This window comes from Anopheles bellator, chromosome 1, assembly GCF_943735745.2.
Source record: "Anopheles bellator chromosome 1, idAnoBellAS_SP24_06.2, whole genome shotgun sequence".
NCBI classification, from domain to species: domain Eukaryota; kingdom Metazoa; phylum Arthropoda; class Insecta; order Diptera; family Culicidae; genus Anopheles; species Anopheles bellator.
Window position 1 is genome coordinate 7,371,151 of NC_071285.1, and position 64,377 is coordinate 7,435,527.

At 51.3% G+C, this 64,377-nt stretch overlaps 7 protein-coding genes across 7 annotated transcripts; 3 read left to right on the top strand and 4 right to left on the bottom strand.

Annotated features, from left to right (window-relative positions):
- Positions 1 to 7,100: 7,100 nt before the first annotated feature.
- On the top strand, positions 7,101 to 11,674 carry LOC131213552 (protein suppressor of sable). Its single transcript, XM_058207620.1, has 3 exons — positions 7,101 to 7,985; positions 8,077 to 9,888; positions 9,962 to 11,674. The coding sequence occupies exons 1-3, from the start codon at positions 7,101 to 7,103 to the stop codon at positions 11,192 to 11,194; spliced, it is 3,930 nt and encodes a 1,309-aa protein (XP_058063603.1). The 3' UTR covers positions 11,195 to 11,674.
- Positions 11,675 to 12,218: 544 nt separating this feature from the next.
- LOC131214941 (spermidine synthase) lies at positions 12,219 to 13,407 on the bottom strand. The gene is made up of 3 exons (XM_058209291.1): positions 13,226 to 13,407; positions 12,554 to 13,151; positions 12,219 to 12,488 (listed from the first exon to the last, which is right to left on the bottom strand). The coding sequence occupies exons 1-3, from the start codon at positions 13,357 to 13,359 to the stop codon at positions 12,351 to 12,353; spliced, it is 870 nt and encodes a 289-aa protein (XP_058065274.1). The 5' UTR covers positions 13,360 to 13,407; the 3' UTR covers positions 12,219 to 12,350.
- Positions 13,408 to 13,785: 378 nt separating this feature from the next.
- Positions 13,786 to 15,049, top strand: LOC131205838 (large ribosomal subunit protein eL21). The gene is made up of 3 exons (XM_058198103.1): positions 13,786 to 13,838; positions 14,120 to 14,291; positions 14,554 to 15,049. The coding sequence occupies exons 2-3, from the start codon at positions 14,163 to 14,165 to the stop codon at positions 14,908 to 14,910; spliced, it is 486 nt and encodes a 161-aa protein (XP_058054086.1). The 5' UTR covers positions 13,786 to 13,838; positions 14,120 to 14,162; the 3' UTR covers positions 14,911 to 15,049.
- Positions 15,050 to 15,122: 73 nt separating this feature from the next.
- LOC131205835 (ubiquitin carboxyl-terminal hydrolase 46) lies at positions 15,123 to 17,603 on the bottom strand. The gene is made up of 5 exons (XM_058198102.1): positions 17,462 to 17,603; positions 17,289 to 17,369; positions 16,405 to 17,226; positions 16,196 to 16,339; positions 15,123 to 16,129 (listed from the first exon to the last, which is right to left on the bottom strand). The coding sequence occupies exons 1-5, from the start codon at positions 17,462 to 17,464 to the stop codon at positions 16,022 to 16,024; spliced, it is 1,158 nt and encodes a 385-aa protein (XP_058054085.1). The 5' UTR covers positions 17,465 to 17,603; the 3' UTR covers positions 15,123 to 16,021.
- A 503-nt stretch (positions 17,604 to 18,106) lies between these two features.
- LOC131215814 (probable serine/threonine-protein kinase DDB_G0277165) lies at positions 18,107 to 29,923 on the bottom strand. Its single transcript, XM_058210213.1, has 9 exons — positions 29,493 to 29,923; positions 27,340 to 27,563; positions 24,313 to 24,403; positions 23,078 to 23,281; positions 22,651 to 22,992; positions 22,427 to 22,579; positions 22,227 to 22,356; positions 21,963 to 22,161; positions 18,107 to 20,237 (listed from the first exon to the last, which is right to left on the bottom strand). The coding sequence occupies exons 2-9, from the start codon at positions 27,371 to 27,373 to the stop codon at positions 18,283 to 18,285; spliced, it is 3,108 nt and encodes a 1,035-aa protein (XP_058066196.1). The 5' UTR covers positions 27,374 to 27,563; positions 29,493 to 29,923; the 3' UTR covers positions 18,107 to 18,282.
- Positions 29,924 to 31,487: 1,564 nt separating this feature from the next.
- Positions 31,488 to 37,263, top strand: LOC131205819 (transient-receptor-potential-like protein). Its single transcript, XM_058198079.1, has 8 exons — positions 31,488 to 31,666; positions 32,620 to 33,081; positions 33,158 to 33,300; positions 33,378 to 33,985; positions 34,069 to 34,735; positions 34,802 to 35,165; positions 35,232 to 35,454; positions 35,526 to 37,263. Exons 2-8 carry the CDS (start codon positions 32,653 to 32,655, stop codon positions 37,022 to 37,024), a joined length of 3,933 nt encoding a protein of 1,310 aa, XP_058054062.1. The 5' UTR covers positions 31,488 to 31,666; positions 32,620 to 32,652; the 3' UTR covers positions 37,025 to 37,263.
- Positions 37,264 to 38,717: 1,454 nt separating this feature from the next.
- On the bottom strand, positions 38,718 to 49,055 carry LOC131214940 (uncharacterized). The gene is made up of 3 exons (XM_058209290.1): positions 47,905 to 49,055; positions 47,410 to 47,822; positions 38,718 to 39,787 (listed from the first exon to the last, which is right to left on the bottom strand). Exons 1-3 carry the CDS (start codon positions 48,027 to 48,029, stop codon positions 39,654 to 39,656), a joined length of 672 nt encoding a protein of 223 aa, XP_058065273.1. The 5' UTR covers positions 48,030 to 49,055; the 3' UTR covers positions 38,718 to 39,653.
- Positions 49,056 to 64,377: the final 15,322 nt, after the last annotated feature.

Genomic DNA, 64,377 nt, shown 5'->3' on the forward strand with positions numbered 1-64,377 from the left:
TCGAGAGGTCAGCCGCTGAGTGTCGGTTCGTCGATGGGGAGGGGAGCATTGTAAAAAGCGAGCGGATGACAGGGCCGGGTCGGGCCGGAAAATTAAATTTACGTTACGTCAGTGCCAAATTCTGAAACAGCTGTTTGGTTCGCAGGCGGATCCCGCGTCCAAAAGACGCCAGTGTTTGTGGCGATAAATAAAAATAGCGTAAATGAAATTCTTTCCAATTCTTGACGGCCGTTTGAAAGCCGTCACTTTTGACAGTCCGCCCGTCACCGTTCTTGGAATCTGTTCCCGGTTTACACGTGCCAAACCCGCGGTCAACGATGCCAGAGTCCAGCGCACCTGAGCGTGATGAGCTAATTACTGGAGGATTTCTCTGGAACTGCCCGGGAAGTGAGCGAGAAAATCGAAAAGTAATTCATTTGCCACGACGAATGGACGGAAATCGTTTTCTCACTCCCCGGAGGCCACCGGTGCACTTGGCAGGTGTAAAGATTGGCAGTGAAATGGCATCCCGGGCACTGGCGGCCATTTCCCACCCATCACTCAACCTCACAATCGAGAGCGGGTTCCCGGGTTGATTGGCCTTGCCCAGTTCCAGTTGTCCCCGTGTGCCAGTTGTTTAATGCGGTGGCACTCCACCTCCCGCTGCCGCTAATCCGGAAATGAAGGCGTCCTGTCGGAGAGGTTCGCCCGGTTTAGTTGGTGAGCCAAAAAGTTTCGCGCCACCCCGTGAAAACTGCGCCGGAAAAACAATCATCCTTCCAGCGCACCGACCGATGCCGAAGACCTGGCGTGAGAGGACCCACCGCTCCTGTTGTGGTGGTGTCTCTGCAAATAATGAGCGTAAAGTACGGACCGGTGCGGCCGTCGACGTCCTCGGTGTTGTTGTTGTTAGGGATCCGCTTTGCCGAAAGTTATGGTTTTCTTTCTCTAATTTCACTCCGTCACTTCCGGTTCGGAACCGGCGCACACGGTGAGGCCGTCTGTCACCGGGCCGACCGGGTTTTGAGTCCGTCCGTACCGGGACCGAGACCGAATCCTGCTTTGGGATTCCCGGACCGGCCCGAAGGTGCGTCGCGAAACTTCTGTCCCACTCGTGGCCGCCACCCGGGGAAGTTTCCGGGGAAGCACACAAACTAATCAGGGTGGTCTACGCTTCCCGGGGGTTCGCCTCAGCCCTTCCCAAAAAAGCCCGCACCAGGACGCAAGTGGCGAAAGTAAATATTTATTCCTTCCTTCTCGCCCAAAACCGGGCACTCGGCCGTGGCTGCCGACCCGAAAAGACACCCTCGACCGAAAGGGGTGCCGTGGTCCGTGGGGTTCGTCCGAACCCTTCGGCCCGGCGGTGGAAGATAAATTTATTTCCCGGGAAAGCCTCCGAAACCAGGAACTGCACTAAATTGCCGGCCATCGCCGGTGCCGCCAGCGTGGGATGCGGGTTCTGCCCGTTTAATAAGCGGCCAAACTTTGCTTTATTTGGGCCCCAACTGCTGCCCTCACATTCCGGTGGATCCCGGTGGACGTGGATTGCCATGCGTTTTTCCAATCCGGCCCAATCCGGTGGCGGCGTGCACGTGGCAACGTGAGGATAAGAAATATTTGCCACCCTGCCGCGGCCCAACAAGCAATCGGATGGCAAACACGTGTTTTCCGTGCGGTGCTTCCGGTGGGCCCCGGGACAGCGAGGAAGAAGTGGCCCCAAACAAAAAAGGGAAGATAAAAAACTATGGAACTTTCCCAACTCACCGACCGGGCCACCATTTTGTGGCATACTCAATATCGCGCCGTGTGCGTCGCCGATAGTCATCGGTCGGTGTAAACAAAATTTGAGCGATAAATTTCCGGCCGATGGCGGCGACGGTGGCATATGGCGCTGGAGGACGCACCACACGGGTGCGATTCATCACCCGGATTCCCAGGACTGGGGCCGGATTTTGCAAACCCGGCCGGCCACGGGGCCTCTGACGTTAACTTATCTCCACTCCGTGATCCGTTGTTCATCCACTCTCTGTTCGGGGCGCTCCGAAAGGCTAATCATTTCATCATTTATCCAACGCGAACGCGATAAAGTTGCGCTGCAGCCGGTGGCGGGTTTGCGGTTGGGCTAATGGAAAAAAACGGTCCAACTTTGGCATCTGTCACTCCGCGCACTGAACCGCCCGACGGGGGTTTTATTGCAATTTGTTCGGCTGAAAAATGCGCGTACGTTTGTATCCTGAATCCTGAGTGCTAGTTACGCCATCGTCTACGCACCGGAACTGAATTGACCCTGTTTTCAGCGGCAAGCCGTGGTGGCGTTTTCGGGCCGTTCTAATAGATAAAGTAAATCAACGCCAATTGCTGACACTTTGTTCAATAAAGCCGATAACGCTAACCAAACCTTCGCCCTTCTTTTCAATTTATTTCGAACAATTCCAACGAACATCACTTATTCGTTTCTGGGTAAAGCATTCTTTGAAAACAAGTGCAGTTTCAAAGGAAGAATTCAAAGGAAATCGGCCGGTGATGCTGATCCGAGGCTTCCCTTAGCCCTTAGTATGCTGCGTGTAGGAATCAAAGGACCAAGTGGCCCGAGTACCAGAAATTTGTGTAGAACCCATTCTTTTGCATCCTCAACAGAGGTAGGTCCCCGTACTGCCTAGGCCCGGTTCTGTCAACAATTGGCGATACTTTTCTAGGGAAGATTACGGCAAGTGTTGCATAAGTCACCCGACCCTCCGTGACGTTTCCGGTGAACCTTCCTCCTGCCCAAAGGTGGGGCTTTCCCATATGGCCGCTTTATCGATAACAGGTTGATGTAGTGTTAAATTTCAACCCCATAAAAGCATAATCATTTTCAATTGAACACTTTATCCCCATCGGAGACGACACCGGGTCGGAGCCTAGCCGGGCGGGCACAGAGCACCGGGGGCTACATCCGGGGGAATCGGTTGACCCGCCGGTGACTTTCGATTATCTAACTGGCCCCCTTTGGGCCGCCACCGGAACGTGCGAGGCTAAGGGTCCTGCCAATTTGACTCCAGTGTTAAATAACGCTTTATATTTAAAAGATACCGATGGCGCACTGGCTTTCCGCAGGCGGGATGATCGTTTGCCGTGCGTCCCGATGGCGGCGTTTTCTTCCATCCAAATCGTGCACCGAGAGCTATCGCCGAAAATCTCGATGACGATAAAAAGCGGAGAAAATCCCTCGTAAATCGTCCGTCCGTCCAATCCTTTACACTAGGATCCGGTACCGCGCGCGTTGACTCGGCCGCAAACAGACCGTCGCTGACGCCGGGGAGTATAAACAGATAGGAATCATAAACCGTTCCTTGAATCGCTTTCTCCGCCGGTCGTAAACATTGTGCGCCACTCGAGCGCAACGAAGCCAGGGCGCGAGAGTGGCTTTCATTTGTGGTTTTGTATCCGCTTTGGCTTTTGGCTTTCCACACTTTTTACAGCATGTTTTGGGCGAGTGCGCCTCTTTTGCTGTGTGTTTTATTTTTGATCACCATTTTCGGTTCCCGGGCCGCTGCCGCCGCCCACGACCGATGTTTTCGGGTGTAGGCAAACGTCATCGTCGCGCCGCGCCAAACCGCTCCACCGTGGCCACGGATCCGGAATGTTCGGGAGCAAAAACAAGCACGTGGCGTGGAGCGGGACTTTGGCAAACGAAACAATTCGACTTCATCATCAAACGGCGCCGTCATCCATCGGGCGCACTGTTGCCAAATGGCCACGAATTCAAAACCCCTGACACGATAACGAGCAAATTGATACGGAAAAGGTAAATAATTAATTCGCCGAAAGCGCGGCTCAATAACGGGGCAGGTCGCCAATCCGGTCGCCCCGTTCGATAGTAAAACAAACAGCGCCAAGCAGCGGCCACTTACCGGGCAGTGTAAGCAGGAAAGGCAACACCAATAGAGCGAAAGTATAGTGAATTAAATATGGTACTGAAAGCGGGGAGTTTCCGGTAGCCCATCCCGGTACAAGAAGATTATCCGTTCCGAATGAATAAATATAGAACGATTTGCGTTTTTTGCGCGTCATGTAACGATGACGGTGCTGCGCTCTGGTTCCAGGGTACCGGCCAACCACTGGTCAGGTCGGTCAATAGCTTGTAAGTAGACCCTGCTGGTTATTTTTTATTTGATGATTTTCACTGAAAGAGCCTATTTTCGATTGAATGGTACTACAGCTTGAAAACAATCCGATAAATACTGAATATGGGCTGAGCCATGAGTATTGGTGCCATCGAAAACTCGGGATCAACTACGCAGTTTCGAATGGAGAAAGATGTTTTCTGGGATTTTCTAGAACCTTCTAGGAAAGATATTTCTACACGTTTTAAAATTGGAATATATATCACATAAAAAATCCAGAATCCGATGAATAAAATTTAAAAAGCGACCAAGATGCTCGTTCCCTCTTTTTCCGGCTCTATTCGTTCGCTGTTTTACTATTTACACTACACCAACAATTCATATCCTGCGAAAATCCTTCCTTCCTTCCGTTCGCGGCAAATAATTTCAAACAGCAACGGAAACGGCACTTGGGCTGCGTTCGCATCACAGAAAGCACGAAACTTTCAGGACTCAGCTGAAAGCCCTCAAACCAGCGACCTCTATTTCTAAAGCTTGCTCGTTGAACTTTGTCGCTGAAAATGAACTTTTTCTCGCTCTAGCGTCAGCTATCTCTTTCCCGTTCGTAAGTAACCCACAGAAAAATAGAGACCGGGACCGCTCGCCCGAAAAACCCAGAGAGCGCGCAGAGAAACGAGAGAGAAAAGAGGCCGGGAACTCCCGCATGGAATTTACGCTCCGTAGGAAAATCCCGAACACGAAACGAGAGAGAGGGAGAAACTGTTCTCTCTCTCTCTGCGTTCCCAGTCTCTGTTAGCAAAACTAGTGGCGCCATCTCCTGTCTGCTGTCAACCCACAAACGTGTTAGCAGCAATTGGCCTGAAAAAAAAGGCCAGGCTTAAAATAAAGATAATAACAACAAGTTCTTCTTAATTTCAAAAAAAATTCAAGCGGACGGTCGTCGTAGATTTCCCGTTGTTTCCATTTAATTAACAAAAAAGAATTGATAGAGCCAATTTTATCAAATGACCAATGAAAAGAGAAATAACATGTTCAAATGATCAGAGAAACCACCGACTCAGCATCTCAACAAGGCGGCGGCACCGGCAGCAACCCGTGGAACAAAGCGACCGCGCTAAAAATCAGCAACCAAAAATCTCAGTGTGCTACAAGTCAAAAACACGGGCGTTGAAAAGCCAGCGAAACGGTATATTGCAACGAAACGGGGAAGCCCTTCCCGGGTCGTCCCTGCTACTCGCTAATCTCAGTCGAGCGATTAAAAAACGGGACCGCGCGACGCGTAGTATCAGGAATCTGTCGTTCGTTACAAGTAGGTCTCCCTAAAAGGCGTGCCCGACGGAGGAGATACAGGTTTTTCCCTAGGGCGTTGGTTGCCTGGTTGGTACGTGAAATGAAAACGGAAAAAATGTCCGACTCCGCGCGCTAGCAGGAAAATGGAAAGGAGCGCCCCGCGGCAAATGTTTGCTTTGCCTGCTGTCGCTCAACCTGGGCCATCGGAACAGCCATCTGCCCGTGCCCGGATTGACGTCAGCAGCGCCTGGCCAGCTGTGTGGAATCGCATCTTTTCGTTTCACATTGCTTCAATGAGAGATAGGTCAGCCATAGAGGTCATGAACAGTAAAAGGAGATTAATTTTGCATGCCGTAAAAGTTTCAACAAAGGTGATCAAAGTGCATATTTAACCAAAATTGTTTAACCCAGGTATGTCCCCAGGTAGAGAGGATGTCGAAAATCGATCGTTCCGCAAATCGATGACAATTCCCCGAATGGTAAATCGCATTCTTTGTTACCGACGTACGTACGTGCGGGAAAGAGGTAAAACCATCGGTGCCCACCAGAAGGGCGAGCGAGAGAGAGAGCGATCGGTGGGATCAAAGGTTCCGATCCCAGTCGAAACTTTATAATTTCAGCTCGTAGTAGCCATTTTTGTTCAGAAAAGGGGCCAGCGGTCGCACGCACACGAACGAGCGCGCGCGAGGTTTCTTTGTGTGCGTGGCTTAGTTTGTTTGTATGAGAGAACGAGATTCACGAAGGCAAAGAGAAGGGAGAGCAACAAGAGTAGCAGAAAATGGGACCAGTGAAATTCGGTAACGTTTTGTAGCAGATGTTCCAAAGTCCAAGTGTTGAAAGTGATAGAAATTATGCGATGCAAATGGCAAACTTTTCGACACCTGTTCCCCATTCATTTAACATTATTCTCTCCGTTCTGCCTGAATTCTGCTTCGATGCGAATGAATGCTCTCGCAAAGCGGGAGCGATGAACTTCGAACGGACACATTCATTTTCCCCTGCATTCAACACACTAACACATCTCCGCAGGCATTGGGCCTCTCGCTCCGCCCTGTGTTTCCCTCTCGCTCGGGCCGCCTACTGCGCGTTTCAATGTCGATGGTAAGGCGATGTTGAAACGGGGCCTGAGGAACAAACAATAATTGAACTTAACAGTGTATCTAACGAAGCATTATTTACACCCTTTGGGTCACGGAAGTTATGCTAAACAAATACGTGAAATGGTTTATGGTGATGATTTCCACCCGTCTCTCAAACAAGACAATGTAACATACGGCAGCATAACGTCCTCTTTCAGCCGCGCAGTATCTTGAAATGTATGTATGTCGACGACGAACCACGGACGCAGGATGAGCAAATAATGTGCCCTATGATTATATGATGTTCCCCACCGGTTGCAAATATTATGTCCACACCGGAACAATGATGCCTACGTTCCGCAACACGCAACAGCAGGCCTACCGGAAAGTGGGCCGTCCGGAGGTTGTGCTCCGTAAACCGTGCAAATGCCTGCCCCCTAACGAACGATATGAGATTCCTGTACTTTATGATTGCGCTTGAAAGAATGAGATTATTTTACTATCATTATATCCATTGGCCCTGACCTGACCTTGCGACGCATTTCGGTCTTTCTTTCCGATTTCCTAGATCCCATAGCGTAGATCGATCAAGCGCGTAGTGCAAAGCTGATAGAACTCCTCGAAACTCGTTACCACAAACGGAACCATGAGCGATCCCGAAGATCTAGAGGACGGAGAAATTGAGGATGACGAAGACGATGACGTGCAGCCGATAGATCCGCCGCTGACCCAACCGTCACCCAGTGACTATAAAGATGACGTTGAGAAACCCAGCCAACAAGACAATGATCGACGAGGCGGGGACAGACTACAATCGCCCGGCCCCTCTCACGGGCCGGGCCGGGATCACCATTCGCCGGCAAGCGCCAAGCCCAACCAAGGCCGCTCCAAGCCGGGCCCGGTTGTAGACGATTGGGGGGCAAAAGTGGAGAGTGCGATCGCGAACGCACTGAAGAAGGATGGCGTGCAGCCACCGATGCCGTCGGCCGCGATCGGTCACAACGATGAAGAAGATATGCCCGGCGGTGGCGGCCACGCTGGTAGTGGCGGTGGCAGTAGAAAGTCGAGAAAGCGTAAAAAATCGTCACGAGGCGGTTCTGGTGGTGGCGGTGGTGGTGCTGGTGGAGGAGATCATCAACCCAGCAGCAAACAGCAACGGCTTGACGACGGTGACCAGGACGGGGAAGATCGGGGCGAACTAGACCTGGAGTACGAAATGCTCAATATGCGCGGAGGAAGCCCCCAGGCTGGAGGCCCACCGGAAGTATTGGTGTCCGCCGACTCCGAAGCCGACACTCACTATTCATCCGACGGCTCATCGTCGGTACGTCGGGGTGATCGGGACCGGGCTCGTGATCGAGAACGGGAGCGGAATCGAGAACGCGATCGGGAGCAGAGAGTGGCGGATCGAGAACGGGAACGGGAAAGAGAATACAATCGCAACAAGCGGAAACAGCAGAAGCAACAGGGAAGACAGAGGAGCAGCAAAGCGGGTCGGGACAATCGGAAGCGGAAGCGGGACGATTCGGATGTAAGTAACGGCCGCACAGCCGTACAAAACTACTGACTTTCGGACTTATTGCCTGACCTTCTTAACGGTTCTGGTTCTCTCCATTTTTCAGGACGAAAAATATCGCCCAACGGGCCCGCGCAAGATGGAACTCTGCAAGTTCTATCTGATGGACTGCTGTGCGAAGCGGGAAAAGTGTCTCTACATGCACAAGGACTTCCCGTGCAAGTACTACTACCTGGGCATGAAGTGCAAGGAGCGCGAAAAGTGCCACTTCAGCCACGGCGAGCCGCTGACGAACGATCTGCGGATCATCCTGCTGAAGCACCTGGAAACGGCACCGCAAGAGATTCTTGGCGACTTTCAGCGTATCAACCGCGAGACGGCGATCGGGCTCCTGAACACGACCCACCGGAAGCTCTTGGAACGGTACGGCAGGCAGGACCCAGTTAGCGATGGTGGTGGTGGTGGTGGTGGCGACGTCAAGATACCTTCCCTTCTGGATTCCTTGAGCTCACCGCATGCGGCCGGCAATTCGAGGCAGCACCGCAGTAAGAATTCCCGATGGCGCGAGCGGCTGGAAGAAGAGGAGCGAACGCCCGATCGCGAGGAGGACGACGTGAAGGCGCACGACGGTGAGCCGCTCAGTTTGCACCACCTGACGAGCGTCATAACGGCCACTCAGATCAACGATCTCGAGCAGATGGGCATTCGGACGTTGGACGAAATCAGCCAACTGACGGTGGCGCAGCTCAACGATCTGGGCCTGAGCATAACGCAGATTCACGATCTGCAGGTGAAGGCAATGAGTGTTAAGAAGTTCCGCAATACCGGTGGGCAAGCCCCGTCGGGTGGCATGGGTAGCGAAGGGGACAGGAGTTCGCTGGATCGTGGATTGGGGACGGCCGGTGCGAAGGATCTCGATATGCGAATCCTTCCGGGGCTTGAAGTACCCCCTACGCCGGTCGAGTCCGCCACCAGTGAGCATGTCGGTGGGGGTAACAAGGATGTGGACATGAGAATTCTTCCTCCAATCGATCGGTCAGAATCGCAAAGCGAATCTCAAGCAGAGGACAGCAGCGCCCCTAGTAATCCGCTGATTCCGCCCAGTCTTCTCATCAAACCACCGACCGTGGACTACTCCCAGTACATCAAAGACTCCAATCTGGACGAGGACGACCTGAACGCAACCGACACGGCCTGTTTGATTAGCAACGAGCCGGAAGACGAAGACGACGATGACGACGATGACGAAAACCATCTCAAGATCAACATCGAAGAAGATGAGGAGAGCGAGAACGAGGACGGCGAAAAGCAGCGTGTCCAGGCGGCGAACGAGGAGAGCGGCATGCTGTTGCCTCCACTCGTTCCGCCCAAGATCGATTACGCCCAAGGCCTGGGGGATTTCCTACTCTACGGAAGTCTCGACAAGTCCGCGGCCAAGAAAGTTTCCCCACAGCGCTCCGAAAGTTCCCCGGTCACGGCTTCCACGAAGGATGAAAATGGTTCAACTCACACCGACCTCAACGCCGACGAGGTTTGGACACCGTCCATGTCGTTGGATAGCGGTTCCACAACGATCGCCACAGCTCCGACACCGAAGCCAAAGCCGGCAGCTAAGACGCCATCGTCGATCAACAAACGGCGAATAACAAGTGGACCTCCTTCGATATACGATCGGGACGATTCGGATAACGTTTCCTCACCCGATGGTCCTCGTTCTCCCGTTTCGGGTGGGTTGGCTTACGGTCGCTCCGATCGGCCCCTTCCGTTAGACCTTAATGACGACGGGTCGAGCGAGTACGGAGCCGACGGGTTGCGGTCACGTAACATGGGATTCCCGTTCAAGCCCATGATGGGCAACTACGTCCCGGCGACGGAGATCGATGGTTCGATCGGATCGCATGCTACGATCCAGTACAAGGTAGGTGCACCCGGCTTGTCGGAATTGCTGGTTAATCTTCAACTGACCCGCTGTCCCATTATCCCTTTTACAGGTATACGTGGTTGACATACCGAAGCCCAACTTCCAAGCCCTCCGGCGCTCGATGCAACGGCCCATGGGCACGAGGGATCCGCGACTGCGCCGGCTGTTCGGTCTGCACAGTGACGAGGAGGACGCGAAAGATTCCCACGACGACGGAGACTCCACCGAAGGTATCAAGTCACCCGACGCGAGTTCCACTTCTTCCCCTCTCTACGGTGTCCCGTCGCACCCGGCGTCCCTTCCTCCTGCGCCACACTCTTCCATGCCACCACAAACCGTGCCAAGCGCCCCACGAGTTGATCCTCGGAAGCGGCACGCCGAGGCCAAACAATTGGCCCAGCAGCAGCAATCGGATGGCGGGGCTGCTCCCTTCGGTAACCTTCCGCCACCGATCCCCAACAGTGCCCCGACGACCCAGATGGACGTGCAAACGATCCTGCAAAAGTCCGCCTGGTACAAGGAGCTGGGCACGAAGCACAAGATCATGGTCAACCAGCAGCTGGCCATCCTGTCGACGGAGATGAAAAAGTACCACAGCTCGGACCGCTCGACGGAGCGGCTGAGCGAGTTCATGAAGTTCCTCGGTACCAACAGCATGCTACAGCACATCCTGACCTGCCTGAACGTGTACGTCGACCACACGGTCGCGTTCTGCGAGGTGGCCGTAGTGCCGAACCTGCCACCGCCAAGCTTCCTACCGAACGTGCCGCCGCCGACCCTTGCCGGCGGTATCGCGGTTCCGGTACACGTTCCGCCGCCCATCAACGTACAGCCTCTGTTGAACGTCCCACCTCCGAACGCCATGTCGGGCGGGCCACCACCCCCGTTCCTGAACATTAACGGTTCCCCGGGCGGTAACAATCCGTCACGGTTCGGGCCACCGATGCCCGCTGAAGCGGGATCGAATGCGCTACCGCCGGGCCTGCTCGGTATAGCGCCCAGAATGCCGTTCGAACAGTTCCTCGCGATGGGCAACCTAAACCACAAGGGTGGTCCGGACCACGGTGGAGGCGGCAACAACATTCCACCGTGGACACAGGGCAACCCGAACAACAACAGTATGCGCAACATGCGCAACAACAATCGGATCGGGCAAAACTTTCGCAACAACAACGATCGATGGAACAACAACGGCGGCGGCGGTGGTGGTGGTGGTGGCGGTCCAGGGATGATGGGCGGTGGCCAAGGCAACAATGGTAACAACCGGCGCAACAACAATCGGCGGATGGATCGAAAAAAGTGAATCGGACTCCAGTGCAAACCTATTGCGATCGCGCCGAGAAGGAACTCGTCCTTTTGGTCCACCACGGTGCTGGCCAATTAATTGTACAGATAGTAGATCACGGGAGGGCTCCTGACAGCGATTGGCAATTTATAAATGGGAGCGGAGGCCCCGGGGCGCTAAGAATGCGGCTTCCGTTAGAATGATAAGCGAAACTCTATCTCTACTCAATACCAGCGTAAAGCGAACTCGCGGCTCGGCCACCGGCCGAGATTCCGCGCGTTCACTTACATTACTGTTTTACAATTACAACACTCGACTGATCAAGACTAATGGTAGCATATCGCCGTGGGTATGTTAACATGATGTGACCGCAAATTATGTAAGCGTAATAATATGCTGCTCGCTAGCTTCTTTATGTACATTATAATTGATTGATTGTTCTATTAAATTAAATAAATCCTAGCCATGAAAAGGATTGATTGTATAAAATAAAACAACAATTATGTCGGCTAATGTGTATAGTTTGCTGGCCCATTGCTTTGTGCTGGACAGGCGCGTTAAATAAAATGTATTTATTTAAAAACAACGTTCCTTTCTTTGCACTTTACGAAAGCATTTGCGGGTCTGCGAGAGCTTTTATAAGGCTTCGGAGGTGCGGAGTCTCGCACTGGCACACGATAACGCGGAACACGTGGTCCAATGCTAGTACTCGGTGTGCGTGGCAGCGATTAAGCTTCTAGGCCGATTAGAAGCTGGCCACCGCGGACACACGCTCCCACAGCATAAAACGGGCAAATTTATTTACCCGCGACACAAACACTTGGAACTTTGGTAATAGGAAATCTAATCAATTTTCTTTCGTGGTGTTGGCGTGTTGATTACGCACTGTTTGATAAATGACACACCAACTGGGTGGTGATCGAAACGATGGCGTGCAAAATGCGTCGTAAGCATAATGCAACCTGAAACTGCCATCGGAGCGTTCCCTCGACGGAAAAAATGTTTTCACTCTTCCGGCGTTCTATAAAATTTCGTTTTATTATAAAGGTAAAGAACAGTAAACAACATTTATTACTTCGTAACGACACCCATAAAACCGGGGCCACATCTTTGACAGCGTGGCAAAAGATACTCAAAATAAAAACTGGAATGACGGAGCGGAACCCACCTGCCGTTACTCGTGCAGTGCCTTCGCCGCGAACCGTGGCAACGTGAAGGCGGCCCGGTGGACATCCGTTGTGTAGTAGCGCAGCCCAAGCCTGTCCACTTCCTCCACGGTGAACGTTCGGCTCGGTTCCACAAACTGGGATTCCTGCGTAACAAAAAACAAGCTGAGTGCAGAGCCCAGCGGGGCGATCGGTTACGTGGCACACTTACCGGGTTAAGGCTGGCGATGAAGAAACCGATCTGACCGGTCGGATACGAAGGAACCGCCGCCAGGCCGTAGGTGACGCGCGGGAAATGCTTGCGGCAGTAGTCGAGGGTCGCGCGGACGTGTTCCGCATCGAGCCAGAAACTACCGCCCTGCGAGCAGATGATTCCGTTCGGCCGGAGTGCCCGTTTGGCGAGCTCGAAGTACGACTCGCGGAACAGTGATTCGGCCGGCCCGATCGGATCGCTCGAATCGGTGATGATTACGTCGAACGCGCCCTCGTGCTGCTTCATGTACTCGAACCCGTCACCGATCGTCAGTTGCAGCTTCGGTGACTGGAACCCGCAGGCCATGAACGGGAGGTACTGCTGCGAGAGCGCCACCACCCGGTCGTCGATCTCGACCTGGTGCACTTCCGTCACCGAAGGATGTTTGACCACCTCGCGGGCCACTCCTCCGTCGCCACCGCCAACGATCAGTACCCGCTGCGGGTTCGGGTGGCAGCAGAGGGGCAAAAACGAGATCATCTCCTGGTAGGCAAACTCATCCCGTTCCGTACACTGAATGATGCCGTCCAAGATCAGCACTACGCCGTGAGATTCACTGCCCGGGGGACGGAACCAGAATACCGTAAGCACCAGCCGCCCCGTCGATCCCTGCGCCACCTTAATACGCACCTTTGCACGATCTTGATGTGCTGGAACTTGGAGCGCTCCTCGTGGAGCACCTTCTTCACTTTCAGCGAAAAGCACTGGCCCGGCCATAACTCGTCGGACACCTCACGGAACCATGTGTCCGTCGGGGGGTTCATGTTTTACTTGGCAGCGTACGGATCCGCGGTTCGTTGTTGCGTTTTTCAGGTGTTATCACTAAACCGGCGAATGTCAAAAACACAATCCTCTGCGTTTACTTTTTATCACAGCGAATCGTGTAATCAGTTGAACGGACACGGATCGAAAAGTACCTCGCAGTGGGGCACTTGAATAATTGTTGAACCGCGAATCTCTATTTTTGGAGTAAATCGAATTGCAAAGAAAGCTGTTTCTAAAACAAACGTGATAATTCGGGCTAATGTTGGAATTACTCTGTTTTTAATTTGCCGGCTGATTTTTTATCACAGCATTGAAAGAAAACTAATTGAATTATTGAAGGGCTCGAACGCAACCGTTCCTTTGATGTTTCACACAGCCCTGCCAAAGCAGTGACAGCCGGATGTCGGTGCTGCCACCACCGTTGACAGCCCGAACTGCTCTCCGCTTAACCTTTTCTTCGGCAATCGTGAAGTTGACGGTACGTATCGCCGCTAGCGCAAAAGTTAAACATGTTTAATTTTCCACCCAAGCGCATATTTTACACCCCGAACGTTGCCAATCGACCGTGTCGATAGCTGGCCAGCGATGGCCAGCGAAAGATAATGTGTGAACCAACCAACGAATGTGCTTTGGCTCGTCGCATGTTGTGTGCGTCTTCGTGTTGCTCTGTCAGCAACCGTGCGTTGACAGGAGACGATACTGGTTCCTGCCCCGCGGACGAAGCAATCCGTTTTAACAACTATCTGTTTCGCCTTTCAGATAAGTCGTTTCACACCCGTATAGCCAACCCCCAGAATCCATCATGACGAACTCGAAGGGTTATCGCCGGGGAACCCGGCACATGTTCTCCCGCGGATTCCGCAAGCATGGCACCATCCCGCTGTCCACGTACATGAAGGTGTACAAAGCCGGCGACTACGTCGATATCAAGGTAAGCTCCTCCGGCCCGGTCCAGCTGATATGGGAGATTTTCAGGAGGGGCCAACGGAACAGCTACCGACGGCCCCTTAATAAACTCTCCAACAGTAACACCGGGCTCGGCAATGTTTGCTCGAGCTCGGCGGTGCATTGTTTGTTTTCAACACTCGGTCCGAACCGTGTTGGAGTTCCAAGCCGCACCGCGGACAAACTGTCCCGAGAGGGACCAGTTCCCGGTCCGGTTCCGCATTAAAATGCTTTTACCTTCCTTCCAGGGTCACGGAGCCGTCCACAAGGGAATGCCGTATAAGGCGTACCACGGCAAGACGGGCCGCGTTTACAACGTGACGAAGCACGCACTCGGCGTGATCGTGAACAAGCGCGTCCGGGGTAAGATTCTGGCCAAGCGTATCAACGTGCGCATCGAGCATGTGCAGCCGTCGCGCTGCCGGGAGGACTTCCTGCGTCGCGTGAAAGACAACGATGTCAAGCGCAAGGAGATCAAGGAGCGCCAGCTGAAGTTTAAGGTGTCGCTGAAGCGCAAACCGGAACCGCCGCGCGTTGCCCGCGTGATCAAGAAGCCACCGACGCCCATCTTCCTCGCTCCGATCCCGTACGAGTTCATTGCCTAAGCGTGCGTTGTGCGTGCGTGAGAACTGTGTGACAGACGAGAGTGCATCCGTGTGAGGTTGGCGATCGGAATGGGAGAAGAGTGTGTACTTTAAGCGGAGTTACAAGATCGATACAATACAGATCGTGATGAAAATCGTACACTCCGCGTTTGTGTTTTATGTTTACGCTTAGGAATCCCCCCATAGGTCACACTGCACGCCAGTGCTGAAACAGTTCCATTATTGTTTATTTAGTTACGGTATTCCTATCATTATTGGCATTTAAAAGTGACTTTCGTTTCACATAAGGTTGGTTGTCCTCTTCCGGCTGCCATGGCAAGATCCTTTTGTTCACTTACGTTTTAAATGTGTGTGCCTCTTACCGCCCTGAATTCGTTGAGGTGTTTTCACTTTTAGTCCTGTCCGGATGAGATTTTCCGATCTTCTTGCACCTTTCTCCCAATTTTAGTCTAAAAATGCTGCATAAGTATAACTTCTATTAAGTGTTACAGGGTTATCCGCACCACGGAACGGGTGCCGTATGTGGTTCTGTGGCGGGAAAACTAAACGAAACCGGCTGAGAGCCTTGTTCTGGCCGGGGAAAACTTCTAACATTCCCTTCCACGTGTATCCCCAACGCTTTGCGGACGTTTCTTCTATCGTTCCCTGTTGTTGCCATCAAACGGTTGCTTAATTTTGATTGATTTAATCGACCTCCCTCTGGCCTTGCACAACGATAACGATTCGTGTTTTATAAACTACCGGCCCTAGCTGCTTGCTTCCTGGAACTGATCCTTTGCTCGTACCAATAGATAATCTACAGTTGAAAGAAACTACTCGAAAAGGGTGTTTGTTAAGTGCTTAATGCTCTTACCGCTACACAAACCAATATCATCTATAGAAAAACTATATTCCTAACTCTGCGCCAGCAAAATAAATAGATTTAACAAAACAAACTGGTCAACCTCTCTAGAGTACGCCACCGCCGGTGGTGGCCACCGCTTTGCTCGCTTCACAAGGTGCCATTTTTCATGCACTTTCCCCGAAACGTCACCATTTTCACTAAAATCTTAGCAGGCGATGGGCACTTTTTCACACCGTGTTACCCGGCTACGGTTGCTTCGATCGCCCCTCAGGCACAGTCACGAGACTGGTAGAACAGGATGTAGCCCGTTTCCGACGATTTCTGAATGTCCGACGTAAGCCCGTAGAAATCCTCGATGGTGGAAGCCTCTATTTTCTGTGGAACAGGTGTTAAAACAAAATTTGAGTAAGCCTCAGCTTTCCCTACCGACGGAAAACTTACGTCGACCATGTCGTCGTCGAACAGCAGCCAAAAGCCGTGGCTTTTAACGATACTGATGTAGTGGCCCCGGTTCGGACCGGAACCACAGTGGATGACCACCGCCATAAGGTCGTACAGTCGGTCGGGGTTCACTGCATCATCGGACTGCAAGGGGACAAGGGGGTAAAATACCCGATAAGGCGACTACCTCCCCATCACGATGGCCTTACCGTATTGAAGAGTCGCAGCTCCAGCGGAAACACGACCCGGTGCGACACCTTGATGTGGCGATTGTACTGCTCCATGTACTTGAAGCGCTTCAGGTGGAGCGCCAGGATCATCGGCAACTTCTTGACCCGCATCCGCTTCTGCGCTTCCTGGTAGCTACAGCAGTTATCACATTTGAATTTGTTATCACTACACAACGTTTCCGTGTTGCTGAAGCACCGCAAACAGTGCGTGATGCTGGTGTTCTGATCGACGTCCACCTGCAGATCGAAGAAGTTCTCATCCTTGCTGCTGACGGTCTCGCAGTTCAGACAGCGCGTCTCGCTCGTCAGGATGCCCTGAAATATCTCGTGCACCCACGTCGGTTCCGTGCTGCTCGCGTTATCCGACGGCCCCAGACTGCCGGTATGGCCTCCCACCGTCCCATTGCTTCCCGTACCGTTGCTGATGTTGTTGGTGTTGTTACTGCTGCTGTTGCTACTGTTGCTGCCCTTCCCGGCCGGCGCCTTCGCCTGGTTGCGTTCGGCCAGAATGATCTCGTTGATGTGGTTGATGAGAAAGTTGAGGAATTCGTGCGCATCTTGTTGCATATAATTATCAAACTCTTCCTTCTCCTTGCGCAGCCGGGCGATGAACTTTTTCGGAGCAATCGAGCCCACCTTCTTCTTCTGTGTCGCTATGCTGTAGAACAGATCGGCCAAACAGGACAGCAGCGTTTCCTTCGTGCGACGGTTCTTGGCCTTGTACTCTAGCACCTTCTCCCGGAATGGCCGACAGAAGTAGAGCGCCTGCAGGACCGAGTTACTGTAGCAGGTGTTTCCGAACTGTAAACAAAACGCACCCATCAGGGAACCAAACGGCACACCACCGACGAAGCCTTACTTACGTTGACCAACCCAAAGTAGTGCTCGTTCGGGGGAAACTGATCCGATCCGATATCACGCTCGAGCTGGGAGATGTTTGCACCCTGTGTCCGGCCAACGAGCGAAATGAAACGGAAGGGGAAGGTCACATCAACCCGCCGCACATTTTTACGCCCGGAGAGCGCCAGCGACTTACCATGCTGTTGCGGCGAGCAACATTAAAGCAATCTTTCGTCCGGTTATCTAAAAAATTCTACAAAACGCGACTCACTTCACAATGACCTCGGCATTCAAGATTCAAGGTGGGAAAACACAAAACACTCGCCGATGAATGTTTGGCGAAGAAATTCTACCACTTTATTGACATTTTTCCTCTTTTATGTCTCTATCTCTGTCGTGCTCGTGGAACGAAAGGAAGGGAAGATGCGCTGTCAAACAGGCTGTCAAACTCCAGGGTCAACACAACCCTGCCAACGTCAAACCTTGTGCAAGCGCAAGGGTCCGACTCAACCCTACGCAGATACGTTCCTTCTTCTAGTTCTTTGTTTTTTCTTCGTTTTGGAAATGCAAGATTTTTGGGAGAAAGGGTGAAATATTTCACGAGCGAAACAAACATCTCAAATCCACAAATGTAATTTTTAATTCCTTTCTTTATTGCTTAATAATTTCAGATTACTCTACTTTCTGTGCCCAGGCACTGCCTCGCTGGGCCGTTTTTCGTAAAGCCTGCCGTTGGGCTGTGCGGTACGTAACGTACAAAACTCATTCCCCTTGGTAGCCTTTGAAACTATTTCAAACTATTCTTCTACCATTACGGTGCTTTTCGGTTACTCACTCGCATACCACTTCTCCTAAGACTAAATTCTACAATTAAATACACATGGCGTATATAAATAGTAGAAGGGGAGTGCTGAAATGTATATACACCTTCCCTACGGACCGGACCGAAGCGCTCGGTCAGTTCTGAAACGGTTCTAATTCTAGAATGTGTCCCCGCGGATAGTTTTACGGTGCGCGTCATTTGTGTGTAACGGTGGCCTCGAGTTGGGCCTGTATCTGCCGTACGGCCGAGCTGGCTACGGCGTGTCGTTTCAGGAAGCTATTGATCGTCTTCATCGACCGATTCTCGACGGCATCGACCACGTCCCAGTCGACCGATAGGCTGCGCAACTTCAGTGCACTATTTCGCAGATTATTTACCGTCACCGAATCATCAAACGTGCCGGTTTCGGTAGTGTCACGATTCACCCTGTTCCCGACCGCTGGGCCACCACCGTTCACCGGATGCAACACTTTCCCAAGCGCCAGGTTCGTATCGTCCAACAATGGCTTACCGCCGGCCTTCATGGTGCCACAGCTTCGTTCTAGGTATCGCTGGGCCACGGGATTTATGGCCACCGGCACGTCGCGGCTGCTCATCTGGTTTACCCGGAACTTGGTGCGCTTCACGGAAGCGGTACTAATCGACATCGAGTTCCCGATCGCCTGTGACGCTTCGATACTCTTCATCTGCCCTAGCGGAGGTTTCCGGCGACCGATGGTCGGCGTGTCCGGCTCCGGTTTCGACTCCTGCTCGTCCACTATCACCTTCTGCTGCTTCACGATCGTCTTCCGGACCGTGGTCGAGGGACACATTTTTCCTTCGCCACCACTCGCGAAAGTCGTCGTCGTCGTCGTTGTGGTGGTCGTTGTTTTAGCGCCCTCGCCGGAGTCTTTTTTCTTCTTCATCCCCGAACTGGTGGAAGACTTCTTGCGAACCTTGTCGACGGTGGTGGACTTAACCTCCTCCGTAGCGGCCACCACGCTCGATTCACGGGATGCATTCCGATCACAGAACTTGGTGTAGTTCTCCTTGAACACCGAGTCCTCGTTGCAGAGGCTGATCGATTTCGGCAGGAAGCGGAACGTGGGCAGTTTGAATGGGTCGTTGGCCAGAAAGTCCGGCCGTTGGGCCAACTCGTTCAGTTTATTCTGGGCCCGCGAGGTGCGGATCGTGTGGACCTTCGTCTTGAGGTTCTCCAGATCACTGTCCAGCTCCTGCGCCGTGCTGCTGCTGCAGCTACTGACCGTTGGCGACAGTGGAGCCGTGCTGCTTTCGGCTTCGAACGGGTCGCCCGTCACGGAACCTTCCAACTCCTTCGCGACGTTCGTGAGGGAGAGTTTTAGTAAATCGGAAAGCTTACGCAAATCGTCACGTACCTTGGCCCGTGGGGCTTCGTTCAGGTCTGTCGAGCGGTCGCCTAACTCGCCCACGGTTGGTGGCCCCGTGTCCGAGGGGGCTTCCGACGTGTCGGCTTGTTTGTCTGTAAGGGGGGACCGATCTGTAGAGAGGCACAAACCGTACGCCGATCGTACATCAGTGTCAGTGTCAGAGGAAGTGTTCGTGGTATCGAAGGGGACGTGTCCGGACGGAACGATGCCCGACGGTTCGGGGCGAGCGTCCGGAGCCAGCTTAGTAAAAGCCTCGCATGCAGCTGCTCTACAGTTTGTCAGTTTACTAAAGCTACTAATACTGCCAATACTATCACTATAGCTGCTGATGCTGCCACTACCATTAATACTACAGCGATCACTATCTACAGCTGCGCGATCGGTCTCGCAGTCTTCAAGTGCAGCGTTACTAGCGTTAGGTGTTACGCGCTGTGGGCTGTGGTCAGTTGCTGCTATAATTTCATCAACACGATCAGCGGCCGCTTCCGGATCGGTGTTAGTAGTGTCGTTAGGCTTAGGCTGTTGTTCCTCCGTTTCCAACGATGCATAACCTTCCGAGAGTTCCTGCACCGACTCCACTCGCTGCTGTTCCGAAGCTTCAACGATGGGCACAACATTTCCGTTACAGATCAAACGTTGAGTTCGATCCTCGCCCTCGTCATGGTGATCATTGTGGTAGCTAATGAGGCTATCGAGGCTGCTGTTCCCGTTCGGTGTGTCGCTCCTGTTGTCGATGGTTTCCACTTCTTCAACGGATGAGTCTACAACCGCCGAAACGGCATTCGAATGGGAAAGAAGCGAAAAACAAACCAAGCGAACGGTTAATTAGTCGCGTGGCCTCTAAAGCGCTCTCTACAAAGCGGCAGCAACAGCAAACGTAACCTCGCAAACGAATACTAACTAAAACTCGAAACCTACGCCAAATCGGTCCTACTTTTTACGGTGGATTCGAGGCGCGTTAGTTTTGAGGCTCGCTCAACACTATGTACGAAGCAGTCGGTAGATCGGTGCGCTTACGGTAAGCTGTATTCGAGTTGTACGCATCCATTAGCACCCATCATCATCATCAGCAACATCCGGTACCCGTCAGTCGGCATAATCGGTCGCAATGTATTAGTATTAAAGCGGAAGGATAATAAGAACGGGGAAAAAAGCAAAGAGGAAGCAAAACATGTTAATGAAGCCACGAAAACGAGCTTTCGGCTGAAGGATGTTACTGGTCATTGGGCAGGTTGTGGAGCAGTGTAATGCAAAATGGATACAGAATGGTTGCTTTCGAAATGAAATCTTTCCAAAACTGTCTTTGCCTAGAGGATGTTAAATAAGAGCTGAAGTGCTCAATAGAAGGGGCTCAAACAATGGAAGGTTCACACAGGGTGCTGCAGGGTGCTGCAGGGTGCTTCCATTCGTAACACATTGTTTGTGCTGCACAGAAACGATGCACACATTGCTAAAAACGCGGGTTAGTCACAGAAAAACGTAACGCCACAGCCCCACACCGGCCACAAGAGAGAGAGAGTCAGTTTGGCCACACGAGCCGCTACTTAAAAACACATAATCATTACATTTTCTCATGGTCGTCGGAAGGTCTTCGTCGAAGGGCCGTCAGTTGTGTGATCGTCATCGTTATGAGGCGTTGGTCGTTAACTCGGCGAACTCTCGGGCTGCACTCTGGGAATTCGGCTGAAGTGGTTGGAGTGGTGTCGTTTTAGCGGGATGGTGCGGCTTGAAGCTGATTTAAAGGACGCTTCCCAACCACCACCCGCGGGGGGGTCACGGGTGCATTAAATTAAGTTTCTATTTTCGCTTAACCGAGGGTCTTAACGGAAAATTACGAAACGCTAATGTCGCGCCCATTAAAGGGGAAACAGTATGCTCAGTTTACTGTCGCGATCTGTGAAATTTGGCAAGGGTTAAGCAGCGAAACCGATAGGCGCAAAAAGGAAGAGACACCCAACGGGCGTCGTCCGATTTGTTAATTTGATCAGAAGCGGCGGTTTTATGGGGGGTTTCGATTTTATATACAGCCAGCCAGCCGATACCGTTGGCGAAAGGAGCAAGAAATGATCGCCCAGAGAAAGAGAGAAGGAGAAAGACAAGTTAACGTTAGTCTTTCGGGTGCTAGGAATAATGTACAGTGTGTAGCAATAGGTACATGCTACAGATTGAAAGGGAAAATGATGATATCTACATCGACTGATTGATGCGAACGGTGGTCAAGCTCGTCCTTTGCAGCTTTTTCTCACAACGGCACCATGATTAATGGCTGGGAGTTAGTTGGTCGTCTTTAGCTCTGCCAATGCGTGTTAACTTAATCATTGATTTTCTTTTTCACAGTTTTTGGTCGACGTCGATGATGAAGATGATGAAGATGGAGCTAATGGAGGCTGATGAGGCTTCACGTGCGGAATGGTGCCGCCAAAATGAACTGAAGCTAGAGAACCAAGGAAACGTCACACTCAGTGTCACGGCGGACGCTCACTTACCCCGCGCTATGCTACCACGGCGGCTACCGGAAGTGGGCAGACCGGACAGTTCCGGTAGCGTGGGTCGCCGGAGTTGCACCGAGTCGCCGGCCGGCGAGATTATGTTTTCCGTGTCCTGCTCGAACGTGTACCGGTTGTTGGGCGTCTCGTTCCACTTGCCGACCAGCTCCTTCAGGTTGTCCTTATCGATTTCATTGGTCTGAAGGGGGACAGCTATTGTACTTGGCGAACGAGATCATGTTTGAAAGTGTTTCGTACCGTGACGTTATTGTTGTTGCTCTCGAGCAGGATCGGTTTGAAGGTGGTGATCGATGGCCGCCGGTTCGTTGGCGTATACTGTGGCTTCCGTTTGACCCACTTGTGCTTCAGGGCGTCCTCAGCCGACAGACGCTCTCTACAAACGAACGAAGTAAGTATTCGATCGCCCAACAACTATTTTGCTGAATTTCTCCAGCTTTACTCACTTCTGTTCCTTCACTAAACACCGGTTGATGAAGTCGATCGCTTCTTCCGACACGTTATCGAACGCTTCGTCGAGAAAATCGTACCGCCCGATCGTGATGTTGCCCATCGTCTGTATATCATCCTCACCGGCGAACGGCGACAGACCGGAAACGCTACGAAAATGATGCTCCCGATAAAAAGAACGACCCACCAGACCGGAAACCCTCCCCCGGAGCGCACTTACAGCACATACGCGATCACCCCGACGCTCCACATGTCGGTCGCGAACGAAATCGCCTCGAAGTTGACCACTTCCGGGGCAACGAACTCGGGCGTTCCGAACAGGACCTGCAGCTTGTTGTCCGGGTCGTACTCGCGGGCAAGCCCAAAGTCGATGATCTTAATCCGATTGCCGGCCTCCGTCAGGCACAGGATGTTCTCCGGCTTCATGTCCAGATGGATGATGTTGTTGCCGTGAATGTACGCCACGGCATCGCAGATCTGGCGCATGAAGATCGAGCAGGCGCGCTCGGTCAGAATAAACTTCTCGTCCAGCACCCGATCGAACAGCTCACCACCTTCCACACTATGCCGAGGCGGGGGAGGAGCGATGTTAAAGTAGTTAATTTATTGCGCGAGCAACCTAAGCGCCAACCAACCGAACCACTTACAGCTCCATCATGACGCAAAACGTTCGATCGAACTCGTACGCCGCGTACAGCTGCGCGATCTTTGCGTGGTGCAGAACGTTCATCATGTGAACCTCCCGCTCGATGTTGCGCCGGTCGCCCTTCTTCACGGTCTGGATGAATTTGGCCGCCAACCGGACGCCGGTCGACTTCTCCTTGCACTTGTACACCACACCAAACTTCCCTCTAGAGAGACAGAGAGACAGAGAGAGAGAGCGAGAAAAAGCAATACCGAATCAGTTCGGAAAACCGCAAAACATTTCCATGGCGGCCAGCGACCCCTTTGAGAGCGAATAGACCGCAAAAGTATGATAATCGTCCCGCACAGACTCCAGACATAAACCGCAATGCGGTCGATGGAGGCGCCTAGTCATCCACATCAGTTTCACTTTCCCTAGGCGACGGCCACTGGCGATCACGGCTAGTGCAGTGCGTTTCGAATGGCTTAATTAATTTGAACGCCCAAAGATACCAGAACGAACCGTCGGACCGTCGGGTTGCCGTGTATCCGTTTCAGGCGTGTCAATACGTGTGATCGTCAAAAGTTTGATATTAATCACGGCCGATCGGTCATTAATAAATTTCGTCCTTTGACATTATTTGGCCACCACTCTGCTGGCTGTTTACTAACCCGCTCAGTTCGGCTGGGCCAATTTTGTCCGGAGCTAATGCAATTTTGAAACACGTGCAGCCCGTGAATCATATCGCTAAGCCCTTCGGCGCGGTACTGACCGCATGGTCCGTAAGGGAATGGCTGGTGTAATGTATCACCACGTGACAAGCGATTCAGATGGTGGACCCGCCCGAGGGGTGGCGACACACTGAAACGGTGAAACTGCTCGATAAAGCTGACAGATTAAGTGGACACCAAAACCGGCCCACGAGACGAACAGGTGTTGCCGATGGAACAACAACTTCGCTTTCACCTTCTCTCTATCCCCTGCCAGCCTTCTTTTTTTTCATTCTCATTTCGGTAGTGGCCGATGGCCGACCCCTATGTCTCCTGTCCTCCCTCCCTGGATAGGAATTCGGTTCTCGTTTCGGTTTGGCCGCACTTAGAGACGCTGCTGCTGCTGAAAGATGGACTCTCGGTTTGGGGACCGAACCGAACCGAACACCGTTCTAATTTTAGGAGCCCGTCCAATGTCTCGTCCGTCTGTCACCAGGCTTTCCTGCCTGAAACCCGCTGCATGGCGGTACTGCATGCTTTGACTGACCTGCCGAGCTCGCTGCTCAGTTCGTACAACTGTTTGGGGTCCAGGCCTCGCTGAATTTCCACCTCCCGGTACGGAAACGCCGGTGGCACATCTGGAAGTGCAAAATATGATTACAAATAGAAAGCTTTCCAAAAATATTTATAAGAATCTCTATTTTAATGCTCAATATTACTAAATTATGCATTCGATCGTGGTACGATAATAAATCATCGATTTCGTTACTTTGTCTGCTGTCCCTTGTTTGACCGTTGCTTGACCGTCAAAATCGATCGAGCATTTCTTTCCCTGTTCTGTGTAATACAGTCGACAGTGCACTTGAACTGCGTCCGAAGTTCGCTCGAAATCGTTTCCGATCCCACGAGCCGACAGTTTGGCGTCGTTCGTTAATTGGCACCAGCACCAGATTGTTCCCAGTTGCAGTAGCTTTCATCCTTATCTTTATCCGCACACAAACTCAAACGATCGCACGAATTGTTGATGTCGGCAAATCACCAATAAATAGAACGCTACTAAAGTGTTTACACTGTCGTGTGCTTGAAAATGGGTCCTTAGAACGTTTAGATCACTTTGGGCGCGAGGCAACTTTGACGAAGCAACGACCGAAAGGTGGCACTCGGATTCGCAAATTAAGTCGCCGCCCGTCCGGCACCGTTTCTTCCTCGTCCGCATTGGCACCCGAAACCGAGATTGAGGAAATAATTCTTGGCACAGGATCAGCGCCCGAACTGCTCAAAGATTGCTTCCACCAGACGCGCAACGAGGGGAGGACGCGGAAGAGGAGCGCACCGGATCGGCAACAAATGAGCTACGCCTCGGACAACCGTAAATGGAGAGCGGGAATTTATTTGGCACGCTCGAAACGCCGCACAGAAAAATGTGCCAATTTAATCGCTCGTTCCCAATCATTGTCGCTGACCAGCCGAAAGGAATTTGGCAAATGGTAAACATCCGGCGGTGATGAAAATGAGCGAAATGAATCATAATTTGCACGCATCGATAAATCGCGGGGCCGTGGAAAAAAAACGGGTTGGATGAAGATATGACAGCGAGTGGCCGAGAAAAATTGCTCAATCAATCTGGCGCGGGTTACGAAACGGTGCACCAAATTAGAACGCTCAATTAGGGGCTCAACACAGGAAGACACTGAACTTTCCGGTGGCGGTCGGCGGGATGATGCACAATATGGTGATTATAATTAAACCACGGTCAGTCACGAATGGGAAGTCTTTCCGCCGCAAAGTAACTGCATCCGAGCATGGCCTTGACAAACATTAGGACATCCGCGCCAGTTACTAACCCCTCGAAGGCGAAGTTTATTAGCCGCAAAACTGAAATCATTTGTCAATGATTTAGCTGCCCAAAGTGCAGTCACATTGGGTGACGTTATTTCGGGAAATGGCAATCGGAGCGAAATGGGCCGAATCAACCTTTGAATGGGCCGCTGGGCAACGAACCTATCCCTACGCGGCCGACGCGTCTAACCCTGCGCTAGAAAATAAACAACTCCAATGCACCACGGCTTGACCATGGCCAGGTTCCGGAAACCTCTCCGGTTCGCTTCGTTGTTTGTTTCCGATCCGATTCATTCATACAGCGAAGCCGCGCGTCCTGCAGCGATCGCGTCTGGTTTTCTCGCTCCTCCGATTCGTTTGTTTCGTGGGACCGTGTTCTGCCATTAATCTCGCGAGCGGAATTTTTCGGTGTGGAACTACACGACGGCCGTGTTTGGCTTCCCGTTCATCACTCATCGCCCCCAGAGGGGGGTTGGATTGTTTCTCCCTAATCCGGAGCGGAGTTTAAACAAAAAAAAAGCCGAGAGTGCCAAAGAAGCGAACCAGCTCTGGCCCCGACAACAACATATCATTGATTGAGGAACCGATTCGAACCGATACTTCCGATATCCGTTTCGGTTTAGTTTGGTTAGTTAGACCAATCCGGCCAAAAAGGCTACGCAATACGCGCACGCACGTCGTTTAACTAATGCGCAAAACACGTCGACGGTTGCGTCGATGACGTGGCAGCGCACGGTGGCGGAAACGGAATGGCGTTTGTTTGGTTGACGCGGCATGGCGCGGCCACTGGTTTACGAAGCGTATGAAAAATTATCGCCAAACTGTCGGCCAACCCAAACTGTGCTGTTTGCTGTTTGCCTGGTTTATTACCTTCGTTCAATCACACCACGCATTAGTGCCAAGCGATAATCTAACTAAAATTACGGTTTTTTAATCCTTTTTTCAAAACCCAATCCATTTCTAGCTGTACATTACGACCGCGCATTACAATTTACTTTACTGTCTCGCAAACTTAAACCTTCGGTTCACGCCGCAGCTCAATCTCCATCATCGGTCCCATTCTCCGTTTGGAACCGTAACTCCCGTGACACGTGCCCTCCGCCAAACAAAGAGCGCAGGAATGTACCGAAATTAATGTGCTGAAAGCACGGTTTTCGTCGCACGAAACGAAGCACGGCCGCAATATGGTCGGCCACGATGTGCAGCAAACGGTTACGGCTATTAATGTGCGCGGTACTCCCACGGATCCTGTCGAACGGAACGTCGCTCGTGCACGGTTCACGGTATAAAAAAGGTAGCAAATTGTTCAAAATAAATTGTGTTTACCCACAGCCCCAAACCGCCACATTCAGCCACAAAGCATGGCCGACGCGTGGCGTGTGACGATCGGCGTGAAACAGAAATAAACCGAAAAAATGACCGAAAATTAAAAAAAGGGCAGCACACAAAGTTGGCAAGAGTGTACATTTCGCAGCTCAAGTTCAAGTACCGACAGACTGGGGGGGTTAAATATGAGCAACAAATCGGTTTAAGACGCTGGGTTTATTGAACATATTGTTCCACCACGTCAATGGAGGCGCCTGGTAGCTGACGATCATCGTTTAAATTAATTCGCTCGCACCCGCCAATGAAGATCAATTTAACATTCGTTTGATTTAGATTTCGTTCGGTTTGACGTTTCTCAAGCACCCCAAAATTAATGACCGCATTCTGCCAGCGAAAGCCATCCACTTACCTCCCATCGGGTCCGTTTCGTCCACGTGAATCATGTTGGTTTGTATCGTCCGCTAGTTGACGGTTTGCTGTCACCGGTTGGGCTGTGCGAAACTCAAGGTTGTTGGAACGAATGTTCACTTCTTCTAGTCTCGCCTTCTTCAACGCGGTCGTTCGGCGGGATTAGTGCTTCGTTAAGCTCCCACGGTTTGTTGCTTCTCCTAGCTGCACCGTCTTATGCGTCACCTGTTGGATTCCGGTGGTTGTTTGTGAGGCAAAGAAATAGAAACATCGTTTAGAAAATTATTTCCTTTCCATTGAATATAAAAAAAATAAAATACTTAAAAGCTAAGACGATGTCGGACCAAATGCTTATCTTTGATTCAGTTCCTTTCACTTTCAGCATTCAGCAAGTAGAGTTCAATGGGAAAGTTAATCAGCGTGTAATTGCTGCACTTGACATTGCACCGGGGCACGCAGCCCTAACAAAACTAACCAAGCCTGTGCCAAGCGCCAACAACCGTTTCCTTTCACTTCTAACCGTCGCTTTCCTCGCCAAGAGCCGTCCGTTTCCGCTGTCCTGCGTGGCCGACCGTACCGATCGATCGATAATGCTTCAATGAGTTCACATTCTTTGCGTGGCCCAAAGCCTCTAGCTTTCCCTTTCGTAGCCACCGATCGATCGATCGTGCGTGACACGATCGAATCGAAAATTTGCACGACGTTCCGATGGCGGTGGCGGCGGCGGCGACGTGCCAACGGCGGTCATAACCATGACCGTCAAGCCGCGGATCGAGCCGAATCGGGGACAGTGCGCGGCAGCAGAGAAGGTTAGGGTCAGGGCGGTGCACGGTCCACTGTGGGGCGTGTTACTTCCCACTTCCGGCTGGGGGCAATGTGGCAAGTAGCTACGAACGCACGATTCATTCACCTTTCGAAACAGGTTTTTGGCAGGCCCGCCGGGGGCCGGTGATTTGTGGCTGGCGTTTCCTTTTTTGTGGACCGGAAGCGTGGGCCCTGCCTGTTGTATTTTTGGGGAGCGGAATTTTATGATACCCCGATCGTTACTGTTCGTTTTATAGCTCGGAAGTGTGGTCACAATAAAGGAATGAGCCGCCCAAAACGGGTCCAAATAAGGCCGGCAAAAAGGGCGAATGGTTCCCGCATGGATTCCACCGGATTCGCGTACGCCATTTTTGCGCGGACACGCGGATCGATATTGAGACAGATGCGAGGCGGACGGAACCTGTTTTGAGCGTCAGAAGGCCAACAAAACACGCAAACAGCCCCCCGGCAAAAAACAACTCCGCATATTTTGCCCCCACCAGGCACGGCCCCTTTGCCGGGCCACTCGAGCCTGTGTGTTGGAGATGATTATTTTTGGAAATTGCCAACGAAGTCAACGATTGAGCAGCAGCAGCAGCGTGGCCCATTCTGAAACGTCAGCGATCGTCTTCGATCGTGTGCGTTTTGTTGGGTGACGTAACGCACACCTTCCGACGACGTCGACGGGGCTCCGTGAAAGACTTCACATGAAATCGATCAACCGCCAGACAGTCCCGAGGGCAAACAAAATTCCCCCGTTATTTAGAGAAGAGACGGCGCGCCCGTGTGAACGAAAGAGACGGGTTCAGGTTCGGCCGCTCGCATCATTCGTGTCACTCCGGTTGGCGCGCCGTCTCCGGCCCACTCGGAAGGGCCAGAAATAAACAGGCGGGCGGCCCTTTTTCTCAAGGTTAGTGCACACCGATCCCGCCACGGCGATTAATTTCCATTCGGCAATCCGCTTCCCTAGTCCCTGTCGCTGGCGCCGGAAACCGAGCACATCCCGGCCAGTCAGCGCCATCTGCCGGACGGACGGAATGAGGTTTTTGCGCATTCCACAACACTGACCCGGTTGCCATAAAAGTGGACGTTTTTTGCGTTTCGGTCACGGGAACCACGGTACGGGACAGGCACAAAAACCGAATTGGAACGAATAAAAAATGCATTCTCAGCTCAGTAAACGTAGTCGCCATCGGGTCGCCATCGCGACGGTGCGAACGGTGTCGTTTTGACAGTTTGTCCTTTTGTCTTTTTTCCTCATTCGGTTGCGAACAATGGGAGCCAGTTTCTTCGACCGAAATCAGTTCCTTTTTCTGACCATTTTTACATCGTGTTTAGTATTAAATTCACCTCAATGGCGGCTAATGCTGGCGGCTGCAGTTGAACGAAAACAGGTTGTCACTTTGGTGGTATTTCGCGTGTGTTGCAAATATCACGCTCGGTTCACTAGAATCGCACACAGACCGACGCACGAGGGATCCGATTGCACCGGGCACTTGTTTTTCTACTTTCTGGCCACTTTGCCGTTCTCTTTGCGCCGTTGCGTCTGCACCTAGCTCGACAGTAAGTGGAATGCGCACGGCAAGACAAAAGGACACACCAGTTTCGTCTTCCTTATTTGCTTGGGCTCTGCTGCGACACTCTATCCGATTAGAACTCCGAACGGCAGCCTAACTCGTTTCGGGCGGAAAAACTCCTTAGCACTCCTGCCCGGCTGTTTTCCACCGAAACGCTGGCCGTCCTATTTTCTTGCCTGCTCCGATCTCGATCACTCCGATCGCACGTCGTATCGCACCGAGAGCAGCACTGAGAATCACTCACTGATCCGGTCCGACCACTAGGCGGAGGTTCGAAAACGCGGAAAACGCGCGCGCCGCCCAAACCATCGCAGCATAGTTGGCAGTGGGTTGAGTTGCGCCCTGAACGGCCATGCGCCAGCGGCCGATCGGCCGAGCTCCGCCATGGTGTGAGTGGGGCCGTGAGATCCCACCGACGGTTGACCGTGAAGCTGTCGTGGTCTCTCAGGAGGACCGCCACACTTATACCCCTGCACGCGCTGTACTCACGAGAGACTGTGTGGCAAGAGGTCAGCGAGGACACCTCTACAGCAAAGGCCCGCGCCACGCCACGCTAATGAATCAACCGAAGGACACACGGATGTGTGTGGCCGTGTAGCACCGGAACGGAACGAGAAGCAACGGAAACGCCGTAGGAAGCCGTAGGAATGTTCTGCGGTCGCCAATCGATTGAGCCGGTGTGTCGTTCCTCCGCAGAATGGATTGCTCTTTATTTCTGGCAGCCACCGTGCACAGCCTGCTGCCTGCAACCTGTTTCCTTTGCTGGCGGCGAGTTAGTTGCGGCACACTGAACGATTCTAGGCGATTCTGTGCAATCTGGCCACCGGCGAAAACACCAGCGTGGCACCATCTGGCCGAAGGAGGCGCCTGGTTACGCGTTGACGGAGAAAGAATGTCCCCTTGAACGGAACGGGCCACACTTAGCGCGTAAGTGACCGGCTTAGAAGGTGTCGTTTCACAATCAACTTTCCAACCGTCGCCACTTCGTTTCATAATTTAGGAAATTGTATAAGGGGCCACAAGAAATAACGGACAGTACTTAATTCGATAAAAAATAATGGATACCCCTTATCTGTCACGCTGTTTGTTTTCTACCATTAAGAAGGTGCAAAACCGGCTTAACAAATGATCGAAATAAAGTATTTTTCCTTGACAAATTTCTTTTTCTTCGTTCAAGATGAATAGTTTTGCTTTTGAGAAGATTAGATTCGAAGAAGTCCATACTCGAAGTGATATAATAAATTTGATTATTTAACGTAAATTCTTTGTCATTGTGAATCTTTGTGAAAGAACAGTTAATGAAAATAAACTTTTCAATAAAACCCTACAGCCGTGCTTTCTGCTACACTTGGCCTTGGCCTAAACTTTAAATAAAATATAACGAAAACGGGAACAACGGGGATGAAGTAACATAAATGTGCAACGCAGACCGTAAATGGGCTTCGTATTTCAAAATTGTCAGAATAATCGATACTGACTGATGTGGAAAATGGTCGAGCTAAAGATCGTTTGTCTTGAAGGTGATTTCTTCAAGTCCGCGCCCCGTCCGCCAAAAATAGCCCCAGAAGTGGAGTGGCAGAAATGGTGACAAAGACGTACGTACATTGAAGTAAAGCTGGAAGACCCAACGTGGCCCGCCGTCGACCATCTCGTTACCGACCGGGGGGCACTAACAGGATTACGGTGCGGTGCGGGCGACGATCCAGCCGAGAGTCTATAAAACGCTGGCCGACGGTGGTCAACGTTTTTGATGGCTTCTGACTGTCACACGGCGAGCACAGAGCAGTTTGGTTGTGTTGTGTCCTGCGTCCGTCCAGCGTCCAGCCAACGGCGCACGTTCCGGGTCGACGGTTCCCTCCTACCACCCGGCCCCAAAGCACGGCATCATCCAGATTTCTGGTGCTCTCGGTAGTGACCGACCGATCGCCGAGGAAGTACCGTGATTCGGTTAGTGGCAGTTAGTGCATTCAGTTGAACGTGCAACCGAAATTTGTGTTTTCACAGCTTAGGGAAAACAAAACCACACGCGCCGTGTGGTAGACTGGTGTGGTGCGAACTGAAAAGCGGACTTTCGAGGGGGGACGTTCAGCCAAAAGTGCTTTGAAGTGGAAGCAAAAAAACATCAAAAGAAATTGCGTTTTGACTAAAGTCGGCACTGGTTACAAGAAACTCAAACGAAAAACCATACAAAAGACTATTTTAAAATTTTCGCCCTTCGGTCGGATAATCGATAACGCCGTGCTACTTCAAAATAAATGATCGTTGTTGATATGAGGATCGCACTTAGTATAGATCTTTTGTCTGTGTTTGACTCACGTTGTTTGTTGGTTGGACAAACGTTGAAACAAGAACATATAAATTAAAACATTGACTGTTAATAATATTTATTTATAAACTACTCATCGTTAACTAGACATAAAATTCAACATAAGCATTTAGAAAGCTAATAGTATTACCAGAAATAGTATTACCGATCTTTAATTTTCGCAAAACAAGTTGAAATCTCATTGTTCAATTATTAGTCATGATCGTTTCTGATCAGTCTCTCATTAGTTTTCGTACGAGAATCGATATCATTTCGAAGCAAAATCATTTTGGCCACTAAACTAGCAAAGGCGAAAACATCGACCGATCGTAAATAACTTTCGCACATGTGCATTTCGTGCCGCGTCGTACCATTTCGTGATTTCGCTTGTTTTCAATTCGCCCTCTCCATTAGCGCTTCATTCAACAGTTGCCCATAGCCGGTTGCCCAAAAGACCACTCATCATCACTGGCCCTGTGGGGGCCCCTGCCAAGTGCAGTTAACGCATGTGCTCTGAACCCCCGGTGGTGATCGATCATTTTAGTGTTTGTTCGTTTGATGGTTTGTAACGTTGGCGTTTGATTTTGGTGCTTAGCAGTAAAACCCTTGGCTAGAGACCGGAACCGAAATGGGGAACGAAAAGAAGGACCCGGGTGGGGTCGGACTGCAGATCGAGTCACCGTCGCCGGTACCGTCGAGCTGCGCTGGATCGGCCGCGTTCAACATGATCACCAACATCAATCTGCCCGTGCCGCTGTCGCTCGAGGAGAAAAAGTTTCTCCTCGCGGTCGAGCGGGGCGACATGGCGAGCGTCAAGCGAATCCTCCAGCGGGCCCACCGGAAGCGCAATGTGAACGTCAACTGTGTTGATTCGCTGGGGCGAGGTGCGCTGACGCTGGCCATCGAGAATGAGAACCTCGAGATGGTTGAACTGCTGGTGGTCATGAACGTCGAAACCAAGGACGCACTACTGCTGGCGATCAACGCGGAGTTCGTCGAGGCGGTCGAGCTGCTGCTCGAGCACGAAGAACTGATCCACAAGGAAGGAGAACCCTACGTAAGTACGGGGTTGGGAATCGCGATCGCTGTACGCCAGTGAACCAACCGAATGGTGCACGTTCTTTCGTTGACAGAGCTGGCAACGGGTGGACATTAACACGGCAATGTTCACGCCCGACGTTACACCGCTGATGCTCGCCGCTCACAAGAACAACTACGAGATCCTAAAGATTCTGCTCGATCGCGGAGCCACTCTACCGATGCCACACGACGTAAAGTAGGTGATCGTACCGCTATCGGGTGTCCGGTTTCATAATTTCAATGCCCCACTCCCTGTTCTCGCGCGATCTGCAGGTGCGGTTGTGATGAGTGTATCCGTCGGTCGTCGGAAGACTCGCTACGCCACTCGTTGGCTCGCGTTAACGAGTACCGGGCGTTAGCGAGCCCTTCCCTCATTGCGCTCAGCTCGCAGGATCCACTGCTGACGGCTTTCCAGCTGTCCTGGGAGCTGCGCAACCTGGCGTTCGCCGAGCAGGAGTGCAAATCGCAGTACCTCGAGCTGCGCCACCAGTGCCAGAACTTTGCCGTTGAGCTGCTGGACCAATCGCGCAGCTCGCAAGAGTTGGCCATCATCCTGAACTACGATCCCGAGTCGCCCCCGTACATGGACGGTGATCATATGAAGCTAACCCGGCTCGAGCTGGCGATCGACTACAAGCAGAAAAAGTTTGTGGCCCACCCGAACATTCAGCAGCTTCTGGCGGCCATGTGGTACGAGGGCGTCCCCGGTTTCCGGCGCAAGTCGGCCGCCGAAAAGATCTTCATCATCGTCCGGACGGCGGTACTGTTTCCGATGTATTGTATGATGTACATGATTGCTCCAAACTGCGAGACGTCCAAGTTTATGCGTAAACCGTTCATGAAGTTCTTAATCCACGCCTCTTCGTATCTGTTTTTCCTGTGTAAGTACCACAGGGTAAGGAGGGTAAGAATCGGTGATCGGTGCCTACTAAAGGGTTTCCTCTCTTCCGGTTCTTCCGCGCAGTTCTGCTGATTTTGGTATCGCAACGAGCCGAAGTGCAGGTGGTGTTACTGTTTGGTACCGAGAGCATGAAACGAGCGCTACAGGAGGAGTTGGCCCGCCAGCGAGGCAACGGCCCAACGTACCTCGAGTGCCTCGTCGTGTTCTACGTGATCGGGTTCATCTGGGAGGAAACGCAGGAGATCTACATCGAGGGCATCCGCAGCTATCTGCGCAACATGTGGAACTTTATCGACTTTGCCCGCAACTTCCTGTACTGCTGCGTGGCGCTGTTGCGTATCGTTGCGTACATCCAGCAGACGTCACAGATTTCGAAAGATCCCAGCACGGCGTACATCGCGCGCGAGCACTGGGACGACTTCGATCCGCAGCTGATCGCCGAGGGGCTGTTTGCCGCGGCCAACATCTTTTCGGCCCTCAAGCTGGTGCATCTGTTCTCGATCAATCCCCACCTGGGGCCACTGCAGATTTCGCTCGGTCGCATGGTGATCGACATCGTGAAGTTCTTCTTCATCTACTCGCTCGTCCTGTTTGCGTTCGCCTGCGGTCTCAACCAGCTGCTGTGGTACTTTGCCGATCTGGAAAAGTCCAAGTGCTACAGCCTGAAGGGCGGGCTGCCGGACTGGGACAATCAAGGCGATGCCTGTATGAAGTGGAGACGGTTTGGAAAGTAAGCGTCAGCGATCAGCGCATGTCGATCGGTCGGTCTTTAACACGTCACTTACCCCGTTTGCAGCCTGTTCGAGTCGTCACAGTCACTGTTCTGGGCCAGCTTCGGTATGGTGGGACTGGAAACGTTCGAGCTGACCGGCATCAAGTCGTACACGCGCTTCTGGGGTCTGCTGATGTTCGGCTCGTACAGCGTGATCAACGTGATAGTCCTACTGAACCTGCTCATCGCTATGATGTCCAACTCGTACGCCATGATCGACGAACACTCGGACACGGAGTGGAAGTTTGCCCGGACACGCCTCTGGATGAGCTACTTCGAGGAGAGCTCTACCCTGCCGCCACCGTTCAACATCTTCCCCAACATGAAGCATCTGATGCGCCTCTTCGGCAAGAAGAAGAAGCGCGATCTGAAGCGCGAATCCACCATCGTAAGTGTGACTGAGTGTGTGCTCGCACAAACATAAGCTCTCTAATGCTCGCTTCCGCTTCCGCAGCGTCGCAAGGAGGACAAGGAGCGGGCCGAAAGGTACACGAACGTGATGAGAGCTCTGGTCTGGCGCTACGTGTCGGCCATGCACCGCCGCATGGAGCAGGACGCCGTTACCGAGGATGACATCAACGAGGTGAAGACGGAGATCTCGGCCATGCGCTACGAGCTGCTCGATATCTTCGAGAAGAACGGCATGGACGTGTCGGCCGTCGATCGCAAGGAGAAAAGTACGATCCTAAATACGATCACCTCCTGTTGGTATTTAATCCTCTGCTGGCTTCTCTTTCGTCCTACGTAGCGGTGCTGGCGAAACGGATGAAGGTTTGGGAGCGCCGCCTCATGAAGGACTTCCAGGTGGCACCGGTCGAGCTGGCCGAGCAGGACGAGGAAGAGGAGGAGGAGGACGCCAACCCCCTGGCACGGTTCCGGCGAGTCGCGAAGAAGGTTGCCAACAACACGACTTCGGCCAAGTGGGGCCAGGTTATGACCGGAGTCGGCGTCGAGATGAACACTCAGATCGGGCGGTGCCGCAACCGGGACAGCTTCCGGCAGCAGCAGCAGCTCCAGAAAGCGATGAACGAAGCGCGCCGTCTCGTGGAGCGCAGTCCGCTGCCTCATTCACGCAGCATGTCACCACAGGTCGATAGCTATGCCGACGAAACAACCACCACCCTGTTGAATCTGCTGAGCCAGCTGGCCGAGGATGAAGCCTCACCCGGTAACACACTGGCGGCGCATGGACGCAAGAGCGGAGCGACGACACCGTTGAATATGCTGACGGCACAACTTCAGGCGGCACTCAGCAAAACTCCAACACCGCGCTCGACGCAAAAGCCTACGAAGCCCAAGCCTGGAGTTGGGGACGCTGGTCTCAAGTCTCCCCTTGGTGGTGGTCCCCCCGTGTCCATCGGTAAATGCCGTTCACCGGCCCCGGCCACTCACTTGGAGGGAAGCCACACGCCGCTTGCCTCCATCGCCGGCAGCAAATCACCGTCACCGGAGGGTACGCCGGATCCGGAGAAGAAGACCAGTCTGTCGGTCAAGTGTCAGTCACCGCCGATCATGTCGCCTCCGCCGGGCAAGCAACCTACAACACCACCCGGCCCCGTCCAGTCTCCCCCACCGATGATCCACATTACCCGGACCGAGTCGCAGCTGGTGAAGAAGAAGTCCGGCTCGAACGATAGCCACGAGGACGCGGATGGTGGTGAATCGGCTCCACCACCTCTGCCCTCTTCACCGCCTCCGGTGACCGAGGCCACCGTTGTCCACAGTGACGATCCGCAGCCACTCGTTTCCGGTGTCAACTCGCCGCCGAAAGTGATCAAACGGAAGGCTCCATCACCGAGCGCTTCCGCCGCCGGCGATGATATTGCCGTAGCACGCCCGGTGGCGGCCAAACCGCAACCTGGCCAGGGCATGCTTCCACCGCCACCGTCAAAGGAAGATTTGATACCGCCACAGCAGCAGCAGCAGCCCGCAGCGACTGCTATTCCCAGCCTCAGCAACTCTCCGGCCAGTCCGCTTCCTCCCCACAAACCGAAGAGTGCTGCTCCGCGGCCACCGTCTCCGGTGCCGCCACCGAAACCGAAGTCTCCTCCACTGGTGCCCATCATCAAGCAGGACCTGGCGCCGGCCGATCGTGGTGACCAATCCGGTGGCAGCAAGGAATCGTTGAGCGTTGGCAGCGGCTCGGATGCGTCGACTGGCGCTGCCTCTCCGACCTGCCTGCGCCCGTACCGGAAGGTAGAGGACGTGGCCACGATTAAACGGCAACCCAAGAGCGGCTGGTTGTAGACACAGTGTGATAACCATTGAATCGAGACGATCCTAAAACGACCCAAAACAGAGAGAGAGAGAGAGACAGTTTGTGAGAAAGGGCAGCTGCAGGTGTGTGTTTGGTGACCCACAATTGGCCGCATTCTGATTCCTATTGAACTTATTTGCTGTAATGTGTATTGTTTGTAAACGACTACCAATAAAGAGGAATGCATCTTTTGCAAGGACCTCAGCCAGAGCCAGGTTCCGTCGTCCGTCGAGAGAAAGTGAAAGAAAAGAACGCATTTTTTTCGTCTCAAGACAACCTCATAGTTTATTGCATTTACTGTTTGCCTCATGTGCCGGGCCGGCAATTGCCGTTTGGTGAACAGAAAAAGTGTATCGGGAAAAGGGCCTGTTCATCGGAGCTGTCACCGGCTAATCCGTTAGACAGTTTCGTTTATATTCTCTCTTTTATCCTTGATTCGTAACGTCTTGAGGTACTGAATCCGGTGTCAAATATTTAGAATTTGTCATCCTTTACTCGCGGTATCACACAATTGTTTAGGGGCTCGTCCTTGCTCTGTTTTAGCAAAAACGCATTTCGCACACGAGAGAGCAAACGATGCCACGATTTTTTCCTTGTTTATGTACACACACGCGTATGTTAGGAAAAGAGATAATAGATAAAACGCTTGTCTAATCGCTACACTCCCGGTACTTCCATTAATACACCCGTGGCCAACGCATCTATCTCGGGCTGAGTATCTTTTTATGCCGTGACGATATTGGAAAGTTGATAAGCAAAAAGAATAACTAATCAGCAAGATTATGGTTCGATGCTGATTTTGCATATAAAGCCCTTTTTATACTGTATGGATAATAAGTTCCTTTTTTAAAAGTTGTGCCGACATACTCATTTTCGACGGTAGGTTCCCGCTTGTTGGGTGAACAGTTATAGAAGCTAGCAAGCTGACTGTCACCACCGTTAAAGGGCAAGTCAAAGTCACTACGCTCCTACAACTGGCTCCTCCTACCTCCTACCTCCTCCTCCTACCTCCTAACAACGCTCCTACAACGAAGCCTCAGGGACCCCCTCGGATGCAGAACACGCTCGTGAAGTTTAATTTCAATCGGTCACTTAATTTTTTTACAAGCCATTATATCGTGTCACAGTATTTTTTACATTGGAAAAAATCAATTATCGTCCTTCGATTGAATTTTTATGTTTGGAAGGTTTAAAAGCAAAGGAGATTTATGAACGAATGTTGAAAGTGTACCTGGACTCTTCACCATTAATTAAGGGGTTATTTTACAAATTAAATGGGGGGGCATTTTAGACAGCTTTTTACTTCAGGGATGGAGTTTAGAAAATGGAGCCTCCTAGGAACAAGTGTATTGATGTTTAGGAAGGCCATACTAAATAACAAGGTGTATTTGAAACCATAAAAATGTGTTTTACTTATTGAGGCTCCGGCAGCCTAGTATGCACTGTTGTTTTGATTCTTCGTTTGGCACATCTACTTCGACGCGATCACGATCGGTGCGTGGGCTCTTCTGTGGGCTAGATATAGGAAACGGCGCTTAGATATATCGATAGCTCTGTACACACAGGCTAGAGTGAGATTTAAAATTAAAAAACGAAAGAAAGCTTACAGAAGTACACTAATGCTACAACAACTATTGCACAGAACAACAATTGATCGAGCGGAACTGAGGAGCAAGGGCAGGGCTCGTCCTCACCATCCCCTCGACTATTGCGCGCGCATGTGGGCCCTTCCCCGAGGGGGGTCCAGTGTGCAGTAGCAGTTACGAGATCTTTGCATATATTCTCCCCACTTTTCGCGAAATTCTACCACTTCACATGTGCGATTTGTGTGTGGTGGATATATGCCGGTGGTGATCTCAAGAGGCCATACTACTAAACCTAGTCCCTATCGCTCTGATTTAAATTAACTTAACTTAGGGCGATTAAATCGTTTGCATTTAAAAATCGATCCCTACGATCGACTTTCAAAGAATCGATTTCTTCAGGGTTTTATGTACAACGCGCAGGGTGCGCAAGATTTCTGATTCCGCCAACTCGGGGACGGGTCGATCGTCGTTTATAGTGAAGTAAAACTGTATTTCAAAAAATTTTGGGTAGCCAGTTGTGTTTGTTGGGGATCTTACAGATTAAAAAGAAAAGGAGGTAGAAAAGAAATGATTAAAAGATTCTAAAACATTTTGAGCGTTCAATATTTGGGTACACGTTAAAAATGAACGCATAGATTTGGGTACTCGTTTCAAAAACAAGCTTTCGATTTCGGTCGAGAGCGCGCTCGCTACCGGCCAGTGGTCAAATACCGCATCCGCGGAACGTCACAGAAATCCAACATCCGGCCGCAGCGGGCGCACTCTGCATTGATGCAAAAGAAACTTTCGCATTGCGAATCCTAAAGAGATTTGCGTTTCGTATCGTAGGCTTTGTAAAGGTATTCGAAAAAATAATAATATTATATCTAAGCAAAAAGGTGCTCTCGCCACCTTAAACAAGAGTCTAAACTATAAAATTAATGGGTACAGGGGCGCGCGCGGTGAAGGATGATAACGCCGCTGTCTCCTTTTCCGGTGGGAACGAACGACCTCCTCGCCTGCGCGGGTCCTCCGTGTGATCTTGGTCGGAAGCCTAGTCGGAAGAAGTTGATGGCACGGAATGGGGGCGGCTTACAGCAGCCGGCGGCGTTGTCGTCGCTTCGGACAGCACCTTCTTGTTCTGGGTGCGGACCGACAGTCGCTTGCATTTTTTGAAGTAGTCAGCAACTATCGAAAAAAGAAACGGGAAGTGTGTAAGAAAAAAGGTCAATTGGTTTGAGTTTATGTTTTCTCTTAGGCAAATTAAAAAGTGAAGCAACATCCGTCGGCCGTCGTCGTTATCGCGGCCGAAGGATGCAGAAGAAACCCCGTAGGGGTCAAGCGAAAGATCACCAACGGTTGCATGCAGCCTGGGGGTAAACACCCGGTGTGGTCATAGGTAAACAGATTCCCCTTCCTGCTTCGCTCTCTGTCCACGCTTCGTTATCGCGTTAGAGACCTACCGCACCGCACCAGATATATTGGCCACGCGGCAACGCGGAGGAATATAAACAATTCGATGCGCTCATGGATGGCGCTTCGTCAGTACCGACACCACCGGACTACGATAACGGTTGATGGACCACCGGGTAGGGGAAATGCACTGGCGGCTATCTTGACGCTGTACAGTTTCCCGTCCAGAGCGAACTATTAGTCACGCTGTCCATGCTTTAGCTGCGGTGCAGCAGAATGTCGAAAATGGAAAAGGAATTGTTTCTGTCCCGAGATGATTCGCCGTGGAACCCGGTGTCCGCCTTGGGACGAAGAACACACTCCAGTAGGTCGATCATCTTCGGCTTTCACCACTTATTGACCATTGGCCAAACAAACAATTGGAAGCATACTTTCCACTTCAAACCCCACACAACCGACATGGCCATCCCTCTCCGTTCTTGACGGCACGCCGCTGCGCAAGTGACCGTTACTAATTCACGTCCACAGTTTCGGGTGATGGATCGGGGCCTCTTTTTTCTCTCTTTCCCTTTGTCTCTGCTGGCCACAGCTTAATTCGCTTTTAGCGAAACGCAACCAAAAACGGGACTGCACGGTGACCCTCGCCAGAGAGCAGAAACAGATGTTTCCCCGTTCCGATCAAGTCCGATGCATTTTCGTTCCGGGATTTCGTTTCATTTATGCGCCACCCGGCCACAGTATCAAGCCGAGTATGTCCCGACCTGATGGTGGAGGTTTTGCATAAATTTATCGCTTCGCGGTGCGCTGCACTTCTCATCTTTTATTCATGCGCGCGCGCGAGCGCAAGCCCCGGAAGCGGCATTCCGCTAGAGAGCGCCGTGTAAGCCCCAACCGCAGCAACCACGATCGATGATGATGATCGACAGATAAACGGCAACGGCCACCAACAGGCCGGGGCCAAACGCACGTAGCACGTGTCCTGCGCTTTTACGAGTGTCCACAGATGACGCGCACCCGATTGCCGGTTATTTATCCTTTGGCCGAACCTTATGGTTGGCAGAGTTTAAGGTATTTAAATTTATGCACCACCGTTACACATCGGGTGACCGGGGGCACGATCGCGTAACCTGATCTCTATGGACCACGCCGACTCAAAATGGTAAAAAATGCGGTAATGTCACCGGAACTGTGTCTGTGCCCTCCCCATTAGGAAGAGAGGATCAGAGCCGAGACAGATCGGGCACGTGCTGAGGGTGCATTAGATTGACCCCGAGAGTTCACCGGGAACCATCGCCCTAAAAAACGGACCCATCTGTCGTCGCCTGCCAGCGAAACGTGCCAGGTATGCCGAATTTTGCTTCCTTTTCCAAAAATTGCTGATTTTAGCTCAACAAAGAAGGTAAGGTCAAAACGTAAACGACATCTGCTGTGCCAAGCGCAACTTTACCTGTAGGGTCTACTCAGAGGGATTTTTAAAGTCAATCCCGGGGTAAACAACGCAAGGTTCTCTTTCCTGCTCCGAAGGGCCGAATAAGGAGAGAGCCTCTAAACCTGCTGTGGGCACACCATCGTTACCTGCGCATATCAAGTGGTGGCCCTTTTAAAGACGGAACATCCGAAAACCGGATCATCCATCTAACGTCGTCGCAGCGTGTTTGAACGCGGCCGAGCCATTACGCAACCACACGAGAAGCGCAAACACGCGACACAGAAACGAGCAAGAATCGCTCTGGGCCACGGTAGCCTTTCGCTGCTTGGCGGCCGAATAATGGAATTTCAAGGACACCCCCTTCGGATCCGTCTTCGCACTGCGCTTCGTAGTTAGAGAACTACAAAAAAAGGATCGCGCGCGCCCATGGAGAATCACGTGGTTGTTGTTTTGCGCAACTTTTGGCGCGAAAACTGCGGACCACATTTTTATTGTGAGCGTCTGCGTCTTTTGAGTGCGTTATGCACGTCTACTCTCTCTCCTACAGCCAGCTAGAAGCGGCTTATGTGTCCTCGCTCGTGCCACACCAAACATCAATGCCCGTCCCGGTCGGTGGCCAACTCACCCGTGGCGTCTATCGCGTGTCGCGTTGATAAGACGGCTTGCGACCACTTCATTCCTCTCTTTCTGTTCGTGACGTGGGGAGACGGAATATTTAAAGGCCACTACAAACACTGCGCACGCTAGCCACGCGACAATCGGAGACGGTGGCGAGAAGGAGCAGATGTTTAAAGCCGCGACTCAGCCGCGCGGCCAATCGCAAACAACGAGGCGAGTTCTTTCGTCACGAAAGCAAAGAGAAGCGCTTGTTGTGATTCACACAAGCATTCTAATTATATGGCCGTCCGTTTAGAGCCCAAAGAGACATTGGGTTACCCTCCTGGTAGATGATTCACGGGGGATCAGTCCAGTCCATCAATCCATCCAGATCCATCAACGATGCGAGAAATAGATTAGATAAGAAGGCAGAATCTGGGGCATGGTCTAGGGGAGAGCAAACGCGTGTGCTTTTTCTACATGAGACAAATGAGGGATTCTTTTAAACAAATTTTATTCTCACGTGAAGCGTGATCAACAGAACGTTCGCGCTCAAAGGCGATCATGACGAGGCGGATCATCGAGTTGCGGAAAACACGATCGTGCAGGTCACGTCCTGCAGTGTCTCGTCTGTCGCGCGACCAAGCCTCTATCGCCAACGAACTGAACGGGTTTGAACCCGGGGACTGTGATCGTACGCATGGGACACATCGCGATCGCGATCGACCGAACGGAGGATGGAGGTTTTTTATGTTGCCCAAATTATAGAACCAAACGCGAGGGATGATGAAATCAGTCAAAGATCAGCCACCTGCGGGCGTGTGTACGGTTCTTGTCGGTGGTATCAAAAGCTGCTTATCGGCACAAAATTTAACTTTTACGATGTAAACAACAAAAGAGAGCAGCGAAGAAACATCAAAAAACGGCGACGGAAAGAAGGTAAGAAGAGCGAACAAGTAAACAGGTCAACGGGCGGGCGCAGAGCCGAAGGCGGCGCAGCATAAAAACGTGTAAAAGGTGTAAAAAAGCAAAACAAACCCGCGAAGCACGTTGTTGGCGCAAAAAGAAAGGTGCCAGGCGGCTGTTCCTGGGCATCGGTAATTTCTTCGTACGATCAAAATTGCACAACGATACAATACGGTGCTTGTCCCTCTTGGCCAAGCACTCTCTCTCTCTCTCTTTCGCACCGACACTCAAAAAGCAGCGAGAGACACAGCACCGTTCGCTTCCTGGTTTTTTGCAACCACCATACGGCGATGGATGCTGCCGCCTCTATCTTCTTGAAAACAGGAATCGGGTCCACAAGACGGCGGACGCGTGGAGAGCGTAAAAATCGAAGCCTAAAAAATCGAAAGAAAGGTTGCAATTTACTTCTGGTGAACTTTCGCGAACCTTCGGGGGCCCCCCTTTTGTCGCTGGGCCCACCAATAAACCTCTCGTCGTCTCGATCGCCGCCACCCTTTTCGTGTCGTTGGGCCGCGATCCCCTTTCTCTGCTCCGGACACCGGTGGGGTTTGTTGCTGATGGCGAAATACGGTAGTTACATCGTGGTCCCGTGTTACTCACGATCGTTAAAATTGCATCCCTTGTGTCCGTTCGTCGTCTCCGATTTCGCACACAGGTGCGTGGTGGGTTTTGGGTTGCCGGATCCGGAGCGCTTCTTTGTGCATCACACTGCAGCGGCGAATGGCACGGCAAGATAATAATAATTTCATATTTCGCCAGCAGTTCCTCGAGGGCGCAAGCAAGGGTAGCGAGGCTGCTTCTGGTCCAGGTGTCCAGGTGTTCCAGTGATTATTTCGTTCCTTTGCCACAACAGGGAGCTGGGCCATCTTTTGCGTGGCCGCTGGTCAGATAACTCATGTATCGGCTGACCTCGATATTATCGATCACAGCGGAGTGCAGCGGACAAATAAATTGGAACATAGCATACGCGCGTATGGAAAACAATCATTTCCCTTGCGAATGCGGATTGCGTTTCGGGTGCGTCGGGCAACATTTGCAGTCATTAATTGCCCCCTTCAAAGGGGAACCGCTCGGACCCGCGTTTGATGCCGTTTCCATTGTGCAGCCCCATTGTGCACGTCAACAATTAGCAAGAGGATCATTTATTGAAGCTCGGGACTTCGTAAACGGCCCGATTTATTGCTGCAGAACCGCGTAATTACGCACCTTCGACTCTGTTTGGTGGATTTTTAAGTTTGACTTTCTGCAACGATTATCGACACACCCTGAAACCCTGTGGCGCGCCCCCGGCCTCGGCACAATCGCCGGAAACCGTAATTTGCGCACAATGGGTGCTCTCTGTGTTGCGTGCCCGGCAGACCCGGCAGAATCCGGTTGCGGTGCATTTTAGGGCGTCTTCCGGTCTTTGGGTTTTCAGCCTGATAGCGCCCGTGCGGCATGTCGCGTCAAAACAAAAACAAACTTCCCGCTGTTCCCGGTGCAAACCCGGGAACCCAAATTCTGCAATTATTCTACTCTTTCTCTCTCTCTCTTCCGATCCGGGGTCGTAACCGTGGACAGGAAATAAGTGAGTCAGAAAAAAAGCACAAGAAAATCCTTTTCGAAAAACTTTTAACGAACGCGCCCCGAAACTCGTGTTCTCCGGAGAAGAATCCGGAAACGGGAGCGCGCACCATTGTTTGGTGCTTTTAAAGGTATCCATTTCAAGAGGGACCCCGTGCCCGCGCGTGGTTCTTAATTAAATAAAGACGTAAAGCCAAGGGAGAGCGAGAAAGCCAAGGGACGTCTCAGAAGAGTTTGCCGACACAAGCCCAGTTAGGGGTTTTTGGAAGCGAAAAAAGTGAATTATCACCCCTGATGGGCCTTCCATTGCGTGGCCAGTGGTGGCCAGTCGTGTCGTGTGTGCGGTTTCGGTTTGGTTCCTTGCGCTCACTTTCCATTCAGGCAGAACGCAATGCGGAGAATATAAAAAAAAAGAAAATTATACGCCGTCTAAAAACGAGGCATATTTGACCTCCCTTTAGCGGTTGGCCCCTTTCTGCGGCGCTCCCAGTGCTTCTAATATCCACGCAGCCCCGTGCGTCTGGCGCTTATGAGGGTCAATTCCAAATAAGCAAATCCGAATTGACCGACCGATTGAGACCCACTTTTAAAAAGCAAACAATGGGGCAGTGTTACTAAAAAATCATAACATTGCTGCCATGTGGCTTGCGGTAAGTCGCTCCCGGTCACCACCACCTGGTCGCCGGTTAGGTTTGCAATAATTGACGAGCGCTGACGTCGGCAATAATTTGACGTACATAATAATGGCGTACCTCGTACCCTCGACAGCCGCAGAAGTAAACCGCGGAAATTGAAAACCGACGTCCGAAAAAAAAATCGGAAGACTGTTTGGCTTTTTTTTCGCCCGTCCATACGCAACGTGAACCAATATTTAAATCAATCATTACGGCTCCACGGAAGCCACCGGTGGTGGTGGCCGATCGTTCAGTTAATCGCCGTGCACTTTCTGGTGCACTTGCCAGCCAGCGACCTAATGAACAGGCACAGGCTCCACACGCTCCGCACAGTCCGTAGCACAAGCGGAACGCAATTGTGCAATCATCCCGACGCGGCCCTGCACTGACAGCACAGCAATTGGATAATTGCATTTGAGCGCACTTGGGGAAGGACGTGGATCCGGTGTCCGGCACCCGAGGGGGATCACAATTTCACTAGAACCGTCTATTTGGCGCGGGGCCGGAGCCATCAACCCTACAGCAACCCATCGCCAATTAAATCGTAACAGAAAATCGCAAACCGAGAGCGAACAATGTCGAAACAATGAAGCAATTCCTGTAAGGAGCCGGAGCGCGTGCAGCGAAAGGCCAATTATCAGGCCAGACGGGCAACAACAATTTGCAGATCTTGTCTTACAGGCTCGTCCTTCCCGCAAGAAAAATACGCCAACCGTCCGTTGTTGCGGCTTGCGTATCGCTGTTATTAACGCATGAATGCACACGCAACGCGATCGTACGCCTTTTACCCCTCACGCTGCTCTAACTGCCATGAAACGAGGGTGTAATATGGAAAATAGATCCTACCAACAACAAATGTTGCCCCACTCCGCCTTCGTTCCCCTGCGCGATCTGCGTTTCGTTATTATGATCGCGCACCATCTACGCAGCTGGTGCACATTAAAAGTGAGTCAAATGAAGATAAAAAGAAACAGCCATTAAGAACCCGGAAAAATGCACCGCTTGTCTTGGTGCGTGAAGAAGCCGGCACCGAGAACCGAACCGAAAAAACCGTTGGAAAACGCGACGAACCATAAAACACCGCAGACAACACGCGTCTCGCGTCTTGAAGCGCAACCCTCGCACAAGCAGCCCGCGGTGTGTGCGGTGGCGAAGATTTTTAAGGGAAACCCGCGGGGGTTGTCGCCCCGCATCGGTAGGCCAACGGAAAGCAGTGGGGTGTGCCCGGTTCCTCGAGAATCTAGTCGAGCATATTTCATGCTCAGCGGCGGGCGCACCACGCGCCGCCGCGATGGTGCATCCTATGTGTCTCCTCGGCTCGATCTGGGGTCTTTTTTAATTATCGACGGTTACGTTTCATTATTCTTCCGTCGCCCACCACCATCACGGCGTCCCACGCTCGTTTCGACTCGCCCTCGCCCTGCTTGCGGTTCGCTTTCTTTCCGATCGCCACTCGTCTTCTGTCCCGGGGTCTCTTCTAGGGGGAGACCTTGAGATGATAAATGTCCGGATCGCTTTTTTTGTGAAACAATCCCGGGAAAAGGGGAACCTCTGTCCACCAGGTAACGGGAGTGTATTAATCCACATTTTCACGGCAATAGATCACATTCGTGAGCATTGTTTGTTGCGTAAGAAAGCGTTTTTCTTGTGATCTCCGCTTTCCGTAGGTTTATCTGATTTGAACTAAAAAAGCTGCTTCGCGCAAAAGCAGCTGCTAATTAATGAAAAATCAAACCAATCCGCCGTTCTGACCCGGCGGGCCCAACAGATGATCGCGCCGAACATCAAACGGAACCAAATATCGCACCCCGGAATGGGTGCTAATTAGGGGACCATTAAAAAGGAAGGCAACTAAGGCACCCCACCATCACGGGCCATTTCGCGCGACCCAATGGTCCAGTTGTCCGGGTTGATTGGGCGGGCGGGCGGGTGCTTTGAAACCCGTAACCAACCATCCTCATCGGCATCGGGAGAGCAACGTACCTCTCTCTCGCTGCCGTCTAGTGAACCATAACCAATTGCTTCTTGGCCGAGTCGGAAAAGAAAGTTCCCCAAAGTCATTCTATCCGGTTGGATGGTCGAATCGTTGCTCCCGAAACATTAGCTCCATTGGCCACGTTGCTCGGTCGGCCGGTACAACCAAACTTGGGGGGTTTCCACAAACTTACCACTGGTTTTCGGTTCCTTTTCACCGCTCGCTGTCGTCGAACTGCAAGATGGAGACGGTGGCGGTGTCATGACCTTGCAGGCGGTGGTAGTGCTGTCGGTGGCCGTGCTGGCCCGATCTGTCGATTCTGGTTCCGCTATGTCCGAGTGCTGCTCTTCATCCGTCCTGTTGGCCCGTTCGGCCCGGACATCCATCAGTTCCTCCATCGGAAGCGGTTCGCAGCTCGTCGCTCGCTGCAGCCGTCGTGTCGCCGGAATGACCATGGCTGTGGGTGGGGATTGGGTCGCCGGTCGCGCCGGCACCACCCGTTTCCACTGGTAAGAACCACTTTCCAGGGGTCGGCCATCCTTAAAATCAAAGCTCCATTTTTTTCTTTTCTCCTCGTTCTCCGAGGCGAGTTGTTCCTCGACCAACCTGCAAAAATGGGTCACCGAAACGGAACAGTTAGGAACACGGGGGATGATGCATTCGAAACGGGAGTCTGCGAAACACTTACTGCTTCAATTTCTCCGAGTCTACCTTGCCCCCGAAAAGGTTCCGCTTGACGTTGCTGACCCTGACAGCGTTCATGTGCTGCAGCCCGCCGTTCGGGATCACCCGATTGCAAATCTTGGCAACCATTGTGTTGCTTTTGCGTGTAGATAATTTTGTCGATCCACGAACAAATGTGACCACGTTTTGCACAAACAATCACGCTACGAACGTCTCCTCTGTTTATATACGCTGCTTCTTGGCCCTTCGTTCAATCGCAAGGAGCACACTCCGATCATTCGTTCTCTGTCTCCCTCGCGCGCTCTGTCTTGTTCGTTCTCGCTGCACGCAAATATGGCGAATGTCACCGATTGCTTTGCACTTGCTTTTCCCAGCCTTCACCGTTGCGCAATCGACGGAGCATTGGGCTACAATTTCGCGTTCAAACGCTGGAACCCTATTTTCCTGCTTCCAAAAACAATCCCACAGGCCAACAATCAAATGAAATGCACGCACACTTTCCACGAACGCGAGCTCCGATAGCACTACCACACACGCAACCAGGCAAGTAACCCAAGCAACGTTACGCATGCGGAGCGAGCGAGTGAGTGAGCGAAACTCGTTCGGTCGCCCTCTTTTAAAAGCCAGAGAGAGGCTTGACGTATTTTGATGGGCTCAAAAGAGTTAGGTTATGTTTCCACCGTAACGGGCGTTGCTATGGGGGGGCGCAAATGTAGCTGGATTTTCACTTGGCAATCTTCATCGGTGAACACTCTCTGTCTGTTCTGGCTGTTTGTTCTACTTTCCCTCTATCACCATCATGTGGGGTGGTGACACCGCCGCCGCCGTCGCCGCACCACGGACGAAAGCAACACCCACCAGCGCCACCAACGCTCCAAGCGAGCCCCCGACTGGCGGAGGTCGGCGCTTTCTTTTCCGCCTATCGGCGTAAGGTCAAACGCCCGGATTCTGGGATGCCACAGCGATATCGACTTGCCAACTTGCACTTGCATCAAAGCCGTAACACCACCACTGCTCGGTTGTAACGCTCGTCGTCGTCGTCGTTGTACGATCGCACCCACTACTGCTTAATTTCCAATCCCTCTGGCTTGTAGATAAACGGTCGCAGCGTAACCACCAACAGGACACCGTAACGGCAAAGCAACCTAGCGGCCGCAAAAGTTTAACTCGGACTGAGTAACGCTGTTTCTCCAGCAATCGGCATAGCGAGTAAAGAGCAAGCTGGGTTATGCCCTCGCACGCACACTACCCCGTCGGAACCGGTTCTACTCGTCGCTTGCAACGCACACACAGCCACGGGAAGGGTAAGCGTTACTGTTCTTATAGGTAGCAATGCGTAGAAAAGTATTGTAATCGGATCGAAACTGTTCAAGCTAAATAAGATAATATTAGATGGAAGTTTTCAAAATATCCTGTTATGTTCCTACGCTCCACAATGCAACAGCTTTTCTTTCTGTTCGAAATAATAATTTTTATCGATTCGGCCAACACACACTGCGCAGGAAAACTATGCACAAAGTCACGTTACGGTTGAACCTCGGGCGCATCACTTTTGTATGCTTACGCAACGCCCGATGCATAAACCGAACGACGGCGTGCTATGCGAGCAGCATGAAAACTGTCCAGCCTTCTCTTTCCCTCCCGCGGCCGTGCCACTGCTTTTAATGCTCTCCGCACAGATCCTTCGGTTCGCGTTGCTTCTTCCTTTTCGTTCGTTTTCCATCGTTTCGGTTTCGATTTACGGTGGGCCCGTCTCGCGAGAGGACACACAAAGAAAAAAACACGCCACACGGGGCTTACGGGAAACGCGGCCACGAAGCGAACTTTCTGGTGCGGTCCGCCGTTCGAATGTCTAATGCGCGGAGGCGAAGGAACTAGGTAGGGCCCCAAAGCGCGATAGATATTTAAACTTGCTTTCGTTTCCTTCCTCCGGCGGGTATGTTGCGCACTACCATTGCATGTGCGCTTATCGGCCGGTTGTCCTTTTTTTGTCCTTTCGCTTCTTCTTCGCAGCATCATCTATGCTCAGTATTCAAAAAACGAAAGGCTTACCCGGATACCCGTGTGTACCTGTTTCAGGCGTTCACGTTGTCCGTTGGGCCTGTTTGAAGGCGTTCTAACGTGTTCGTCTTTTAAATCGCCTACCCTCTATCTACCTACTCCTGCTCGATCTCTCTCTATATGTCTCTTTCTTTTCTTTTGATTTTGTTTTATCTCCCACCGCGCGACGATCGCTGGAAAGTGAGATGACGAAACCACAAAGCATGCTCGTTCGTGTTGCGACGAAGCGATGCTGAACCGGTAGAAAATGACTGAACTTGGCATTATCTCTGGCGCTTCGTCGGGCGAGTAACTCTCGCTTTAAATCGGAACTGGTCACATCACACTTCAGATGACTCATTTTGCTCACATTTGTAATGAGCAATTATTTATGAATCTTTCATTTTGAATCGACGACACGTCACGACTTTCATAGCATGTTGAGGTGATGGCAGCAACATACGGCACACAGTGGTCGATGACGCTGGAGCTATACTGCGTCGCTTCATCCATCAAACAACTGGCTCTTTGGACCACCACCAGGACTCTGCACCGACGAAACCGAAACCCGGCCGGAACTTATCTGCTCGATCGTGCTCTCGTTTCAGAAGCCCCTAAAGTGCCATCAAAATTGCAGCCCACACCGAGGACACCTGACGATCGGCCGATATGTAACCTCGCCCTTCGGTGTCTTGTCGATGTTGGTAGACCCTCAGCGTTTAAAACCTATTAATTCCAGCGCCGAGGAAAACTGATACCTCAACCATGTGTTACCGTACGAGGAACGTTTAAACCATTTTGAGATACTCTGCGGATGAGGATGGCTCGATCAACCCATTAGCCAGCTGTGTCCCCACCTCGTTAGCTGTGCCGATAAATGATGTGCATCCTAATATTTCAACAAACCAAATCTGGCCCAAGTGCAACCGTCTCTCGGCCCACGGTCTCACGGATCTCGCCCGGGCCAATTGACATAGTATATCATCATCATCCCGGGAAGTTGTCAAAACTCGTCCGTTGTCTGTTGGCACCGGGGGACCACCGGAAAGGGCCCCGATCAGAAGCTCCGGTAGATCTGGAGTCTGGAGAGGCTCATTTTTCAACCATTTCTCCTATGGAGTGTACTCTGCCGGGTCGTTAATCGTCGCAGTTTCGAGCTTAAAAAATTTAACACAAGAAGTATGCCGATGAAAAAACCGAGGAGCGAGAGAGAGAGAGAAAGGGGAACAGGGAACCGAGTGACAAAAGTACGCTTCGGCACTAATCGTTTTCGCGACAATTGATATAATTAATGGAGAAATGGTATGCGCTCTGGGTTCGAAAAGGGTCAGAAGGGTTTCGCAAATTGGCTGGGCTGGGCTGGGCGATCGATCGCGATCGTTCGCACCCCGCACACTTCGCAACCGGGTGTGTGGGAAATTGGACAGCCCCGGGCCGGAGGAGGGAATTCCCCAACCGGGGACGAGAAATTCAGGAACGGGACCAAGAAAGCGGTCCCCTTCAATCGAGAGGCACACACATGAGAGACAAATATGCTGTCATTCGTTCAATTAACTACTGGAACGTAGTGCGGGCGCTACATCGGAGCCGTAGCCGTCCGTCGGTCGGTTTGGTTACACTTCCTGCTCGGCTGGCACTTCGCCGGCGACGATCTGCTGGTAATTGGCTCAAGTTTCAGTACCCAAAACCACTCGATGGTCCGCTCGCTCCGTCCAATGATCCCTCGGGCGCCGGGGGTTCGCCGAAGACGACGATCGCATCCTGTTGCGATACAGGAGATAGGATGACGGCGGCAGCATAGGGCAAGATGATTAATCTTGTTCTGCGGAAGGTTGCCAGAAATGGCATCGATTACTTATCGGAAACATTGGACAGTGAGCGTAAACAAAGGGATCACTTGGAAGGAAGATGAACGGCACAGGATGAGGTGATAATTCGCAACGCCATGCCCCGGGAGTGTTTTGGGTCGTCTGTTAATTATGTTTGTCTAACATGCCAACATGTTTTGCTACCATTGCGCACGATAGGATCTACGATAAGTGTTTGGTGAGTTCTGAGTCAAGATGTAGATATATTATTAATTTACCTAAATGTAGATTATAAAAAATAAATAAAACACGAATATGGGTAAACCAATGTAATTTATCAACAATTTACAGAAAAATATTGAAGCTGAAAAGTAGATAAGTGTATCTGGAAACAGTTTCCAATTATATTCATGAAACCACTTCACTGCCCATAAATTGCCACCGAAGCATTAATATATTGAAAGTACAATGAAATTAAATTACAGAACGCAGCGAATGTTGTGCCTACCGGAAACACATTTGTGAAGCCACAAATTAGTTTCCGCCATGACAAAAGTGTATTGTAAAGTGTGTAAATTTATGTACCAAAACTACCCGCGGCACCGCAACCAATTGGAGTGAATTGGAGAGAAATTACGCGAAAAGCTCATAACTTCTTCGAGCTGCTTACGGTCCAAAACTGGCAAACCGCGGGCTGCACCGATCGGTTGCATCGACAATTTCCAGCCCGATCGGGTGCGATTCGATCGATCGAATAAATTTTGAGCCACACAATCAGCGGCTGACAGCGCGCTGAGGTGGTTTCCTGGCGTTAAAACGGATCGGATCGGCTGGCCTCAGTCTGTTGAATATTCTACCCACTTCGGAGAGAGTTGGGACGAATGTCATAAATTGAGTCGCGCCTCTCGAACAATGTTCTGCCCATGTGCTAGAGGAAAGCGTTGGGCTACGGATGGACGAAGGTCCAACACGGCAACAGATAGACCGAAAAAGGATGCGCCAGGATGGGTAAAGGACCGGATTGTCACACACGGTGTGAAATGTGTTCAGATAAGGGAACCAGGGGATCAATCAGCAGCAGCAGCAACGAGTCTGCGGCGTTCGTTCGCTCGTGTAGCAGGACCTAGCAGAGGGGACACCGAGAACCATGCTAGGATACACGAGTAGCATATCACATTTTATGTACCATAGCGAAAGTGACGGACGAGTGAAGATTATGTTGAGTCTCGCTGGTTGAGTGTGAGTTTTGGGCCGCCCTTAGACGGGATGACATCACGACGCTCTCTGTAGCTTCTCGCTGTTGCTCCTCCCAGCACTGAGCCGGGAAGTACTGATCAATCCGAGCGCTGGCAAAGAGTCACTGTTTGCGCCAGAAATCAATAAACTATCTTTTATTGCGCGCTGTTAGCGAAGGGGGACCATCACTCCAACGGACCCAAGGAGATGCAGATATGCAGATGCAGAAACAGTCGTAATCATATTTTATGCTTTTCCGTTCAACTTTGCGTCCCATCGTCATCGTCGGCCTTTTTTCCAGCAACACAAAACCTCTCGCTCTAGAGGAGAATTAGCATCTCCTTCTCTTTCGATCCCTCTGCTGTGCCACGGGGCTTTAGGAATCCGCGCGCGCGCGTTTAATGCAATTTGATGCACTTAATGGGATTTACATGCGGCCAATGGAAAAAACGCACCTTTTACTGCGACGAAGATGTTACTTTAAATCCTTTTATTTTAGCCCCATACGCTTCGATACGGGATTGCAACGAGTGAAGCTGCGTAATAAAACCTTTAAGGAATGCACCGCCAGGCTGCAGTCGGTTGAAAGGTGAACGGCTCAAAAATACGTTACAAGCAACCCCACCAGGACCTGTGCCGCGAACGCGAAAGGGGTAATACTGTGACCACACATACCGGTGCCCATCGAGCCCATCGGTATGGTTCGAGCGAACCAAGTGACCGACCGTGGGAGCGACCAACGTTCGTTGGTCCGTGTTCCGTTCCGTAGGCCGACCAAATCTCCTGTGAGCACTCCCCCTCCTATTCCGGACGAAATCAAACAATATTTTCACGGATCAGTGCCCGCGTGCCGTGACCGTGCTTCCGGTCCGTTCCGGTCCCGCTGATTGCCTGTGAATTATTGGAAAACGATAAAAAAAATACGTTACAAACCCTACGACGGTGAGGGAGAGACCCCCACAAGGTGCAGCATTGTTTAACAGATGCTACTGGCGCCAAAAGAAAAGAGTATCCAAAAATAACACGTCAAAATAGACCTCAAGTTCGGTCCACTATGGACGATTTTGTGCAGAAAGTAAGCCCAGAGCCTACTCTATTTTCTTTTGCCAAACCGAAACTGGCCGTCCTTGAAAGCTCCGTCGCGGCGAAGAAACTGGTTACTTGGCTATGCAAAGTAGGCCGGTTTATGTTTACGTGTCACAAATTGGCGTAAAAGAAAAGAAGGTAGTGGCAGATTTACGTTGAAAGCTTGGCCTTATTACATGCCATGAATGGCCGTGGGGTAAGAATTATAATTAAAAACAGGTCTCCTCTATATAACGGCCCGACAATTTTAGGACGTTAACGATCGCTCCAACAGAAATTAATCCTGCTTCTTTCAGGCACGCATCTTGTCCAGGTCACAATCTGCGGGATTTTGAATCGCTTGTGGTTGAAAAATCAACTCGACAGACATCAAAACGCAAGGCCATCGCAACACACAGGTGCACTGAAGCAGCTCCCGCCATTTCTCGGCCCTAGCTCGATCCTAGAGGCCGTGCCCGAAGTGTCTGAACCGCCATCCGTTGGCGAAGCGTGAAGTAGAATCTGCACCCTGCCCTGCAGTTGCTGCTGGTGTCCAGTATTCCCGCGCCCTGGGAACCTACAGCAAGTGGCCTCGGGCGGGGAAAAGGCGTCACCGTTTATGGTGGCGACCGGAAGTTGTTGGTTGTCTTTCCGTTGAATCACCTTGTCAAGGTTAGTTGTTTGACAGTCCGAAACCTCACACGTCGGGTCAACCGGGCGCACGCTGTTTTTTCCCACCATCAGCACCGGAAGGAGCGATCGCACCCTGCTGTACAGGAAGCGCCCGCAGGATCCGACTTGTAACGAACTTTTGGAAGCGCGCTCATTATGCCATCGTTCCGTTGACACTGGCAACACCTGATGGAACCGGGATTGCGTACGTGGCTCCCTCTCTGTCGCTATTTATTCCCGCCCAACGATCATGAGCTTCCGTGATCCCTGACGGTCGGGAGCAACGGTCGGTTCGCATCTTCAGCGCCGGTGCCGGTGCAACGGAGCGTATCGGAAAATCAAGATCTTATCTCACGATCGCATTGTCTCCCAAGGCAAATGTTGGCCCAAGGCTCTCTAGTTGGGGAAGCCACTCCGTGGGAGCCTTCGGAGCCAACCGCCAAACGGATTCGGTTCGCTGATCGTCTCCCGGGCCCGGGAGGTGCAGAAAAATCTGCCATTTCGCTGCCGTTGTTCTGGTTTACGATGGGAACCGCTCGCTCGGTCGGTCAGACACCGAGACACCGTGAGCCATCTTCACCTGTCAGGCCGTGGCGGAAGTGGTCACGCTCAGCTGAGCGCTGTGTGAATGTAATCCCGGACCCCGGGCCCCCCGAATCCGGCTCCTCTGCCTGAGAAGCCGTCGTCAAATTACCCGTCCGCCGAAGTACTCCACACTAAAAGGGCGGAGATTTCAGGTTTTCTACCTTTTTTGAGGTTTTGCTGTAAGATTTGATTGCGGTCGATGCCTGCGACCCGATGAGTGATTAAACGTGATCCTCCTTCTCCGTTGGTTCCCCGTCCCGTCCCTTGTAACCCTTGATCGACTTGATGATCGTCTGCGTAATTTACGCCCCAAGATGATCCTCGGGCCGGGGGCTTTCGGGCGGAGAGGTAGGATGTAAATGATCTCCACTTGACCTTCGGCGAGGCTTCGGATCCATCACGGAGCACTTCCTGTCGGTGGCGAAGCCCTTGGATGGGCTTGGTTGAATCATAAGTTCTTTCGAGTGCGCCCTAAACGGAAACGCTCGATTGGCTTTGCACACTCTCTGCCCACCGGTAATATCGTTTTACACGGCCAAGTACACGCCGCGCCCGTAGTCTGCCCTTCTCCATCCGGAGGTGGCACCGGAAATTGAACGTCGCTCTACCCTTTCGCCATCGATTCGGTTTCTTCTTTCGGTCAGCTCGCAAGGGACCGCTCGTCGGCCACGTCATCAAATCGCCAACTAAGATGTTCCGGAGGGAAATGAAGACAGAACACCCGGGTGGAGGGGGGCCGTAAACGGTTTGGCCAGCGGAGGGGCGAATCTCGTTTGGATTTGCTGGCGATGCATGCGCGCGTTAGGTTTGAATTATGATCATTTTTCTTCCGTTAAGACATAACCGCCACGGCCACACCTTCGGTACCTCCTTCGGTCATCCTTGGATGCGCCCTTTCGTTGCCTTTTCCTTTCTTTTCGCCTGGTGCACTTTCTCACCAACCGATCGTTGCGTCACGAAGGACAACTTTAATGAGGCCCTTTCGTCTGCGGCCTAATGGAGGCATCCGGCTCAGACGCTACACTGTTTGCCTGCGGGGTCCCGCATCCGGTCGGCGGTAGATGGTCGCTGGACGGTGCCGGGCAGGTTTGCCCCGCGAAGTGCTAGAAGTGCACCTTCGCCTCCAAATAACTGCTATTACGAAGTGACACGGATCTCGCTCGAAAGAGCTGTCGCTAAATTGTTGTTAATTGTCACGCAGGTTGCACCGCGTGTGATAAAACTTCGGTTTGTTCTCACGCCACGTAAATGGACGATCATCTGTGTGGTTGGCATTTTAGGCAGAATTTGTTATTTCAATTTTTTGGCGCGAAAATTAAACATAGCCAAATCTCTTTTTAGACTATTTCATCCAATTCCTCTCATATTTATGAAATTCCGGCAATAATTCAAATGTTGAATCAACATTCTTCTTCTAACATTTTTTCTACTAACCTATCTCATCGCATTTCTGATTCTTCTGTTCTTGCTGGCTTTCTTCTTTTCTCGTTGAATATATATTCCGGAAATCTTGAACCCATTTAGATTAGTTTTATGCGTGGGAACCTCTCGCATCTGGGCACTCGTTACCATTGTTAGGGAACATTGTAGTACGAAGAGCCATTAAAATGCACTTTCTCACTTGGAGCAATGTACTTTAGGCGGCGTAACTGCCACTTAAAACGAAATTTCGATAGCTTACCCATCCGTCCATAAATCCAGAATCATAGAAAGAATGTCTGGCGTTCGGGTGATCACTAAATCACGGAGGGCTATAAACATAATGTCTAGCTCTTCACACTGATTGACGTTGAAGATAACTCAAATTCTAATTTACAAACGAAACGTTACTTTTCATTATAATTATCCCTCGGCATTAGCAGTTTGACTAATGCTTGGCCACCGCAGCCAGTAGAAACTTCAATTACTCAACATCTCGACGGACAGCACACCGGTTCGGACCGGACTGACCGGACCGCAAATGTCCACTCGAGCAAAATGATGAATCGAGCGCGGCGTAATTCGATTGCACGGTTTACCGGTCGTCCGGATCCTTAGGTGCTGGTCCTGTGAGGACCAGCATTTCTGCGCGATTCTTTTCGGAGAAAGTAACGACATGCATGTAGCAGCAACTGTTCCCCTCCCGTCGGACACTCATTGAGGGCACGGAAATCCGAAATGCTGTAACGAATCAAAACAGGACGACACGGCGGCTGCAACCCGTTTTCCCAGGATCGATTTTTCATTCCGACACTGCTTCGGTCGGCTCCGTCGGCACTTTCCTTTCAACCCTTTCACAGTTCGGGTGTTCGAAATGTTAGGAACCGAACATGTTCGGAACATGTTGCGATTCGATTCGCTTCTCAGGACGGGACCGGTGCTTGGCCAACTCTTTCGTCGGCAGTTTACAAATTGCATTCGGAATCGATATGCACTGCGTTGTGGCGCCGAAATTGCACTTGATGGACAACCGTGACGGTGACGGTGGCACTGTTGCATAATCGTATCATTAATAACACATAAAACGGGACTCTGGTTGCCGGTGCCATTCGAAACAGAGCGCCCTGAAGTGGGGCCGTTGTAAGGGCGTCGAACGGGTTAGGCTGGATTCCCATCCACAAACTCAGCCCAAATTCGGGAAAGGGAAATGAGCATTCCAATTGACGGTGATCCCTCGTAAACATCGGCTCAGCACCACTTTAGATGACTGCTTTAGAATATTCGAGGGAAGTCCGTGAGAGAGAGAAGAGAAAGTGGGACGACATCAACATCCGCTTTCTAATCGTCAAACGGCATCTTCGGCACGTCAACATTTTTTAATAACGCTCTGGAGGTGAATCTTCAGACAAGCGCCGTTACCATGGCGATGGTGACAACTGACAGAAGGATTCAAAATTGTTAAAGGAGAAAAAAACCGTGAGCATCGCAATGACGGATGAAGCCGTGTTTGGCCCTGGCCTAAAAGCGAGTATGTTTGTCAATCTTCCCAATCTGCCCTCAGTTTACGTTCGCTTCGTTGCTTCTCTCAAACAAAGGAGATCCTGCCGCTGGGGAGTAGTTTATCAGAAACTATGATTGAAGATCCGCGCTACGGTAGGTCACCAACGGTCGTTCCACCGGGCGGAATGATATTTTTTGTGTTTATCGTGCTTGGGCTTTAAACTGGACTAAACGGTTAAATCGTGATGTAATCCTGTTTCCAGCCGGGGGCCGGCCGGAAGGACACCTTTCAACGTGAGGTGCGACTCGCTAAAACGTTAAACTCTTCGTGACAAAACGGATCCCCCCCCGGGTAAGGGAGGGCATAATCAATCATTAAATCGTAATCGATCACGGATCGTGGCAGTGAAGATCCTTCGCACGTACGACAAATGCCCGGCTGTGACAGGAGCGCAGAAAAGCGACCCTCCGCTCGCCGGTGCCCCAGTGCTAATGTTTTCCCGTGTTTTGGTTCATCCGGACGGCGCTTGCGAAGACAGACCGCGCAAAGGGTCCCGGTGTCCCGATTTTGGATAATTTAGGTGAACAGTTTGTGACGGATGATGGCGAGAAGATTGAGCGCATCCGGAACACCCGAAGTGCACAGCACGGAAGAGGCGCATCTTGGGATAATGAACTTGGCGCAGAGGCAAGCGAGAGAAAGAAAACTCTAAAGCTTCTAGAGGAAGTGCATCGTCTGTGGATGGCTGAAGTTTATTTACGCTAATGATAATCTTCTCAACAGTTTGTTGCTGTCATGGCGAATGAAAAGGATGACGCTGGGGCATCGCGACGTTTAAATGCACATTAAATACCATTCATCTTCCGTTGTCCATTAAAATTATGCTATTAATTCCTGCTGTAATATAAAGTCTTGTTGATTTAATATTGTCGAACGGATTACTTTAAATAATTAAACAAAATACGTAAAAAAGGAAGTAATAAGCGCATTATTAAAGGGGGGCGATCGAAGAACAAACATGTGAACAACGTAACGGCGCTCGAATGGAAAGCGGAATTCAATTAAGTATTACTGGAGGCACTTCAAGGCATAGAAAAAAAAACACAATTTCTTCAACACTGAGACAAATTGTTTCTTCCGCCAGGAACGTAAGACCCCCAAAAAAGCGGGATGCAAAACCAACCAAACCGTCTTCCGATGCAACAAAAGAGCATCCCGGGAATGCGGAAGAAAGATTTATGGCAATATTATGAAAATCGGTTAAACCATTTGTGAAAGAAAGTCCTTTGGGAGAAATTATTTACTTCCTAGTCCTGTTCCTGGAATGCATTTCTCGCTTGCTCTCCCTCTGGAGTGGCTGCGGGCCCACTCGAGAAAGGGGTTTGGTGAAAGGATGTCGGCCAACAGCGCGATAAACAAAGCGCCAAACAAAACGGAAAATCCCTCGTCAACTGCTGCCGACTCGCAGCGGGGGTCTCGTGTTACCCTTTTTTGTTTCGGGTGCCTCGGCAGCCCTCCGTGGACATTAGTTTCTCCGTTGCTCGCGAAAGGATTACACTTCAATTACAATCGGATGCCTCGAGTCGCGCGCCACCGCCGTGTGTTGCCTGCCGTCAGCAAGGCGCCGGCGCAGGATTTTCACCGACGAATATTTCAATTATCGATAGACCCGGAAGCCCGTCCGGTGGCGATCCTTTTCTCAGGCGGAATCCCAAGCAGCCCAAGTCCGTGAGCATAATTTGAATAAATAACACATCACGATCGTGTTGTCGCCAAAAAGGCAAAAGGGTTGACAAATGCTGGGTGCTGCGCTAACAGATAAGCGAATGGAATCAAATGGAATCGCACAGCAGGATAACGGTGCCTCTGAGGGATGCGCGTACACAAGACGGTTTTGTTGCCGGAAATTCGATATCGCGAAAGCCGCAGCCCGGGAGGCGTGCGAGTACGCAAAACGATGCAGTTTCGGGGTCAGTGGGTTGCGTGAAAGTCGCGCCAGTCGCGATGAACCCAAACGCGGCGACAGATGACAGGGCCTTAAAGGGTGAAAGTGTCGTCTCGAAAAATGAAATATTATCTGCCCGGTTCGTGCAATCCTGTTTTGCATGCGTCTGGTAAAAGGGTGCGTTAATGTTTGGAGGCGAAATTGGAAACATTGTTAAACGACTTTCGAACGATCTCTCACAGGATCACGATGTCTCAACAAATCATAAATCCGATGTTATGCAAAACATCCTGTCCCTTGCGGGACCAGAGTAATCGGAGAGGCTCGGCCAAGTTATTAGCGATCGGTTTCAGATTTCTTCAACTGCAGCGCTAATGAACGAAGCAGAAGCAAATTTAAATGCTGCCAACCAAAACAGATTTAAAAGATGGCATAAACACGCGAAAGACACGAACATTTTTTCGTCAGTTACGCACACCGAAAAGCCGATAGTAAAATGTTCGTTTTCCTTCCCTGACCTTGGCGTTATTATGCAACGGAACAGCGATGCGCATTAAAACAGTGCTTAAATCATGCGCAAAATGCCATCATCGCCGGGCCTTGGTTCGGTTACGTACGAGTTGCGCGTTGATTGGATTAGGAGTCATTAAATTAGCGCCCAACCCGAGGGGGCTTCCGGAATGTCGTTCTCTATCGTTACCGTCAGATGCATATTGCAGCAAAGCAAAAAATGTTAGCCGATCCATCGACGAATTTCATAAAACTAATCGACCGGAACGTTAAGTACATTAACTACGTTCCACGGAGTCACTCGGATCAAAAACAGAATCGTCGGAGAAGGGCATTTTTATGACGAAACACATAAAACTAAGAGTTGATTTAGAAACATAACGGCATAGAACAAAAAAAAAACATCCTGTCAAATACGCAGAGTGAGCATCTCGGAACTCAAAGCGGAATTGATGCATATTTCTTCCAAAACCGGGAGATCATTACACCTCGAGCCTCGGAGCCAAAAAGATCAAGAACCATTTCTGGTGCCATTAATGGTCCACAAAACGATCGTGCAAACAGTCTCAACGAAAAGAAAAATCGTAATTTGTACTTGTGTGAGCCCAATCAAAGGGAAAGAAATACACTCGACGGCAAGGACAAAAGGACACGGGGATGTCCAGTGGACGTGTGGACAAGGGCGAGCACAAAGCATATGAAAACCTCGTCGATACCTCTTACCGTACTCTGCCCGTTCGCCGCTTGTGTTCCTGCCCTATTATGTTGACTTTATGTGCCACACGGACAACATTATGGCCGCACAATGTGGCCGCCAGCGCCAGCAGCGGCCGGCGACAAAACAAATCTCCATATCTAATCGTAAATAAACTCTAATCATAATGATGAAGCCACTCGCAGGCAAAGTCCCGATCCCGAACGAGACAGCGGGACAAGAGGACCAAAAATGGCCCCGCAAGGACCCGGAAGATGCATCACCGTGACGAAAAGTGCATTGTGTTTCCATTTTCGCGTGTCTGTCATCCCTCCGGCTCGTTGTCATCCTTTTCGGCTTTCGCTTTGAGTCCGGACCCATCCAAGTCGGAAGAAAAAATATCCCCTTCACGTCGGTGTCCGTCGAGAAAAAGTGTGAATCTAATAAAAATCATAATAAATTGCAATAAAATCCCTTCCCCGGCCTCGACCGACCGGGCCGATATCGATATCAATCAAATGCCTTTCGGTGCGCAGCACAACAACAAGGACACGGCCGGCCGACCGGCCGCTCCTCGGGCCGTCGATTGATCGCTGACTGCAACTGCCAACGGGAGGGACGCGAATCAAACGTGAATAGAATGGCACCGTGGAGTTGAAAAAAATCGATCGATCCCCGTTCGGCGAAAAGGACATCAAATCACGTCAAAAGTCGTGAAGCCTCTCCGTTCTGGCGCATCCTGCGGTACAGCCGCGTTGCCATTGCAACCGAACCGGCTGCATCGCAGCGATGGAAGGCCGGAACTCCCGGAAAAACGGGGAATCGCGCGGTGAATGCATTTGTTGCAGCCAGCCACGAAGGATCGGCCACCCGGCGAATGGAAGCGATTTTATGACGCTATAAAACGATCGAATTTCACAAAATGCGTGCGGCGGAGGGATGCTGCTTTTTGTTTGATAAATAAATTTGGAACTTAGTTCGTCCTTTATTGGTTTTGAGATTTTTCAAAGCTCCAGCGATGGTTTTTTCCCTTTCGAAGGCAACCCGGCAAACATATGTTTCGAGAGAATTAAAACATTACAAAGGCTCTGGAAAAAAAAATGCTTGGCTTCGGTTGAGTCGGAGTGATTTCGTCAACCGTAACCGCAAAATCGGTGGCAGATGATACGGGATTAGCGGGGAACTGGCAGGAAACGCGATGTTCCCGGCCGGTGGTTTTTATTGAAGACTACACAGCCGTAAGAATGATCAATAACTGAAGAAAAAAATCTAACAGCAGACAGCAATAAGTATCTCTTTTTTTCGATTGCATAAATTGAAGGCGGATCAGTTAATCCGTTACGTGGATGATTGATCTATGTGCTACCGTCAGTCATCGGAAAATTCCGTTCAATTAATTAGCATCAACTTTGGACGACTGATTGCTATTTAAAGTCAATAAACAGGTAACATGTAATTTTATATTTGTTGAATGGTTGATCATCATTGATCGAAGCTAATATTACCAAGGTTTTCGTTCGACAGCAGAAATTGCTTAAAAGCTTAGCCTAGTTTAGTTAACTATTTTGGACCAGATTCGGCCATAATCACGGTGCGTAGAGCTCCCAATTTTTTTTTTGCTGCTTGGCTGTTCCATGGGAATGACACGACAGTTTCGTTTGAAAATTGATGGAAAAACCTGGCACGCTTCAGAACACGCAAAACCTATATTTATTTGTTAATTAACACGAAACCCATTAAAAGCGCACCGTCAAGGAGTGCGGCGCTCGTCTGCCATTTTCGTAATCAGTTCCAGTGGCTGCCCACGGATGCGATCGATGGATCGAATGTCCATCAACCATAAATCACACTCGGGGCAAAGAAGACTAGACAACTTCCAAAATTTAATTACCGCCATAGAGGTCGCTATCTCGAAGAGGACATCGTAAAACGGTCGCGCTTTCGACTTATGTTTGTGGCCGTGGGCCGATCACGACGATCCGATAGAGAGTCGGTGAGCGATGGACTTTAATGGGCTAATGAGTGACAAATGGTGTTTTACGAGTTATAAAAGCTTTCGCGGCGAGGGCACCGTAAGGGTCACGTGCGCGCCATATTTACGATGGCCAACCGAATAGCAGCACGTACTACACGTCTGTCGATCCGATAAGCCGGCTCGTTATCGGAAAACAGTTAGGGAGCGGGTGTTTGCAGTATGCTAATGCAGATGACGCCGCGCACTATCCGGATGCGCGTGGGCCGATGGGCACGAGCCAACAAATCCCCTGCCAAGCGAGCGAGTAATTTAATTTGCCTGCACACCCCAACACGGATATCGGGTAACGTTCCGTGCGTGTTTGTCCTGGTCCCGGTCCTGGCTTCCGCTGCTGTTTCCGGGTGGCGATGGCGTAGATTTTTCCCTCAGATAAAAATAGACCACCATCAGCCAGTGACGATCACCGCGGCCCGAATGCCACGGGAACAGAAGGACAACTGTGCGCGAGCGATGTTGCTGATGAGAGACCTCCATATGCCAGGATACGCAAACCCCTGGTAAAGGGAAAACGGCGCCGCGACAAGGCGACGAGGGTCCTTCGGTGAGATAGGGGACGGGCAGTGATGGTCCACAGTGACGTGCGTATCGGTAGCACCACCACGTAAGTTAGGAATTGTTACAGAACTTTTTATAAAACATAATTCATCAAATTCAATCCATCACGTCTAACATTAGGCCATCGATAGACTGATTTGAATTTTTAAATATTTCGCTATTCTCGAGACCGTCTGTAGATGGGGACCACCGGGGCCAGTACTGACAACGATGTTTCGTCGATGCGGGCTCTGGCACCTTTCCAACCGAACCTTCTCTGTTGGTGGCTCGGTTTCGGGCTCTGTTTGCTGTGCGTGCGGTGGCGTGGAAGCGTGCGCCGCGATCAGCTGCAAAAGGCCCGGCCCGTAAAGGGACCCTCGGACCCAGCGGCACAAAGTGATTTGCCCGGAAAGCTGCCATATGGCAGTATGGG

Coding starts and splice junctions, on each gene's coding strand:
- LOC131213552 (XM_058207620.1), top strand. CDS start 7,101: ATGAGCGATCCCGAAGATCTAGAGGACGGAGAAATTGAGGATGACGAA. Junction 7,986..8,076: donor GGAAGCGGGACGATTCGGAT/GTAAGTAACGGC, acceptor TCCATTTTTCAG/GACGAAAAATATCGCCCAAC. Junction 9,889..9,961: donor ATGCTACGATCCAGTACAAG/GTAGGTGCACCC, acceptor TCCCTTTTACAG/GTATACGTGGTTGACATACC.
- LOC131214941 (XM_058209291.1), bottom strand. CDS start 13,359: ATGAACCCCCCGACGGACACATGGTTCCGTGAGGTGTCCGACGAGTTA. Junction 13,152..13,225: donor CACATCAAGATCGTGCAAAG/GTGCGTATTAAG, acceptor TCCCCCGGGCAG/TGAATCTCACGGCGTAGTGC. Junction 12,489..12,553: donor TCATCGCCAGCCTTAACCCG/GTAAGTGTGCCA, acceptor TTTGTTACGCAG/GAATCCCAGTTTGTGGAACC.
- LOC131205838 (XM_058198103.1), top strand. CDS start 14,163: ATGACGAACTCGAAGGGTTATCGCCGGGGAACCCGGCACATGTTCTCC. Junction 14,292..14,553: donor GCGACTACGTCGATATCAAG/GTAAGCTCCTCC, acceptor CCTTCCTTCCAG/GGTCACGGAGCCGTCCACAA.
- LOC131205835 (XM_058198102.1), bottom strand. Junction 17,227..17,288: donor ACTACTTTGGGTTGGTCAAC/GTAAGTAAGGCT, acceptor TTTTGTTTACAG/TTCGGAAACACCTGCTACAG. Junction 16,130..16,195: donor TCGACGACGACATGGTCGAC/GTAAGTTTTCCG, acceptor CCTGTTCCACAG/AAAATAGAGGCTTCCACCAT.
- LOC131215814 (XM_058210213.1), bottom strand. CDS start 27,373: ATGATTCACGTGGACGAAACGGACCCGATGGGAG. Junction 22,162..22,226: donor TCGAGAGCAACAACAATAAC/GTCACGGTACGA, acceptor GTCCCCCTTCAG/ACCAATGAAATCGATAAGGA. Junction 20,238..21,962: donor CCGTGGTAGCATAGCGCGGG/GTAAGTGAGCGT, acceptor CGGCGGTTGTAG/ACTCATCCGTTGAAGAAGTG.
- LOC131205819 (XM_058198079.1), top strand. CDS start 32,653: ATGGGGAACGAAAAGAAGGACCCGGGTGGGGTCGGACTGCAGATCGAG. Junction 33,301..33,377: donor CCGATGCCACACGACGTAAA/GTAGGTGATCGT, acceptor CGCGATCTGCAG/GTGCGGTTGTGATGAGTGTA. Junction 35,455..35,525: donor CGTCGATCGCAAGGAGAAAA/GTACGATCCTAA, acceptor CGTCCTACGTAG/CGGTGCTGGCGAAACGGATG.
- LOC131214940 (XM_058209290.1), bottom strand. CDS start 48,029: ATGGTTGCCAAGATTTGCAATCGGGTGATCCCGAACGGCGGGCTGCAG. Junction 47,823..47,904: donor GACTCGGAGAAATTGAAGCA/GTAAGTGTTTCG, acceptor CCATTTTTGCAG/GTTGGTCGAGGAACAACTCG. Junction 39,788..47,409: donor AAAGGAACCGAAAACCAGTG/GTAAGTTTGTGG, acceptor TTTTTTCGATAG/TTGCTGACTACTTCAAAAAA.